Below are 72089 nucleotides of genomic sequence, written 5' to 3'. Positions count from 1 at the left end.
ATACTAACGCATATATGTGAAATTTAGAAAGATGCAAATGATAACCCTGTATATGAGACAGCAAAAGAGACACAGATGTATAGAACAGTCTTTGGGACTCTGTGGGAGAGGGTGAGGGTGGGATGATTTGGGAGAATTGCACTGAAACATGTATATTATCATATGCTAAACGAATCACCAGTTCAGGGTCGATACATGTTACAGGATGCTCAGGGCTGGTGTGCAGGGATGACCCAGAGGGAAGATAAGGGGAGGAGGGAGGTGGGAGGGGAGTTCAGGAAGGGGAACTCATGTACACCCAGGGCAGATTCATGTCAATGTATGGCAAAACCAACAAATATAATATTGTAAAATAATTAGCCTCCAATAAATATAAAAAATAAATAAATAAAATTTTAAAAAAGATTATAAAGACAAAAAAAGAATATATATATATAATTGAGTCATTTTGCAGAGATAATGCAACATTGTAAATCAACCATACTTCAATAAAAATATTTTTTAAAAAGATGAACACAGATGATGAAGAATAGGCTAAGTATAAAATACTTGTTTCCAAGTATAAAATCAATGAGAAGGCTGAAGAGAGCATAGAAGGCATTCACAGTCTGGGGAAATGGCTTGATGAAGCTCTAGATAAACCAGAGAAGTACTGTTTTTGCCATAAGCCAATTAGAAATCTCAGGATTACAAACAGAATCTTAAAATACAAATGGTTCTTGAACATTTAAAAGATGATTAACCTGAATCATAAAAACGAAAATGCAAATCAAAATTGCATTGAGATATCATATCACACCTACTAGACTAGGTAAATCCAAGAGTTTGTGAGCACACTCTGATGGTGAAGCTGTAGGGAAACAGGCACTTTCATACAATTTCAGTGGAAGAGTCTTGCAGTAAATACAGTGTCTATGGAGGGCTATCTGATTAGAGCTATCAAAATTACAAATTTATACCCTTTCACCTAGCAATCCCACTTCTAGGGATTTCTTCTCAGATATATTTGCATACATTAAAAATGACACACACACAAGGATATTTACTACAATATATTTATAATAGCAAAAAATAAGTAATACATACAACTATATTTAGGAGACTAGCTAAATAAATTAAACTACACCAATAAAATGGAATGTTCACCAGTTGAACAAAAGAAAGAAGACATATTCTATCAATAGAAAAGATAGGCTTTTATGTACCAAGAGTGTAAACAATGTGCTCCTCAATTATACCAATGGGGGAAGGAGGGGTAAGATATTTGTATTTATGTTCGCAGGGAAATTTCCTGGAAGGAGATCTAGAAAATCTAATAAAAGGTAATAAAAATAGTTATCTATGGGGAAAGATTGAAGGCAGGAGGAGAAGAGGATGATGGAGGATGAGATGGTTGGATGGCATCACCGACTCAATGGACATGAATTTGAGCAAATTTCAGGAGATAGTGAAGGGAAGGGAAGCCTGGCACGCTGCAGTCCATGGGGTTGGAAAGAGTTGGAGACAATTTAGTGACTAAACAACAACGAAAATGGGGTAGAGTAAGGGTGGGAACTGGGCAAACAGAAGGTAGGAGTAGGAGTGAGAAATTTTGTGTGTAAGCTTGTAGCATTTGAATTTTCAGTTCAGTCACTTAGTCATGTCTGACTCTGAGACCCCATGGAAATAAAAATGAGTTTTAAGGCACATGAATATATTTCCTATTTGTTAAACTAAAAATTTAAATAAATGAATGCATGACCAAAAAAGAGAAAGATTAAAATACAGTAAGATAGTAAGATCTAACCTCTTCGTACATGAAAAAAACTAAAGCCAAGGTGAGTGAAAATAACAGTTGCAAATCCAATGACAGTAGCAGAGCCTTTATCAGAACTATGGATAATCAGAGGACGCTTCTGAAATAAGACATGGTAACACATTTGTCTCCGAGTTATTAGAGGTTATTAGAGGTATCACCAGGGACATAAATCTATAAATTTAGATATCAATATTTCTCATCTCTAAATCTCTTGACAGTGGAGTAAATTTTATATTTTTAAATTGTTAGCCATGTGTCATCAGTATTTTTAATAGGAAATAAAATTGCTAAAAGGCATGGAATATAGCAGATAAGAAGACCCAGGGATGAATAAGAAAACAAAGCAAGAAGCTGAGTACTGGCAAACTGGGTACCAAAGTCAATTTAGAAGAAATAAAAGCCTGTGTCAAGACCTGGAGAAGATTCCCCATCATCAAGCATGCTGCTGGGATGTGGTGGGAAGGGCCTATAAGAGCAGGCCTTGCATTTGGAGGTGACTTTCACAAATAGTCTGCACTTGACATACTCCTCTCCTCCATCCTTCCCCTGACCTTTATTCATTTTCTACTATTATTTATGCAAGAGTCTCTTTCTTCTGCCAAATTAGAAAGTCAGTGGTGATGTTTTCATCAATTTTCATGTGCCTCACTGTACCTTGTGCCCAGCACTGTACCTTAAACATACCAAAGTCCTAGATTTTTAGAACATTGGAAACAGAAGGAGATTTAGAAAATGTCTAGTCCAATTTTTAAACTCATTTTAAAGCAACAAATTCATATTCAAATGAATAACTATACAGAATCTTCAATATATGAAGCAGATTTTTGTAAAAAGAGATGCTTTGGCTGAAGAGAAAGCAAAGGAGGGGATAGCAGTCAGTAATCTCTTTGCTTCTTGCAGCACCTCAGCAATCATAATTTGGAAAATACTGATGCAGAGCAGAAGCTTCGTTTCTTAAATAGAGACATTCTTTTAAAGCTTTACACACCAAACCAACACATCCACAGCAGGACTGGTGACCTGCACCTGTTGGGATCACCATATCCCCCCAACCTACAGGGATATCAGTTCTATCCAGCTTAATAGGGTGAGGATGGGGGAGAACAGAATCTGTGTGGGCTAGGGAAACACACCAGAGAAGGCAATGGCAACCCACTCCAGTACTCTTGCCTGGCAAATTCCATGGACAGAGGAGCCTGGTAGACTGCAGTCCATGGGGTCGATAGGAGTAGGACACGACTGAGCGACTTCACTTTCACTTTCATGCTTTGGAGAAGGAAATGGCAACCCACTCCAGTGTTCTTGCCTGGAGGATCCCAGGGACGGGGGAGCCTAGTGGGCTGCCATCTATGGGGCAGCACAGAGTCGGACACTACTGAGGTGACAGCAGCAGCAGCAGCAGCAGGGAAACACACACCTTCTTCTTTCCTATAGCACATGCTTGGAGGAGACTCTCATTAGGGATAGGAAACAGTATCCATTCGTCTTGTTCTGCTAGAATAAAATCTTTCTGGAATAAGTTAAGGAGCTTCCCTCTGTTAGGAAAAATGGGCCGGGCCAGGAAGTACATCAGGGTACTGGGTGGTTCACCAAGGGCCATTCATGGGCCTCTGCTTGTTTACCAGATTCATGCCAAAGCTGTTAACGGAGGGCCTAAGGGCTATTCTGAGAGACATGTTTAAGATTGTTTGGGTTTGATGGGGAGCCACATGGAAGTTTAATCCTTTAGTGTGTTGTGTGCAATGAACACACCTAGCAATGTTTGGAAGTAGGAGAGAGATTAAGAAATGAGATTAATAAATAAATGAGATCATTTCAAAGAGGGACAGGTGCTCTGAAGAAAACAAAACAGAAGAATGATATTTCAGACAAATGAGGGTGGTTATGTTACAATAAAAAACAGCCCTCCAAATCTCAGTATTCTAAAACAAGACATCTGGAGCTTTTTCTTACACCCTATGTCAGAGGGGGCTCTGCTCCATGTTTTGCTTGGAGACAATACTATGGCTGATGAGACTCAATCATCATATCCTTTTTAACTATATCCAGTTGCGTAAAACTTACCCCAGAGATCTGCCTGCCTGTCAGAGTGTCAGGAAAGTGCCATCTTCCCATGTGTCCTAGAGGAGAGGAAAACCAAGAGCAGACAGTATGGCAGTAAGGGAGGATACAAGGGCTGCCTAGGGTGATCCAGCAAAGGCTTTCTAAGGAGATGACAACTGAACTGAGATCTGAAAGATGAGGATGAACCCTCCAAGCGAAAGCAACAGGAGAGGCCTTACAGGCAGAGGGAATGGAAGATGCAAGAGCTCCTTAGGCCAAAACAAGTGTAGAAGGAAATAAATGAAGGTCACCATGACCAGAGTCTGTGAGGCCAAATGACTAAAAGTCTTAAGGATTATGATTTTAAAAATTTAGATTTTATCCAAAGTGTGCCTCACACTCTAACCAATGTTTCCTCTTTTCAACATAAGCAAAAAACCATCCTTATTTTATATTAAAAACAAAAATTCACATTTTGCTTTTCCATTTATGTTTCTCAGGCTAAACTAAGCCTTTACCTTTTTCATATTCACCTCAGGTTCACCTTTTTCTAAGCATTTGAAATACCACAGAACATCGTGACAGGATTTAGTGTTTCCTGGAACTTTTTACCTCAGTTCTGCACTTTCTCAGGCCTCACTTCAGTCTTGATCAGCAACTAGATCTGTGCTCTTAGCTGCTGACAGAACACACATTCTCTGAAAAGGCAAGAAGCGAGGAAGTTAGCATTCTGAGAAAAAAAAGAAAAAAAAAAAGATTTATTTCCTTAGCAGAGAAATATCTCTTCTCTATTAGAGCCTAGTATTTTTAGAACCCAACCAAATATAGAAAGCTTTTTACTTCCTATGGAAAATTATCTAGACTGATGGATATTCTGCAGTTCATGGGGTTTCCAGAGTAGCTTTCCAGAAAAGGAGATCTGAGACCTTTATCTTCCACACCACTTATGTTTAATGAAAACCTCTTCAGGTCCAAAACTTTGTTTCCTGCTGGCCAACAAGGATAAACATTTAATAAAACCAGGCAAATCTCTCTGGGCCTCAGGTTTCTTATCTGCAAAATAGGCATAATCAGTAGATCAGTAATAGAGCAAAGCCAAACATTAAGATGACAGGGCCGTGCTGTGGGGGCTCACCCTCCCTCCCACTTTAGCCATGCCTGCTGTCTCACGAAGGCACCAGGCATTTTGTCCAGTGGAGAAGTGAGCTCAGCCATGTGGCCTGCATAACAGTAGGTTTTATACATCGCTTGGGGAAACCCAATAACAAGAATGTGAATGCATGCTAAGTTGCTTCAGTCATGTCCAACTCTTCGCAACCCTATGGACTATAGCCCGCCAGGCTCCTCTGTCTGTAGGATTCTCCAGGCAAAAATACTGGACTGGGTTGTCATACCCTCCTCCAGAGGATCTTCCCCTAACATACAAGAATAACCAGTGACTATTGGTGTCAGATTTCCTTGAGCAGTTCAACCAATTAGAACATACTGCTGAATAGCAAGATTTTTTTAACAGACACATTTTCTAGGATGTCCCTAATATTTGTCCTATAGAAGAGGAGAATCATTCAATATGTAAACTTTGAGTCAGGGAATCAGGTATCTGGAATTGGGTGGCTCACAGAAAGCAATGGCACTCCACTCCAGTACTCTTGCCTGGAAAATCCCATGGACGGAGGAGCTTGGTGGGCTGCAGTCCATGGGGTCACTAAGAGTCAGACACAACTGAACGACTTCACTTTCACTTTTCACTTTCATGCATTGGAGAAGGAAATGGCAACCAACTCCAGTGTTCTTGCCTGGAGAATCCAAGGGATGGGGGAGCCTGGTGGGCAGCCATCTATGGGGTCACATAGAGTCAGACACAACTGAAGCAACTTAGCAGCAGCAGCAGCAGTGGTAAAGAACCCACCTGCAAATGCAAGATACACAGAAGACAAGGGTTCCATCCCTGGGTTGGGACAATCCCCTGGAGGATGGCAGGCAACCTACTCCAATATTCTTGCCTGGAGAACCCCACAGACAGAAAAGCCTGGTGGGCTACAGTCCATAGGGTTGCAAAGAGTCAGATATGACTGAAGTGACTTAGCACACACACAGGCAGGTATCCAATCACGTTACAGCCACTTACTATTGATCAAACTCTCTATGCTTCATTTTCCCTTGTTTAAAAATGGGGAAACATTGTTTCATCAGATTATTGTAAGAATTATGACATATTGCATGTAAATCTGTCAGCCTAGTACGTTATCCATGGTAAGCCTCAGTAAACATTAACTTTCATCATCGTCATTATCATCAACCTTGATGAGTGGAAAGTCATTACTTAAAAATGTTTCACATGCTTTGGGGATATCAACTATTCAATTTCTAGCCATCAAGCTTGAACATTTACAAATTATTCCAAACAGTAGACTTAAACCAGAGAAGAAAGAAACTTCCTTCAGACACCCAGTGTTCACTATGAGGAATTTATTTCTCAGACATGTTTTTTAGATTTTGCCCCTCTCCTCTTATTTATCCATTTGCTTATGTTTTCCTTTCTTTCATACCACAACCCTTGATACCTGATGTTTGTTAGTAAACAACTCTAAGCCTTCCTTTCTACTAACTGAAAGCAGTTCTTTCAGCATTATAATACATGGAAACTGAAGGTAGGTTTTAGATTCAAGAAATTTTTTCTTATGCTATGATGAAGATTAAATAATATATTGTGAAAGCATGTGTAAACAGTAAGGTTCTATTCAAATGTTAGCCATTATTATATCAACTATTTCCTCATATTCCTCAAATATTATAAAACTTTGTCACTCAAACTGTAAAAGTAACTGGGTTAACTAGTTAGACTAGTTTTAAGTGAGGTCAATTGTGGGTTGTATTCTGTTCCAACACCACAAGATCTGCCTTTGGAACAAGTCATAGAAACCAGGAGACGAGCAACCAGCTACAGATGACAGCTAAAGAGCAAAAATGCATAATTTACTTCCAATAATCTTTTCCCCATCACATTAAATCCTTAAAAATGCATTAATCCACAGTAGATAGATGCCAGTATGGCTTCTCTGGCTCAGTAGACAATGATCTCATAATTAGTAGCTTGTTTAGGTAAAATCAATTCTAAAGACACACAATTTGGTCTAAAAATAAAAATGTGCTTTTACCTGAATTGTAACTGCAATATTTTTTTCCAGAAAATAATGTTTATGTTTCTAAAACCCCAAATTACTAGGAATTCTTCAGTATTCTCCATCTGATAGTGTTTCACACTCAATGTGTGACATAAAGAGAAACGGGAAGACACAGAGCTTATGTGAGCCTGTCTTACTGTTTCCTTGTTTTCCTTCCATTGCAAACACCCTATTTCAGGCTCATGTCATATCAAGAGTGGGTTAAGGTAAAGCCTTCCAACCAGATTCCATGCCACACAGTAGCGTCCTTCACACAACTCCAACCAACTTCCAATTTATTTGCTAAAACACTACCTCATATGTTGGTTCATTCTTCTTGTCTCCAAAATAGCCAATATACTAAAAGTATATACCATATATACATAATTTGAAGTAAACAACTAAACATTTTATAAATCGAAATTCTAAAAACTGGTAAAGCATATTAGCTCTTTGAAACAATCATATTTGATGTTTCTATTAATTTGAAGAAGTTATATAGAGAAAAACAGTAAAATAAGAACTTCATGTTTATAATAAAAACAACCTAAGAAATAAAATGGATCCGAGTATTTTCAACAAATATTATTTGCAGAGGGCCCCAAACTATAGTATATAACAGTTCATTTATTATACAAAATGGTGAGAAAATCCATCAATATTCTAATAGATGAACTGGCAGGACACAATCAGATAATCCATATAAGAAGAAATACAATTTGCAAATAAATAAATGGAGGAAATGCTTAACATAGCTAGTAGTAAAAAATAAATACAAATTAAACAATGATGCTGATAGAAAATTGGTGGAGAGCACAGGTTCACAGTCAAACCTTATGTCAAGTCCGAGCTTGGCCACCTACCTGCTGTAAGAGCCTCACAAAGTATTTATATCTGTTTTGGTTCCCTCATCATCATAATCATTTCACATGTTGTTTGCAGGATTGAACAAAATAATCTTGGCAAAGTATTGCCAAGGTATTAGTCAAGCTAGTGTTCAGTTCAGTTCAGTTCAGTTGCTCAGTCATGTCCGACTCTTTGCAATCCCATGAAATAAATCACAGCACACCAGGCCTCCCTGTCCATCACCAACTCCCAGAATTCACTCAAACTCACATCCATCTAGTTGGTGATGCTATCCAGCCATCTCATCCTCTGTTGTCCCCTTCTCCTCCTGCCCCAGTCCCTCCCAGCATCAGAGTCTTTTCCAGTGAGTCAACTCTTCACATGAGGTGGCCAAAGTATTGGAATTTCAGCTTTAGCATCAGTCCTTCCAATGAACACCCAGGACTGATCTCCTTTAGAATGGACTGGTTGGATCTCCTTGAAGTCCAAGGGACTCTCAAGCTAGTGTACTCATTCATTAATAGTGTCTTTTTAAACTGGACTAGTTTTTGCAAAGTTTACATTATGAAAATGTTTGTAGATATTTTGTGACTATATCCTAGGGTAATACAATAAGGAAAATGTTGAGTTAGTCATCATAGAACTTTTCATAAAGTTAAAGTAATAGCAAAAGTATTTGGCAATCCAAAAAAAATGTATATTAAACTGGACACCATTGGAAAATTGTGAAGTCACTAATGACATGGTTGAAATAATATTTAATGAGATTGCTGTTGTTCAGTTGCTAATAAAAGTAGATGATTGTGTGGTTGCAGTATGAGTTCAATTATGTAAAGAAATAGAAGAATGGGGAAAGCATAAAACCTGAAGCCACTTGATAACAGGATTTCTTAGGTGAAGCTCTCCAAATGCAGACCCTGAAATAAGAATCTGCTTGCAAATAACTTATTGAAGAAGTGCTCTCAGCAAACACTGGAAAAGGCTCTGTGGAAGCAGCTAAGGGTAGAGCAGAAACCAAACATGGTGTGACTTTCAGGTAAAGTCTCCCACGGGCAGTTTCAGCCTGATCTTGCAGGGGGATTCTGAAGTGCAAATTGTACTCCACGGTTTTTCCTACTGAAAGCAAGTGTGCTGAGTTTTCATATTTTGGAAGCAGTAGCTACCTAGTGAGGTGAGATTCTGATGGAGAATGCCTTAGAATTCCAGGTTTCTTGTGCCTGTGGCAAAGTGGCTCCCCCAGACAATCATCTGAAGAGAGTGGCAAGTGATATTTCTCTCACACACACACAAACTCTCTCAGAGTGATAATTATGCAGAGGTGATGGATATATCGGAGAAGGCAATGGCAAGCCACTCCAGTACTCTTGCCTAGAAAATCCCATGGACAGAGAAGCCTGGTGGGCTACAGTCCATGGGGTCTCTACTAGTCGGACAAGACTGAGCGACTTCACTTTCACTTTTCACTTTCACACATTGGAGAAGGAAATGGCAACCCACTCCAGTGTTCTTGCCTGGAGAATCCCAGGGATGGCGGAGCCTGGTGGGCTGCCATCTATGGGGTCACACAGAGTCGGACACAACTGAAACAACTTAGCAGCAGCAGGAGCAGATGGATATATTACTTGGATTGTGGTAATCTTTTTACAATGTACACAAATATCAAAACATCAAGTTGTACAACTTAAAAATATATAATTTTTATATGTCAAAGATATCTCAATAAAGAAAAAAAGAAAAGTTCACAAAAGCTGGGAGAGGGCACTCAGCAGTAATAAAAGTCACCAGAGGGGATCTGGGCAGGCAGAGCATTAATAGAATCCACATGGTGAATTTTTCCCTTTTCTATTTCATCTGAATCATATGTTTGAACTCTTTGTTGTTGTTGTTTAGTCGTTAAGTTATAACTGATTCTTTTGAGACCTTGAGGACTGTAGCCTACCAGGTTCCTCTGTCCATGAGATTTTCCAAACAAGAATACTGGAGTGGGTTGCCATTCCTTTCTCCAAGGGATCTTCCAACTTAGGGATCAAACCTGGGTCTCCTGCATTGCAGGCAGATGCTCTACTGTCTGATCCAACAGGGAAACCCATAAAATATGTATATTCATTCAATTAAATGTTCTACTTAGAGAATTTTAATAATATTAGGAAACATCTATGTGATAATATACAGAAAAGTACATAAAATTTAATAGAACATATTTTGACTACATTTAAGTAAAACATTAATAATAAACATAAATAGAAACCCACCTATACTTCCCTGAACACTTCTCTAGAGTTTCCTGTGGTATCTGAACACACCCTGGCTTTCAAACTTAACCACTTGATCATTCTATCCTACTTCCTGGGACATATCTCAGTGACATATCTGTTCATTCAAAATCCAAATACAGATAAAAAAATTAGTAGTTATTTCACACCAGGCATGGTCCTGGGACTGAGAACACAAAAATAATTTAGATTTGGTGCCTAACCAGCATAGAATTCACATTCAGGCAGGGGGATAGACACGGAACACAGCAACATGGTAAAATAATGGAGCACAGTATGATGGAGGCTCAGTTCTGAAACACATTTGGTTGTTCTCCAAAGAGCCTTGCTAGGGTAACTACCTTGAAAATATCATATTGATTATTTAATTGACTGAAATTAAAATTAAATAAAGGTATCCATTTAACTGAACAAATGATTCGGTAAGAATCTTCAGAATACCTAGTCATGGCAATTAACTTAATGGATAGCAGGTGATTTTATTTCTAGTAAAAAAACATGGAAATCAGAGAGAAAGTCAGTGGCAAAAAATGCTCAAACTGCCTCACAATTGCACTCATCTCACACGGTACCAAAGTAATGCTCAAAATCTCCAAGCCAGGCTTCAATAGTATGTGAACCAAGAACTTCCAGATTTTCAAGATGGATTTAGAAAAGGCAGAGGAACCAGATATCAAATTGCCAACATTCGCTGAATCATAGAAAAAGCAAGAGAGTTTCAGAAAAACATCTACTTCTGCTTTATTGATGACACTTAAGCCGTGAAATTAAAAGAAGCTTGCTCCTTGAAAGAAAAGCTATGACCAAACTACACAGCATATTAAAAAGCAGACACATTACTTTGCCAACAAAGGTCCATCTAGACAAAGCTATGGCTTTTCCAGTAGTCATGTATGGATGTGAGAGCTGAACTATAAAAAAAGCTGAGTGCCAAAGAATTGATGCTTTTGAATTGTGGTGTTGGAGAAGACTCTTGAGAATCCCTTAGACAGCAAGGAGATCCAACCAGTCAATCCTAAAAGAAATCAGTCCTGAATATTCATTGGAAGGGCTGATGCTGAAACTTAAACTCTAATACTTTGGCCACATGATGTGAATAAGACTCATTGGAAAAGACCGTGATGCTGGGAAATATTGAAGGTGGGAGGAGAAGGGGATGACAGAAGATGAGATGGTTGGATGAACATTAGTTTGAGTAGGCTTTGGGAGTTTGTGATGGACAGGGAAGCCTGGTGTGCTGCAATCCATGGGGTCACAAACAGTCAGACATGACTGAATGACTGAACTGAACTGAAAGCCTTTGACTGTGTAGATCACAAAAAACTGCAGAAAATTCTTCAAGAGATGGGAATACCAGACCACCTTGCCTGCCTCCTGAGAAACCTGTATGCAGGTCAAGAAGCAACAGTGAGAACCAGACATGGAACAACAGACTGCATCCAAATTGGGAAAGGAGTACGTCAAGGCTACATATTGTCACCCGGCTTATTTAACTTCTATGCAGACTACATCATGAGAAATGCTGGGCTGGTGAAGCACAAGATGGAATCAAGATTGCTGGGAGAAATATCAATAGCTTCACATATGCAGATGACACCACCCTTATGGCAGAAAGTGAAAAGGAACTCAAAAGCCTCTTGATGAAAGTGAAAGAGGAGAGTGAAAAAGCTGGCTTAAAACTCAACATTCAGAAAATTAAGAACCGGGCATCCAGTTCAATCACTTCATGGCAAATAGATGGGGAAACAATGGAAACAATGACAGACTTTATTTTCTTGCTCTCCCAAATCACTGCAGATGGTAACTGCAGCCATGAAATTAAAAGATGCTTGCTCCTTGGAAGAAAAGCCATGACAAATACAGACAGCATATTAAAAAGCAGAGACATTGCTTTGTTAACAAAGGTCCATATAGTCAAACCTATGGTTTTTCCAGTAGTCATGTATGGATGTGAGAGTTGGACCACAAAGAAGGTTGAGTGTTGAGGAATTGACGCTTTTGAACTGTGGTGTTAGAGAAGACTCTTGAGAGTCCCTTGGATAGCAAGGAGATCAAACCAATCAACCTTTAGGAAATCAACCCTGAATATTTCCTGGAAGGACCAATGCTTAAGCTGAAGCTCCAATACTTTGGCTACCTGATGTAAAGAGCTGACTCATTTGAAAAGACCCTGATGCTGGGAAAGACTGAAGGCAGGAGGGGAAGGGGACGACAGAGAATGAGATGATTGGATGGCATCACCAACTCAATGAACATGAATTTGAGCAAGCTTTGGGAGATGGTGAAGGACAGGAAAGCCTGGAGTGCTGAAGTTCATTGGGTTGCAAAGAGTCCGTCATGACTGAGTGACTGAACAACAATGAAATATGGAAGGCTTCCCTGGTAGCTCAGATCGTAAAGAATCTGGCTACAATGCAGGTGACCCAAATTCAATCCGTGAGTCAGGAAGATCCTCTGAGGAGGAGAATGGCTACCCACTTCAGTACTCTTGCCTGTAGGATTCAATGGACAGAGAAGCCTGGCAGGTTACAGTCCATGCAGTTACAAAGAATTGGACACGATTGAGTAACTAACACACAACAAAACATGGGAAAACAGATGGAAAGAAAAACATCAGTATCTTGAGGGACAGAAATGTTTTTAAATGTACACTCTTCTGTATATTCAAATCAGAGGTTCCCAAAATTTCATGTGCATAAAAATCATCTGAAAAATGTATTGCAAATGCAAATCCATTAACTGATCAGTTCAGTTCAGTTGCTCTTTGCGACCCCATGAATCCAGCACGCTAGACCTCCCTGTCCATCACCAACTCCCGGAGTACACTCAAACTCATGTCCATCGAGTCAGTAATGCCATCCAGCCATCTCATTTTCTGTTGTCCCCGTCTCCTCCCGCCCCCAATCCCTCCCAGCATCAGAGTCTTTTCCAGTGAGTCAACTCATCACATGAGGTGGCCAAAGTATTGGAGTTTCAGCTTTAGCATCAGTCCTTCCAATGAACACCCAGGATTGATCTCTTCTAGAATGGACTGGTTGGATCTCCTTGCAGTCCAAGGGACTCTCAAGAGTCTTCTCCAACACCACAGTTCAAAAGTATCAATTCTTCGGTGATCAGCTTTCTTTACAATCCAACTCTCACATCCATACATGACCACGGGAAAAACCATAGCCTTGACTAGACAGACCTTGGTTGGCAAAGTAATGTCTCTGCTTTTGAATATTCTATCTAGGTTGGTCATAACTTTCCTTCCAAGGAGTAAGTGTCTTTTAATTTCATGGCTGCAATCAGCATCCGCAGTGATTTTGGAGCCCCCAAAAATAAAGTCTGACACTGTTTCCACTGTTTCCCCATCTATTTCCCATGAAGTGATGGGACCAGATGCCATGATCTTAGTTTTCTTAATGTTGAGCTTCAAGCCAACTTTTTCACTCTCCTCTTTCACTTTCATCAAGAGGAGATGGTGAAGGACAGGGAAGCCTGGTGTGCTGCAGTCCATGGGGTCAGAGTTGGACACGACTGAGCAAATGAATGAACAGCAGTCTGCAAAAAAATACAAATCCAGTTGGTCTAAGGTGAGCACCAGGAATAAACACCAGAAATTATTCAAATGCAGTAAAACAAAGATCACACCTTAAAATATGATTTAACAAACATATTTTGTGCAGACAATATTCTACCACAATAATACCTTTTTTGTTTTGTTTCATTGTTTTTTGTTTGTTTTATTTGTTTTTTACAACAATACCTTTAAACATAGCATCTTGAGGGCTTCCCTGACAGTCCAGTGTTAAGACTCCACACTTTGACTGCAAGGGGCTTGAGTTCAATCCCTTGTGGGGGAACTATGATCCCACATGCCATGGGACACAGCCAAGAAAAAGCACCATAATTAAGGAAAGCACTTTTATAAAATACTCAAAGCAGGAAAAAGTTAAATATATTTTCTGTTTAAGAAATGTCATTGCTATATATATAGACTCAGATATTAATTAAAGAATATTATAATACCACTTCCATCTGTCAATACAAACTCTGTTTATTCTGTTACTTGTTAAAGACAATATTGTGAAACTGGATTTTTATCATCTGAGGTATGGCTCTAGGCTAACCTGAAATTTATCTTTGGAAGTATCATTTAACAAATTTCCTTGGAGACTTTCATGTTGGTGACAGACACACATACAATTTTACTGACTGATGAGCCAGAATCCTGGAAGCAGAAAGTCTTGGAAAAACAAAATTTGTAATTAACTTTGGGGAACACGTTGTCTTCTTTCTAACTGCCTCTAATCCACAAACTAAGATTTGATTGTGAAAGCTGCAGCACTTTAAAAAATCTGCCACAGTAAAAGAAGGAAAAATACTTAAGACAAAAGAAAGTTTTCAACTTGAAAATTTGTTCTAGCATGCAATAGTGTTAGCTGTGTTGTTTGCCATAAAATCTAGGTTTGTTACACAGGGTTTGTAAATTTATGTGCTTATTCCAGTGACCACAATATAGAGGAAACAAAATGTACCAGAGAAAAAATAGGAACTGAATTCTTGTTCCAGATCCACTACCAATAAGCTCTATAAACCATCTAATTATATAACCTCTATGGACTTCAGTTCCCACAATTTGCAGACTTCAGAGAGTAAACACCAGATGGTCTCTGTATCCTTTCCAGTTCTATAATTCTAAAAAGCAGGGGATATAAAAACAGTAAAATAAATTTCGATCTCACAGAAGACCAAGTGTTGACACTGAAAGATGCATGACGTATTGAGCCACTGCATAACACAGTCTTTAACTCATAATAAGTGCTCAATTAATATTTGGTAGATGAATGAAAGTACCTGTGAAATTACACAGAATAAGAAATATGGTTCAGTACTTTAGTTATGCTTCTAAAAAATTTAGCCTACCAAATCTTGGTCAGCCAATCAACGAACACTCACTTTGACCTATTGTGAAGAGAGGTTATAGAGAATCAAAATATTCTGGCTGACAATATAAAATGCTTACCATGAAATGATATGAAGCAGGTACTATATATATAGGTATCAACTGGTAATGTGATTATCAATCTTAGTACAAAGGAAAGCAGAAAACAAGATCTGGTAAAGGTTTCCTGAGGGAGAAAGTGTGTTGAAATTTTGAACCAGGTAAAATTGATGGGTTGGCAGTTATAGAGTTTATGAAAGGGGTAAAAACAGCAAAGAGAAAGTAATTTTAATGATCTAACAAGCAGATTCATTTTACTAGGAACAAGATTTGAAAACAGATAAGGCTAATGGATAGCTAGAAATTGTTCGTGGTGGAATTGTAATGCATGACAATTTAACATCATATTTTCATCAGGAACAGGAAGAGTAGAAAAGATGTACTTAGCTCTTACACTGTCCAATAGGAAAGTGACTAGCCACATGTGGCTACTGAGCACCTAAAATGTGGCTGATCCAAACTGAGATGTGCTATAAGTGTAAAATATATGACAGATTTCAAAGACTTGGTACCAGAAAAATGGGAATGTAAAATATCCCGTTAGTACATTTTTACTGATTACATATTGAAATAATATCATTTGAGATCAGTTAAGTTCAGTTCAGTTGCTCAGCCATGTCTGACTCTTTGAGACTCCATGGACTGCAGCATGCCAGGCTTTCCTGTCCATCACCAACTCCTGGAGTTCCTCAAACTCATGTCCATCGAGTCAGTGATGCCATCCAACCACCTCATCCTCTGCTGTCCCCTTCTCCTCCCGCTTTCAATCTTTCCCAGCATCAGGATCTTTTCTAATGAGTCAGCTCTTCGCATCAGGTGGCCAAAATATTGGCGTTTCAGCTTCAGCATCAGTCATTCCAATGAATATTCAGGATCGATTTCCTTTCAGATTGACTGGTTTGATCTCCTTGCTGTCCAAGGGACTCTCAAGAGTCTTCTCCAACACTACAGTTCAAAAGCATCAATTCTTCAACACTCGGCCTTCTTTATGGCCCAACTCTCACATCCATACATGACTACTGGAAAAACCATAACTTTGACTAGATGAACCTTTGTTGACAAAGCAGTGTCTCTGTTTTTTAATATGCTGTCTACATTTGTCATAGTTTTTCTTCCAAGGAGCAAGCATCTTTTAATTTCATGGCTGCAGTTACCATCTGCAATGATTTGGAAGAGCAAGAAAATAAAGTCTGTCATTGCTTCCATTTTTTCCCCATTTATTTGCCATGAAGTCATGGGGTTGGATGCCATGATCTTCATTTTTTGAATGCTGAGTTTTAAGCCAGCTTTTTCACTCTCCTCTCTCACTTTCATGAAGAGGCTCTTTAGTTCCTCTTCACTTTCTGCCATAAGGGTGGTGTCATTGCATATTTGAGGTTATTGATATTTCTTCCAGCAATCCTGATTTCCAGCTTGTGCTTCATCCAGCCCAGCATTTCACATGGTGTATTCTGCATATATTTGGAGAAGGAAATGGCAACACACTCCAGTAGTCTTGCCTGGAGAATCCCATGGACAAAGGAGCCTGTGGGCTACAGTCCATGGGGCTGCAAAGAGTTGGATATGACTGAGCAACTAACACACACATTCTGCATATAATTTAAATAAGCAGGGTGACAATATACAGCCTTGACGTACTCCTTTCCCAATTTGGAACCAGTATGTTGTTCCATGTCCAGTTCTCACTGTTGCTTCTTGACCTGCATACAGGTTTCTCAGGAGGCAGGTAAGGTGATCTGGTATTCCCATCTCTTGAAGAATTTTCCACAGTTTGTTGTGATCCACACAGTCAAAGGCTTTAGCATAATCAATGAAGCAAAAGTAAATATTTTCTGGAACTCTCTTGCTTTTTCGCTGATCCACTGGATGTTGGCAATTTGCTCTCTGGTTCCTTTGCCTTTTTTAAATCCAGTTTGAACATCTGGAAGTTACTGGTTCACATACTGTTGAAGCCTAGTTTGGAGAATTTTAAGAATTACTTTGCTAGCATGTAGGATGAGTGCATTTGTGCGGTAGTCTGAACATTCTTTGGCATTGCCTTTCTTTGGGACTGGAATGAAAACACCATTTCCAGTCATTTGGTATATGGCAGGTTAAATAAAATGTATTGTTTAAATTAATTTCAAATGTTTTCTTTGTACTATTTTTAAGGTGGCTACTAAAAAAAGTCAAATTACATATATGATTCACATTGTATTTCTATTGAACAGCACTGCTCTAGATTTTCCCAGCAGCAGTCAAGAGTAGCATATTGCAGTGCTAAGAGAAGAGAAACCAGAGGATCAGCTAAAAGGTGAAATTGTAGGTAGAGATGAATCTAGAAAAGCAGTCAACTGACAAAAAGTAGAAGAGCAGTCAACTGACAAAAGAAATACATAATTACTGTATATTCACAGATTAAATAGAAGCTTCTAATCTAGAACGTCACTATGATTATAAAACATGTAAATTATATGAAATTTAATTTGTATTCACACATAATTTAATATATTAGAAGTTTCTAATCTAGAATGTCAACATCATTATAAGATATATAAATTAAATGAAATTTAAAATTTTGAACTTCCTGCCTGATGTAGAAGCTGTACTCTAATATATTTCTTATCAGCTTTTATAACTCTTTCTGTACTTGAGTGCTCTCAGTGATCCCACAAGCCTACTGATCTCAAGTCTGGAGATCATCTGACAGCTTCACAAAGGATTCCACACCCATTCATTTTGGCAGCCTCAAAATTTAACACAGTCTATGGTACATCCTAAATGCTCAAGAAGTATTTGTTGAATGGGTTGATGATATCACACGCAAAATCATGACTACACACAAAAGACTCACACATTGGGCTATTATATTTGCCCCTCCAGAAAGCAAAAAGTATCAATAAAATCTTTAGTGTCCAAAAGAGTACCCCATATTCTAAAAACACATGACTGAGCAACTGAACTGAACTGAACTGAACTGAAAAACACTGATATTTCAGTATGCACAATCAGATTTTTTAAAGAATTTAGCATGAAATGGAGCTGATTATACTCAATGAAAGCAAACATTATACTGTAGTATACTTCTTTTCCTTTTTGTTAGAAAAAGAGAGAAATTTTACAAAGAAAAGTTTTTACTGGATTATTCTGATAAATAAAAAACTGCTTGTTGCTGTTCTGTTGCGAAGTAATGTCTGACTCTTTGCAACACTATGGATGGTAGCATGCCAGGCTTCCCTGTCCTTCATCATCTCCCAGAGCTTGCTCAAACTCATGTCCATTGAGTTGGTGATGCCATCCAACCATTTCATCCTCTGTCGTCCCCTTCTCCTCCTGTCTCAATCTTTCCTGGCATCACGGTCTTTTCCAATGAATTGGTTCTTCGCATCAAGTGGCCACTGGAAGCATTTGTCCTTCCAGTGAATATTCAGGGTTGATTTCCTTTAGGATTAACTGGTTTGATCTCCTTGAAGTCCAAGTGACTCTCGAGAGTCTTTTCCATCACCACAATTTGAAAACATCAGTTCTTTGGAACTCAGCCTTCTTTAAGGTCCAATTCTCACATCCGTACGTGACTACTGAAAAAAACCATAGTTTTGACTATGCAGACCTAAAAACTGCTGATATTTTTTTATTTATCAGACTAGTCCTGTAAAAATCATTCGTTGTAGAATTTCCCTCTTTTTTTTTTTTAAACAGGAAAGAAATGTATACTAGAGTATGGTGTTTGCTCTCATGGAGTATAATCAGCAATTTGGGATTTCCCTGGTGCCTCAGTGGTAAAGAACCCACCTGCCAATGAAGGAGACACAGGTTTGATTCCTGGTTCTGGAAGATCCCCTAGAGAAGGAAATGGCAACCCACTCCAGTATTGTTGACTGGAGAATTCCTATGGACAGAGGAACCTGGCAGGCTAAAGTCCATGGCATAGCAAAGAGTCAGACATGACTTAGCAACTGAGCACATATGCGTGCATAAAGTAGTTTACCCTTCTCCCACCTCAAAATCTTCTGTATTTTGTTTACTTAATCCTATTTTAGCTAATATAGCTTGGTGTTCAAATGGAAATTCTGGGGAAATTCCAAGTAGTACTGGGAAATGGTGTGATTTAATTACTTTTTTCCTGTATCTGTTTAGAGCTGGTATGATATCAGAGTGAGGTAAATCTCTTGGCTAAGTGGTGTTTCAACTGACTGGACCTCACTTTCGCAGCCCATGAAGATTCCATGATGCTGCCATTCTGAGAACTACTCGTCCAATCCCTCTACAAATATCCCTCCTCTCTGCACTAGTTCTATGCCACTCGGTTCGGACAATGACAGTAATACCATACCAAACGGCTTCACAAGCCATGCAGTGACCAACATAAAGATGTTTGTTGTCTCTCTGCCCCAGCTGCCCTGGCTAGTCCACAACAACTGCATCTAGAAATCCACTGATCTTGCTTTCATTTTTCTTTTTCTAATCCTCTCTTTCACTACCATACCTGGACAACAAAACATTCTTATGTCTTTACAAAAATATTGCCCAGAGAAAAATTCACCACACCAACTCATTTTTTCAAGACTATCGCCTAATAATAACCATTTAATCACTTGACTTGATTCATTGTGTGGTCAAAGACTACTTTGGTTCTCTGTGAGACTCCCTTGACTGATTTTGTATGAAAGATCTCTCAAAAGTCTTACTGTCGCCCAAATACCATCAACTATAGAGCTACATCATCACACTGTGTAGGCGTTCTCTATAATCTCTAATACCCTAATGATCTTTCTTTTAAATGAAATTTCATTTCTTCTCAAAGCACACTTTCTTCTAATCATAATTCAATTTGAGTAATTCACAGAGAAGCTGAAAGCTCACAGGACTATGATAGCCCTACATTCTGAGCCTGAATAGGCCAACAAGCTTAGAAATAAAGACTTTTTAATTAGCATGTATATTATCATAAGTGACCAGTCCAGGTTCGACGCATAAATTTTCCTCTGTTCATTTCTTTGCATTTGTGCTTTTTTAATAAAATTCTTTTTTAGAAATAAAAAAAAAAATGCTAACTACTGTAAAAAATATATATATATATCTTCTTTGCTTTCTAGTTAAATTAAGCAATGACATGAAAGGGTTTAAAAACCTTAGCAAAAATTTTACCAGAAATAAGCTACATGGTAAAAGTATTCTCTTATTTGAAAAGAAAACCATACTTTTCACCAAAACTTGAAAGTAATTTTACACAGTATTAAGAAACTTTCTTTCTACCTTATCAAATGTAAATGTTTCTAAAATAAAGTGTTAAGTAGAGAGGAAGAGGGTATTAGAGGATTAAGAAAAGGTCTTCCAGCAAAGTTTTCTTCAATGTTAGAGTACAAGATTTTTACAAGTACCATCTGGAAACTTTGTGGTGATTTCACTGAGATCCTTAAGAATGTAACTTTTTAGACTCCTACCAACTCTAAAAATATGCAAAATTTAACTCCTTAAAATTCTCCCCCAGGAAAAAAAGTGTTTTAAAAAACAAAACTTTTAACATGAGTTGTGTAAAATCCTGTACTCCCGTTGTCTTTCTCTTGAGTTTCTCATAATTATTACAAACATCAAACTTATATCTTAGGTTCCAGTGGATGTCCTTCTCACAACAGAGTTAAACACAACTAAACTAATTTTCCCACATAATACTGTCATACTTAATATATTTTTTAATTCAACCATCCACTACATTCAAATATCTTTGAGCTAAAACCATTATGAAGAATCACAACATAACAATTTCAGTAATTAAAAAAGAAACAAAAAGAACATCTCTTCAACATATTGTGAACTCTGGAGTATTCAGTTGTAACATGATTAAAAATTTGAAGATGTTCTGTTGAAAATAAGCTCCTACCTGCCTTTACGGTTTTTTGCAAAAGTAACTAACACTGCCTAACACTCAAGAAAAATTTAGGAGCCCTAACCCTGCAACACGGAAGACCTACAAGTTACTGCCTGAGACTGCAATTATGGACTGAATATTTGTGTCCTTCCAAAATTCATATGATGAAGCCCAAACTCTAAGTGTGACAGTATTAGAAGGTGGCACCTTTAAGAGACAAGTATGTTTGGATGAGGTGACGAGAGCACCATCCACAATGGATCAAAATCCTTAGAAGAAGAGAAAGAGACCCCAGAGCTCTCTCTGCCATGTGAAGACACAGAATGAAGGCAGTCTTCTACAAGCCACAGAAAAAGGCCCTAACAAGAATTTAACCATGTTAACACGTTGATCTTGGACTTCACAAGCTCCAGAATTTGAGAAATATCTACTGGTTTAAGTTACTAAGTCTATGACATTTTGTTAAAGTAGTCTGAGCAGCTGAAGACACCTGGCACTCAATGAATTTGCAGTAGACCCCAAGTACTTACGCAGATACTGATTCTGCACCACTTCTGGCAGCACTAGCCCATTTTATATCTTGTTGGGTTTCTACCCCTGCTTCTCTGAATTCCAATTCATTAGTCTGCTAAAAGGACAAGAGCTTTGCCTTATCTGATTACTGAGACCTGATACTTTATTCAGCTCTTGCTGATTCCTTCACTCTCAGCTGCTGGGGAATAACCGTGTTTTCTAGAACCTCAGTGGTGATCTTCACCTGACTTCAATACTCACCTGCCACCTGCTTTTCTGCTAATTTCTCTGCCTGCTTGACTGGACCTACTTACTTTTCAGTGCCCATAGGACCATACCGGAGTTCTGTGTTTCCCTTTTCTTGATATCCAACTGTTTATAACTCAACATTCCTTTAATCTGCCCCACATTTCTTCTTTATCCCTTCCAGCCTAATATGCCCAATATGCCTGGTTTTGAATGCTCAGTCCACAGCAAAGGTAAACCAACCAAAACACAGAAAATCCTCACTCATCTCTAGCATGATCATATTACTTGCCTTAACAAAAATGAGTTTTTCAACACAGAAAAATACAGTAAGAATTGCAAGTAGGTGTAAAATAATAATGATGCTACATAGGTATAAGATAAATAAATGATCACAGATGGGTACTTGTAAGTGCCTGGCACTGTGCTATTTTATACATACTAACTACCTAACTCTTAGGCTTTATTACCCCAACTTACAACAGAAGAAACTGAGCTTCGGAGGAGTTAAGGGAGGTCCCCAAGATTGCTTGCTTAATACCTGGTGGAGCTGAGCTTCCAACTGAGATTTGGTTCCAGGACCTCAGGTCTGTACAACTAGCCACAGGGCCTCTGTTTCACTTTTAAATCACTTGATGCTGAAATTGTGAACTGTTTGGTGTAATTATTCAATGCTAGAGAAAGCTTAACAGAAAGTTGCCTTTTAACCCCAAGAATCTAAAATTCTAACACTTATCCTGAGAATGTGATACCGAGCAATAGCTAGAATATTGGCATCCTTTAAAAATGAAATGTTTGATGTGTACATCCATTTCATAAACTTGAAAATATATCATATAAAGCATCTGTTTCTCAATTTGTGCAGTTTTTTGTAATGAAAATTTTTAAAACTTTATGACATACTTCCATGAAAGCTTCTATGGAATAACATGAAGAAATTTTTAACTTTTTTTGATTATTTAGAATTCCCACCATGAACAGTGGGATACAGTGGTGTTTTGTGATACAATGATGTTCTTTGTAACTCTTAATGAATGAAAATTGTGAATCCCCATACTAATTACCCCCAGGCTGATATTTTTTAAGTAATTTAATTTACTTTAATCAATTTATCTTCTCCATGCATATGATTATTTGCACTTTTTGTTTTCACTTTCCTCCAGCAACACCCTTCCAAGTGACTACTTTTAATTTACTTAGCTTATTAAAGCCATGATACTCATTTATTTGATCTGTGAATAAAATAAGGTCTCAGAATGTATTCAGTAACTACATTTATAAAGAGTATAGAACTTGTGGAAGATGAGTTGATTATAAATACATAAATTTATTTCTGGGCTCTCGATTCTGTTCCGCTGATCTATGTGTTTATTTATACCAATACCAATGCCTCCTTCTTCTTTCTCAAGATTACTTTGGCTGGTTTGTGTCTTTTGTGGTTCCATATGAACCTTAGGATTATTTTTTATTTTTCTGTAAAAATTGTCTAATCTCATTTGATCATGGTGTATGATCGTTTAATGTGGCTGTTGAAATTTTGTTAGAGATTGCATTGAGTCTGTGGATTGCTTTTGACAGTATGCACATTTTAATAGTATTCATTTTTTAAATTCCTGAGCACAGAATAACCTTTTATTTATTTGTGTTTTCTTCAATATCTCTTTAATCAATGTCTCATAGCTTTCAGTGCAGAGATTTTTCACCTTTTTGGCCAAATTTATTCCTGAGTATTTTATTGCTTAAATGCTACTGTAAATGGGATTGTTTTCTCCATTTCTTTTTCAGATAGTTTGCTTGTAGTTTATAAGAATGCAACTGACTTTGTATGTTGATTTTGTATCCTTTAATTTTATTGAATTAGATTATTAGTTCTAACAGTTTTTTTTTTTGGTAGAATCTTTATGGTTTTCTATATATAAGATAGTCATCAGCAAACAAAGACAATTTTACTTCTTCCTTTCCAATTTTTCTTGCTTAACTGCTCTGGCTAGGACTTACAGCTCTATACTGAGTAGAAGTGGTGAGAGTGGGCATCATTTTCTTGTTTCTGATCTTAGACTAAAGCTCTCAGCTTTACACCATTGAGTATGATATAATCTGTAGGTTTTTCACATATGGCCTTTATTTTATTGAGGTACATTCCTTCTAGACATAATTTACTGAGAGCTGTTTTCATGAAAAGATGTTGAACTTGTTGAAATGTATCTATTGAAATAACCATACGGTTTTTATTCTGTGAATGTGGTGTATCATATTTATTGATTTGTGTAGGTTGAACTATCCTTGAATCCCAGGGATAAGTTTCATCTGATCATGGTGTAAGATCGTTTAATGTGGGTGTTGAATTTAGTTAGCTAATATTGTTGAGGATTTTTGCATCTATGTTATTTAGGCCCTTTGACATGTAACTAACTTTATTTTCTTTTAGTGTGCTTTACTAAGGGTCTCAAGAACCCTCAACAGAGAAAGACTCTTCAATAAATTGGGTTGGGGAGACTAAATAGCCACATGAATAAGCATGATATTGGACTTTTACCACACAACACATACAATAATCAACTCAAAATGGATTAAGTACTTAAACATGAGACCTGAAACTCTAAAGCTACTAGAACAAAACACAGGGGAAAAGCTTCTGGACACTGGTCAGGCAATGGTGTTTTGGATATGACGCCAGAAGTACAGGCAACAAAATCTAAAAGTAGACACATGGGATTGTATTGAACTAAAAAGCTTCTGCACAACAAAGGAAATAATCAATAATCAACAAAAGTGGCAAGTGGCAAGTTTGTGACCACAAAGAAAAAGGAAGCTGCTGCCACCCAAAACTAGAACCATGCAAGTAGCTGCTGCCAACTTCTCAGCTTCTCGCAGCTCCAAAATGGGTAAAATGGTAACCACTCAGCTCTGGGCAGCTAAGCAGCCCACCAAGGCCAAGGGACAGACAAAAAAAAAAAAGTGTCTGCCCCCTTCCGTCTTCTTCATTTGAGATCCCATATGAAAATACCTCATTGGCAGAGTCCTGACAATTTGGAACCCCACAAGCAAAATGGCCCAAGAAACAAGGTTCTCAAGTTTTCTCCTGAAGCATTATAAGTGATATAAAATTACAAGTGCCAGCAGATGATTCTGATATCAGAATTACTCCACAGGAAAACAAACCTCCAAACTCCATCCTCCTCAGAAAAGAACTCAAGAATACACCTCTTTTGTCACTGAGACAACTCTAAGACCACAACCACCTTTTAACAACATTTAAATCATCTCTTCAGACATTCTGTGATCCCAGAAGACAAAGTAACCTTTACTGAAAAATTATAGAGAAAACACTCAAAGCCAACATTAACATAATGTTATAGACACCCCCCCACCCCTACCGCTATGACCTACTCTTAAGGAAACTTTATGTAAAATGTTAATGGAACATTTCCTTCAACAGTGTAAAAAAAAAAAAAAAATTCCCCTTAAAGGAACTCCAATTAAAACAAAAGTATTCCTTCTGTGTAAGGCTAGGAATTCTCCTCAAAATTCTTAACAAATTTTGTTTTCTGGATAGATGATCAAATAATTTAAGAAAATTGGGAAATGACTTCACAACTTTCCCAGAGATAACACTTTGGAAAACTGTCACATTTTTACAACTTAAAAAATATTTAACTTGTCTCTCTTTCTCTGGTTTTATGCTCTGAATTTGATTCTTTCAGTTTCAGTTAAAAGTGACCTTTAAAAATGGGGCTTTTCCAAGCATGATTCTTTTTCCGAAATAAGAGCCAGAGTTTTTCCATTTATACAATCTTATGAAAGGATTTCCTTTCCTCTAAAGGAATTTTTTAAAAGATATTCTAAATACCTTGTCTTCTAATCTTTCTTAGACTTAATATCCTTGCAGGGAAAAAAAAAAAAGGCATAAAACAAAAGCCATAATATCCTAACAAGAAAAAGGAATAAAGATCTGTCAGCTACAAAAGTGTCATATCTTAATGTCTTATTAATTGCATCCTTTGGTTTTAGAAAAGGCAGAGGAACCAGAGATCAAATTGCCAACATCCGCTGGATCATGGAGAAAGCAAGAGAGTTCCAGAAAAACATCTATTTCTGCTTCATTGACTATGCCAAAGCCTTTGACTGTGTGGATCACAACAAACTGTGGAAAATTCTGAAAGAGATGAGAATTCCAGACCACCTGACCTGCCTCTTGAGAAACCTGTATGCAGGTCAGGAAGCAACAGTTAGAACTGGACATGGAACAACAGACTGGTTCCAAATAAAAAAAGGAGTACGCCAAGGTTGTATATTGTCACCCTGCTTATTTAACTTATATGCAGAGTACATCATGAGAAATGCTGGGCTGGAAGAAGCACACACTGGAATCAAGATTGCTGGGAGAAATATCAATAACCTCAGATATGCAGATGACACCACCCTTATGGCAGAAAGTGAAGAGGAACTCAAAAGCCTCTTGATGAAAGTGAAAGAGGAGAGTGAAAAAGTTGGCTTGAAGCTCAACATTCAGACAACTAAGATCACGGCATCTGGTCCCATCACTTCATGGGAAATAGATGGGGAAACAGTGGAAACAGTGTCAGACTTTATTTTTGGGGGCTCCAAAATTACTGCGGATGCTGACTGCAGCCAGGAAATTAAAAGACGCTTACTCCTTGGAAGGAAAGTTATGACCAACCTAGATAGCATATTCAAAAGCAGAGACATTACTTTGCCAACCAAGGTCCGTCTAGTCAAGGCTATGGTTTTTCCCGTGGTCATGTATGGATGTGAGAGTTGGACTGTGAAGAAAGCTGATTGCCGAAGAATTGATGCTTTTGAACTGTGGTGCTGGAGAAGACTCTTGAGAGTCCCTTGGAATGCAAGGAGATCCAACCAGTCCATTCTAAAGGAGATCAGTCCTGGGTGTTCATTGGAAGGACTGATGCTAAAGCTGAGGCTCCAATACTTTGGCCACCTCATGCGATGAGTTGACTCACTGGAAAAGACTCTGATGCTGGGAGGGACTGGGGCAGGAGGAGAAGGGGACGATAGAGAATGAGATGGCTGGATGGCATCACCGACTCGATGGACATGAGTTTGAGTGAACTCAGGGAGTGGGTGATGGACAGGGAGGCCTGGCGTGCTGTGATTCATGGGGTCGCAAAGAGTCGGACACGACTGAGTGACTGAACTGAACTGAACTGAAAGACCCTTGAAAGGATGCAACAATTAATGTATCCCCTGGGTCTGAATGTGCATCTTTTCCCTAATGAAAAAACGAAACGACCTTCATATCACATTAGTAATTATAAATGTATTTTTCCAGAAAATACTTTATGATACAAAATCTCACACAGAATCCCAAGGTGGATACTACTAAGCAGAAGGAAGAGTTGTTGCAGGGGTTGAGGCAGAAATGAGAGAGTCAGGGCCTGCCACTCACAGGGATACTGGGGGGCATAATTTAGAATCCTTTCTACCACACAGCAGGCTCAATTATCTATCCTCTTCAACACCCAGGTTTAGGATTATAAATGGATTATTAGGCCTTTAAGTTATTTTCAGCCTTCATTGCTAATATTGATGGCAGAAGACCTTGCCAGAAAGTCATTTCAGAAGCAGAAGGAAACCTGGGCTCCATGGGAGACTGCCCATCAATTGAGCAGACAACAGTTCTCCAATCGTGCTAGTCACATATGCCATGAGGGCTCCAATCAGAGCTGGTCTGGCCCAATCACATTTACACTTCTCAGGCCAATAGGTGAGAAGGGGCAGCTATGGTCTGACGGCTCCCTAACATTAGTTGGCTTGCTCAGTCCACCCTGGGCCAGGGCATTGGCAGAATGGGCTTTCTGACCACTAGGAATCAAAGCCCTGAGGAAATTTGGCTCAGTGTGAATGAAATGATTGACTGTGTCCCTTAATCTTTATTTATAAGCTACTACTTTGTATATAGTTCTTAGTATGTACTTAAAGGGATACTCAGGACCCATACTGTCTAGGGTCTTTGTTTTTGAAAACAACATGTTTTTCTTTTTTTTCAATTGAAGTATGGTTGAGCCACAATGTTTTGTTAGTTTCAGGTGTACCGCAAAGTGATTAAGTTATACATACATGCATATCTATTTTTTTAAATTTTTTATCTTACAAATTTCTGAGTTTATTTCCCTGTGCTATATAGTAGGTCCTTGTTGGTTATCTATCATACTGTCTAGGTTTTGACCTTGTTCTGCCACTTACCAGCTATGTGACCTTGTGTAAACTACTTAGTCTCTGTGAACCTATTTCTTCATCTACAAACTTGGGGTGATAACAGTACCAGATACCTATATATTTACTGAGCAGCCTAAGTGAAATAATACAGGTAAAATGGTAAACAGAAACTATTGAAAAATAAGCACTCGGTAAATAATAGTTTTAATACTTTTATCATATATAATTTGTGTTTCTTTCTCATTTTTATTATTTATTTCTTTAAAAGTTATGGGATATGTGTGTTATGAGAAATATCGTATAAACTATTTCTCTGATAGGAAGACTAAAGCTGAGAGAAATTAAATAATCAAATGAAGGTATATAATATTGGACTATCCTTTTACTAAAATAAAACCGGTCAGTTTTGAGTAATATACAATTTTCTGGACTCTATAAGAAAGTTATTACATAAGTCTGTACATTAATAACAGTCTGTGTTGTATGGTCAGCATTATTTTTTATCAGAAGTCATTGCAGGGTTAATCAGGGATTAACCTGTATGTGCTAGTAATTTGTATGGCAAACTTTAGTCTAGACTGTCCTAAAGTAAATAGAAAAAACTTTATAATGAAGTACTTTTATTTGTCCCTAAAACTATAAAATAAGGTGCCTAGCCCAATATATGGCTTCCTTCTACCTCCAAGCCTCAGTGGTAACAGTGTTAAATCTTTATTATCTTGTGTTTTAGAAATGGCTGTGAAACTGCAAAATGAACAAAGTGAAAACACAATTTCAGGGAGATCATTTTCAGCTGATTACTATCCTCCCACCTATTTCACAAGAGACTAACCATATCGAATTCTTGAGAAAACAAATACTGTAACCTAGTTTCACATGAAAACTTTTTCTGTGTGACTATCAAAAAATTCATAGCATTTCCCAGGGGCAAATATTACGTATTTCTTTCTTTACATCTGAATCAGGAGCTAGATGATTTATCCAAGGTCATACAAATCAAATTGTAGAGTCAGAAACAGGACTACTTTGAATTCCCACTTCATGGATCTTTCCATCAAGTATCTTAATGGGTTGAATGAAATTAAATGGGATGAAAGTGTGGGAGCATGCAGAGTTATCACAGAACAGTCTTCAGTCTTTTCAAATCCCTGCTGGATACATATGGATGCATAAAGGGAGAAACTGTTTTACATAAATAAAACCAAATATTATTAGAAAAACCAAATATTATTAGAAACACTGATATTTTAAGATTCTAATCTATTATAAATATTTAATAAACAAATATTCCATCACTGGAGTAAGTATAAAACTTTCTAAGCTGATACCTTTGAAAGATAGCCTTTGAATGGAATATCTATAGATCCACACACAGAGAATTAAAGAATATACGTAAATATAGTAAACCACACTTGCTGTATAGGACTTCACATCTCCTGCTCTTGTCCCCAGTCATATTTTGCTTCTAAATTAATTACTAAAGACCTCTTACTCCATCAGTGAGTGAGTGAAAGTCGTTCAGTCGTGTCCAGCTGTTTCTTTGTGACCCCTTGGACTGTCCATGGAATTCTCCAGACCAGAATACAGGAGTGGGTAGCCTTTCCCTTCTCCCAGGAATCAAACCGGGCTCTCCTTCATTGCAGGTGGATTCTTTACCAACTGAGCTATCAGGGAAGCCCTCTTACTCCATCGCATGTGAGTAAAATACTTAATGACCTCTCTTTCCAGATAAAAAGATTGGAGGAGTAGAAGCCTTTTGCCATCCCATAGCTGCTTCTCCATTAAAAACAGATGATAAAGGTTAACAATAAATCTTTGAGTCAGAGATTAATGCTACTAAATATATCAGCCATGCCTTTAAAATCTAAAAATACACCAAACTATAAAATGGTCTTGACGTCAGTGGATGAAATAGAAGTCAATTGTGATCATTTTATAACTTTCCCACAACTGCCTCACAGATAAACCAGTACTGGGGTCTTTCATGTCAAGACCATAAAAACAGCCTTCTCTACTTCACAGGCAGTTAACTATTAACTACACAATACCTTAAAACCTTGTAAATTATGAGTCATACAACCAGCTACAAATATATATGTAACCTCATGCTCCAAACTTAAATTATGTAGACAGAACTAGACAGAAGTTTCTTTACTGTTTTTAAATATGCATTTGTTGATTTTAAGAAATTTAAGTTTGAACCTAACCTTACTGACAAATACCTTCCAAGTTAAGGGTTTATGCAATTTGGCAAAAATCCAATAAAGTAAATTCAGTTGTTTGAATATACAATTAACTGTATCAGATTTCTGTTTATCTCAGGTTCTAAATACATCATCTGAAGTCACTTTTCACAGTCTAATGTCACTAACCATTTTCATCTGGAATTTAACAATAGCAACCACAGGAAGAAGAACTAAGTTCTTCTCTCCTCTCCCAGTGAGCACTTACGTTTGGAGACTTTTTCCTCTCTCTAATTACACTTAAAATAAGTAGCATGCTAAGTCACTTTGGTCGTGTCCAATCTTTGCAATCCCATGGGCTGTAGCCTGCCAGGTTTCTCTGTCCATGGGATTTCTCAGGCAAGATACTGGAGTGGGTTGCCATTTCCTTCTCCAGGGAATCTTCCCAACCCAGGGATCAAATCCACATCTCTTACATCTCCTGCATTGGCAGGCAGATTCTTTATCACTAAGGTGCAAATGGTGATTAATTTAATGGAGAAGGAAACATGGCCCCCAACTTTTGTAGTTCACAGATCTATTGAAATCATAAACTTGGAATCTATCTAGAAATATCATGTCATCAGGTATATCTGGCACACCTGATACAGCCCATGGATCTGATATCTCATGAGATCTTCCCTGATGGAAGTCATGTCCAAAGGCCAAATACAGGTAAGTATTTTATTTGTGTATGAACAGAATTATGACTTTATAACTCATCAGTTTTGGAGGAGAGTCATAATTCGTGGTGTTTAAGTCAATAAAAATAAGGATTAAGAAATACTATTATTTCACCATGGAGCATTAAGTAGAGAAGAAATAGAAATGTCAAGCAACTGGCATTGCTGTATTGCAATCTATCTAGTTTATGCTCTATGTAAAATGATATTTTTAATGTTTTTAAGATACCAAAATAAATGGTGCAAACCGGTGGTGCCTTAGGGATTCTACCTGGTGGCTGATATTATTGCGAGAACTATGCACTCAAAGAAGTGAATTTTTAAGGTCTAGAAATCACCTTATCCAATATATTGGTAGTGATCCACTGAATGATGCTGGCTGAGTGAATTATCTAGCAGTCTAGATAATACAAGGAAGTTTTCTTCATGTCGAGGTAAGCAAAATATTATTAGAGTGTGAGTCACTTGGTCATGTCCAACTCTTTGCAATCCCATGGAGCCCACCAGGCTCCTCTGTTCATGGAATTCTCCAGGCAAGAATATGAAATTGCTATTCTCTTCTCTAGGGGATCTTCCTGACTTAGGGACCAAACCTGTGTCTCCAACATTGCAGGCAGAGTCTTTACCATCTGAGTCACCAGGGAAGGCCAAGCAAAACATATTAGATCACTTCTAACTCCTACTGTATTATACAGATATGGCCTTAAAATTCCAGAGCAGTTGATTTATTTCCCTGATCAAGTAAGCACTGTCTGGGCAAATTCTCTTGAAAACATTCATTCTGGGCTCATGGGTCTCTCTCTCTCTCTCTCTCTCTCTCTCTCTCTCTCTCTCTGTGTGTGTGTGTGTGTGTGTGTGTACCCAAAAATAACATAAATTACACTGGCAAAAGAAAGGAAGACACCATACCTCTTCTCTTTTCTTTTTATTCATTGACTGTCTTTCTATAAGGTAGTTTGACCTTATCAGTTCATAGCGTCTGTTAAATATTTTATGGATATTTTTGCCAATCCATCATTTAACTTTTCACAATTGGATTTTTTTATTAAAATTTTCTCAGTATTATTTGCTCAACTAAAAAATTTTAAAATTCAATTTTAACGTGTCAAATCTGTCCACCTTTATTTATGGTTAAGAATGTCTTTCCTTCATGCTTGATATCTTCTCTCATACATAGTTAAACAAGCTTTCTCTTGAATTATTTTTTAATATTTTTACTATGTTTCTTCACTTATATGTTTAATCTATTGGGGACTTATTTTCATTGCATGGATTGAAGTAAATAAATATCTAAGAACATGGAAAGATGCTCAACTCCCTAAAGTCACTGAAAAGAAAATTACAACCAAGTGACATAACATTTTGTTCAAAGCAGAGTGGAGAAAACCACAGAGTAATGACACCCCTGCGGGTTACCGTGTATATCAATGGGCATCAGTGCACACTACTGAGAGGCCTGAAATTTGCGACAGCCTTGTGGAAATGTAATTTGATGACATATTTAGTGTAAAAATCTAACACTTAGAAATTTGGGAAAGCACTGATACAGTTTTTTAAAAATGTTTCTTAACTGTGAAAATCACCTGTTTTCCTGCCTTCTGAGAGAAGGACTTGTGCACCCACAGTTTATTTGGAAGGCGATTCAGTGACAGGAGTAGGGTGCCAGGGATAATGAGACAGAGAAAGTGGAAAAAACAAAATAAGAGTGGAATGTGATCGCCCCTGAGGGCCATAAGGCCTTGATGCTGCCACCTGAATAACTTACAGGATCGTCCAGTGGAGGTCGGAGGTGAGAGCACAACCATTAGAGAAGTCCTAGAGGTGGGAGGCAGAGCGGGACAGAAAGACTCAAGGAACATGCTTGAAGCAACAAACTGTCAGTTTAAGCGATTTTACATTTGTTTCACTTGTGACTGGAATCAGTAGTCCAAAGGCACGTGTCAGGAGACTCCTACAATATCAGTAAGTAGGTGAGTGCTTCAATAAATGATGGTATATCAGTTATATGGAAGATGACACAACTATTTAAAAAATGACTGACACATACCTATATTGACCTAGAAAGATGTCGATAATATATTAGTAAGTGAAGTGTGGAGAGACTTATATTTTCACAATCTCATTTTTGAAATTAAAAACCCTGTATGTGTATGCAATTTTATTGTACATCCTGATGTAAATATAGAAGGTCTAGAAGATACACACCAAAATGCTAATATTTGTTAACTCAGAGAATAGGAGTAGAAGAGAGGAAATTACTAAACATTCTTTATGCAACTCTGCATTGTCTAAATTGCCACCCCCAAATTCATTACTTTGGGGTTTTTTTAAGTAATTAATTGAGGGACATTCGGTGTAGATGCGAGAGACGCCGGCCCAGGCCGCGCAGACGCGAGAGACGCCAGCACAACAGACCACACGCAGAAGCGTGGCCGAGAGGAGCTACCCCACGTCCAAGGTAAGGTACAGTGGCTGAGCTTTGCTGCAACAGCTGTGAAGAGATATTCCATGACCAAGGTAAGAAAAACCCAAATAAGACGGTAGGTATTGTGAGGGGGCATTTGAGGGCAGACACACTGAAATCATAATCCCATAAAACTAGTTGATCTGATCATAGGGACCACAGCACTGTCTAACTCAATGAAACTAAGTCATGCCATGTGGGGCCACCCAAGACGGACGGGTCATGGTGGAGAGGTCTGACAGAATGTGGTCCACTGGAAAAGGGAATGGCAAACCACTTCAGTATACTTGCCTTGAGAACCCATGAACATTATCAAAAGGCAAAATGATAGGATACTGAATGAGGAATTCCCCAGGTCGGTAGGTGCCCAGTATGCTACTGGAGATCAGTGGAGAAATAACTCCAGAAAGAATGAAGGCATGGAGCCAAAGCAAAAACAATACCCAGTTGTGGATGTGATTGGTGATAGAAGCAAGGTCCGATGCTGTAAAGAGCGATATTGCATAGGAACCTGGAATGTTAGGTCCATGAATCAAGGCAAATTGGAAGTGGTCAAACAGGAGATGACAAGAGTGAACGTCGACATTCTAGGAATCAGTGAACTAAAATGGACTGGAATGGGTGAATTTAACTCAGATGACCATTATATCTACTACTGTGGGCAGGAATCCCTTAGAAGAAATGGAGTAGCCATCATGGTCATAAAAGAGTCCGAAATGCAGTACTTGGATGCAATCTTAAAAACGACAGAATGATTTCTGTTCGTTTCCAAGGCAAGCCATTCAATATTACAGTAATTCAAGTCTATGCCCCAACCAGTAATGCTGAAGAAGCCAAAGTTGAACAGTTCTATGAAGACCTACAAGACCTTTTAGAACTAACACCCAAAAAAGATGTCCTTTTCATCATAGGGTACTAGAATGCCAAAGTAGGAAATCAAGAAACACCTGGAGTAACAGGCACATTTGGCCTTGGAGCACAGAATGAAGCAGGGCAAAGGCTAATAGAATTTTGCCAAGAAAATGTACTGGTCATACCAAACACCCTCTTCCAACAACACAAGAGAAGACTCTACACATGGACATCACCAGATGGTCAACACCGATATCAGATTGATTATATTCTTTGCAGCCAAAGATGGAGAAGCTGTATACAGTTAGCAAAAACAAGACCAGGAGCTGACTGTGGCTCAGATCATGAAGTCCTTATTGCCAAATTCAGACTGAAATTGAAGAAAGTAGGGAAAACCACTAGACCATTCAGATATGACCTAAATCAAATCCCTTATGATTATACAGTGGAAGTAAGAAATAGATTTAAGGGTCTAGATCTGATAGATAGAGTGCCTGATGAACTCTGGACAGAGGTTCGTGACATTGTACAGGAGACAAGGACCAAGACCATCCCCATGGAAAAGAAATGCAAAAAAGCGAAATGGCTGTCTGAGGAGGCCTTACAAATAGCTGTGAAAAGAAGAGAAGCGAAAAGCAAAGGAGAAAAGGAAAGATAGAAGCATCTGAATGCAGAGTTCCAAAGAATAGCAAGGAGAGATAAGAAAGTCTTTTTCAGCAGTCAATGCAAAGAAATAGAGGAAAACAACAGAATAGGAAAAACAAGAGATCTTTTCAAGAAAATCAGAGATATCAAGGGAACATTTCATGCAAAGATGGGCTCGATAAAGGACAGAAATGGTATGGACCTAACAGAAGCAGAAGACATTAAGAAGAGGTGGCAAGAATACACAGAAGAACTGTACAAAAAAGATCTTCATGACCAAGATAATCACGATGGTGTGATCACTCACCTGGAGCCACACATCTTGGAATGTGAAGTCAAGTGAGTCTTAGAGAGCATGACTACGAACAAAGCTAGTGGAGGTGATGGGATTCCAGTTGAGCTATTTCAAATCCTGAGAAATGATGCTGTGAAATTGCTGCACTCAATATGCTAGCAAATTTGGCAAACTCAGCAGTGGCCACAGGACTGGAAAAGGTCAGTCTTCATTCCAATCCCAAAGAAAGGGAATGCCAAAGAATGCTCAAACTACCGCACAATTGCACTCATCTCACATGCTAGTAAAGTCATGCTCAAAATTATCCAAGCCAGGCTTCAGCAATATGTGAACCATGAACTTCCAGATGTTCAAGCAGGTTTTAGAAAAGGCAGAGGCACCAGAGATCAAATTGCCAACATCCGCTGGATCGTGGAGAAAGAAAGAGAGTTCCAGAAGAGCATCTATTTCTGCTTCATTGACTATGCCAAAGCCTTTGACTGTGTGGATCACAATAAACTGTGGAACATTCTGAAAGAGATGGGAATCCCAGACCACCTGACCTGCCTCTTGAGAAACCTGTACGCAGGTCAGGAAGCAACAGTTAGAACTGGACATGGAACAACAGACTGGTTCCAAATAGGAAAAGGAGTACGTCAAGGCTGTATATTGTCATCGGGCTTATTTAACTTATATGCAGAGTACATCATGAGGAACCCTGGGCTGGAAGAAGCACAAGCTGGAATCAAGATTGCTGGGAGAAATATCAATAACCTCAGATATGCAGATGACACCACCCTTATGGCAGAAAGTGAAGAGGAACTCAAAAGCCTCTTGATGAAAGTGAAAGAGGAGAGTGAAAAGTTTGGCTTGAAGCTCAACATTCAGAAAACTAAGATCATGGCATCTGGTCCCATCACTTCATGGGAAATAGATGGGGAAACAGTGGAAACAGTGTCAGACTTTATTTTGGGGGGCTCCAAAATCACTGCAGATGCTGATTGCAGCGAGGAAATTAAAAGACGCTTACTCCTTGGAAGGAAAGTTATGACCAACCTAGATAACATATTAAAAAGCAGAGACATTACTTTGCCAACCAAGGTCCGTCTAGTCAAGGCTATGGTTTTTCCCATGGTCATGTATGGATGTGAGAGTTGGACTGTGAAGAAAGCTGATTGCCAAAGAATTGATGTTTTTGAACTGTGGTGTTGGAGAAGACTCTTGAGAGTCCCTTGGACTGCAAGGAGATCCAACCAGTCCATTCTAGAGGAGATCAATCCTGGGTGTTCATTGGAAGTACTGATGCTAAAGCTGAGGCTCCAATACTTTGGCCACCTCATGCGACGAGTTGACTCACTGGAAAAGAGTCTGATGCTAGGAAGAATTGGGGGTGGGAGGAGAAGGGGACGACAGAGAATGAGATGGCTGGATGGCATCACTGACTCGATGGACATGAGTTTGAGTGAACTCCGGGAGTTGGTGATGGACAGGGAAGCCTGGCATGCTGTGATTCATGGGGTCGCAGAGAGTCGGACACGACTGAGTGACTGGACTGAACTGAACTGACTGAAAAGCTAGCAGAGAATGAGCAATGGTTAGAAAGCATCACCAACTCAATGGACATGAATTTAAACCAACTCCAGGAGATAGTGAAGGACAGAAGAGCCTGGTGTGCTACCGTCTGTGGTGTAGCAAAAAGTAGGACGTGATTGAGTGACTGAACAACAAAATAACAGCAAATATATTCCTGGTTTGAGCTTTATTCCTTCTTGAGAGCTTCCTCTGGAAGAAAATCCGATGCATTCCTCCTCCTCCTCCTGAGTCACTTCAGTCGTGTCCGACTCTGTGTGACCCCTTAGACGGAAGCCCACTAGGTTCCCTCGTCCCTGGGATTCTCCAGGCAAGAACACTGGAGTGGGTTGCCATTTCCTTCTCCAATGTGTGAAAGTGAAAAGGGAAAGTGAAGTCGCTCAGTCGTGTCCGACCCTTAGCGACCCCACGGACTGCAGCCCACCAGACTCCTCCATCCATGGGATTTTCTAGGCAAGAGTACTGGAGTGGCTTGCCATTGCCTTCTCCAGATGCATTCCTAGACAGTCATAATTCTTAATTGCTAGTAAAAAACCATTTTGAAAGTGAAGTCGCTCAGTCATGTCCGACTCTTTGTGATCCCATGGACTGCAGTCCACCAGGCTCCTCCATCCATGGGATTCTCCAGGCAAGAATTTACTTCTAATTAAATCCTATCACACAACACAACAACGTTACACCTTGAGGACATTATGCTACGTGAAATACACCAGCCACAGAAGGACAAATACTGCATGGTTTCACTTCTATGATGTAGCTAAAGTAGCTAAACTCACAGGAAGTAGAATGATGATTGCCAGGGGATGTGGGGATAGGAATATGGGGAATTGCTGTTCAATGAGTACAGGCTTCAATTATGAAAGATGAAGAGCTCTTGAGATCTGCAGTACAACATTGTGCTTATAGTTCAAAATACTGTACTGTACACTTAGAAATTTGTTAAGAGGGTAGGTCTCATGTTATATATATTTTACCACAATTTTTATGAAAGAATATATTGACTTTTTCATTGTTTAATCTGTGACTCTTTTCCTCATGAAACTCATTGTTCGATTCCACTGGCTTATAAATATTCAAACGGACCATGTTGTTCAGACCCTAGTAATGGAATGAATAAAAACTTGGATTAAAAGATCAACTATAGGGACTTCCCTGGTGGTCCAAAGCAGGGGACATGAGTTCGATCTCTGATTGGGGAACTAAAATCCCACGTGTTGCAGAGCAGCTAAGCCTGTGTGCTACAACTAGAGAGAAGCCCATATGCCACAACAAAAGATCCCGCATGTTGCTACAAGTATTCCATGTGCTGTAGCTAAGACCTGAAAGAGCCAAAAATAAAATAAAAAATGTTTAAAGGTCAACTATGAAATATGCATAACATATTCACTGACTTAAAGCTAAAAAAATGTGTAATGATTGCCTTTAGTGGATGAAGATAATCATGAATTAAGTGTAAAATTATCTGCTATTTACTGTGGGTGCCAAAGTTTGGTCATATCAACAATAAAGGAATTTGGTTTGGGAGTTTTTTGTTTGTTTATTCTAGTTTTCATAGCAGCTAGTATAAGAATTCCTCTTACGGGAAGAGTTGTTTGTGTTCTGAGAAGCCAACATAGAACATAATGCTAAAATTGATGGGCCTTAGCATAGGCTGGTGATAAAACTTTGTAGAAAGATAGAAATCACTCTGTATAATTGAAAAAAAAAGAATTGGAAACTTCAGAGAAAATTCAGGAAGTTGGGGTGAAAAGTAAAGTGAGAAGGAGAAAGAAGGTAAACAAAATGATGGTTTGCTATGTGTGAAGGGACCCTTCTAAAGAAAATGTCTACAAAAATAATCTGGAGTCTGAATAGGCTGCATTTAAAAACAAACTATCTTCACAAAATTATCATTTCTAAAATAAACCAAATGTGTCATTTCTACCTACTGAAAAAAAAATGCCAAGTAAATGGGAAAGGATCATCTGAGTAATATGGATGATATGCTTATATTTTATCTAAGCTAAGCATAAAAACCGAAAAAACATAAATGTTTGGAGTCTAAATTATCTACTTTTTCTGATACAACCCAATTGTAGTACACTGTTTATTTCTTCAAGGTTATAGGTGCATTTATGTTCTAAAATTGACCTAAATGTTATCTTTTAGACCTTTTCATGTTTGCAGTCCATGGGGTCATGAAGAGTCAGACATGATTTGGTGACTGAACAACAACATGTTAAAAGGTCATTTGTGTTCAAAATGCCAAACTCATTTCCAATTCCTGGACCATCAAACTTACTTAGCAATTATCTCTAGTTACAAACTCAAATGCCTCTTGGAGTAGGGAGTTCACAGTGGAAACAATCCTAGCCAGAGCAAATCTGTAAAATAGGTTGATGCTAGCAATTTTCAGCTCCTTCAACTTTCTTTTTTGGATTTTCTTTTCAAGACCTTTCTCAATCATCTGATGCAGCTTAATTCTAAAACTTAAAGAGTAAATTCGCCTTATTAAACTTGGTCACACCAAGAGATTTGCTGTGGAAAGACAAACTGAATTCTAAAGGAGATTACTGGGAGTAGGCAATGCTGTACATAAAGGAATGAATCACAAATAATAAAACTTCCAGTGCCAGGAGCAGGCCAGTGTGAGAAATATATTTGAATAGGTACCACAACATTGACTGACCATCTACTTATGCCTTAGTCTAATCTTGATCCTCTAGGCATCTCTTGTGTCTCAGAGATAATAAGGGAGGAAATATTTGATTTTGAAGGGTCAAAATTTTCTAGAATAAAATGCTTTCTAATTCCCCTCTCTTTTGAGTAATATAGGAATAATAACCAAGAAAGTTCAGCTCTCTTAAGTTTCTTTAGTGGAGAGAAGACTCCTATATATATTATTTATATCAAATTGTATTGGTTCCATGATCAGCCTGATAAATAGGAAAGCATAGTGTCACAGAATGGCAGATCAGCTCCTTGAAAGCAAAGACCACTTATTTATATGTCCCCAAAGTGCTTTACCCTAGTAATGTTCAGTGAAGTTTGCTGAACAATTTATCTCAAACATCATTTAGAAAACTGTCCACCCAAGGCAGAAATTAATATCAACGAATAAAGATCATCATTCAATTACAAGTGTCATGAAAATAATGTTTTTCTCATAGCACTCCCCCACAAAAAAAAAAAAAACCTTGTGAAGAAATAATTTTTAAAAATATATGTTGCTAGCCTTCAAGAGGCACATGAAAAGATGCTCAATATCACTAATTATTAGAGAAATGAAACTTAAAACTGCAATGAGGTACCACTTCACATAGGTCAGAATGGCCGTCATTAAGAAATCTACAAATCAGTTCAGTTCAGTTCAGTTCAGTCACTCAGTCGTGTCCAACTCTCCGCGACCCCATGAATCACAGCACGCCAGGCCTCCCTGTCCATCACCAACTCCCGGAGTTCACTCAAACTCATGTCCATAGAGTCAGTGATGCCATCCAGCCATCTCATTCTCCGTCGTCCCCTTCTCCTCCCGCCCCCAACCTTTCCCAGCATCAGAGTCTTTTCCAGTGAGTCAACTCGTCGCATGAGGTGGCCAAAGTATTGGAGCCTCAGCTTTAGCATCAGTCCCTCCAATGAACATTCAGGATTGATCTCCTTTAGAATGGACTGGTTGGATCTCCTTGCAGTATAAGGGACTCTCAAGAGACTTCTCCAACACCACAGTTCAAAAGCATCGATTCTTCGGCGATCAGCCTTCTTCACAGTCCAACTCTCACATCCATACATGACCACGGGAAAAACCATAGCCTTGACTAGACGGACCTTGGTTGGCAAAGTAATGTCTCTGCTTTTTAATATACTATCAAGGTTGGTCATAACTTTCCTTCCAAGGAGCAAGCGTCTTTTAATTTCATGGCTGCAATCAGCATCTGCAGTGATTTTGGAGCCCCCAAAAAACAAAGTGCTAGAGAGGATGTGAAGCAAAGGGAACCCTCTTACACTGTTGGTGGAAATGTAAGTTGATACAGCCACTATGCAGAACAGTATGGCGTTTCCTCAAAAACTAAAAACAGTTACCATATGATCCAGTAATCCCACTCCTGGGTGTATATTTGAAAAAACTCTAATTCAAAGACATACTTATAATCTTATGTTCACAGCAGCAGTATTCACAATAGCCAAGATATGCGTATATGCATGCTCAGTTACTTCAGTCGTGTCTAGTTCTTTGCAACCTGTAGATTGTAGCCTGCCAGGCTCCTCTGTCCATGGGATTTTCCAGGCAAAAATACTGGAGTGGGTTGCCAAGCTCTCGTCCAGGGAATCTTCCCAACCTGGGATCAAACTCACATCTCTTAGGTCTCCTTGACAGCCAGGTTCTTTATCACTAGCACCACTTGGGAAACCCTGCCAAGACATGGAAACAACCTAAATGTTTATAAATATATATATATATATATTCTATACATATACTCATATACTCAATGGAATATCACTCAGCCATAAAAGAATGAAATGCTGCCATTTGCAGCAACATGGATGGATCTAGAGATTATCATACTAATGAAGTAAGTCAGAAAGAGAAAAACAAGCACCATATGATATCACTTATATGTGGAATCTAAAATACAACACAAATGAACCTGTCTACAAAAGAGATTCACAGACATACAAAACAGACTTGTGGTTGCCAACAGACTTGTGGTTGGTAGAGAAGGAGAGGATTGGGAGTTTGGAACTAGCAGATGCAAACTATTATATATAGAATGAATAAACAACCAGGTCCTAGTGTATAGCACAGTGAAATATATTCAATATCTTGTGATAAACCATAATAGAAAAGAATATTTTAAAAAATGCATATGTATGAATAACTGATTCACTTTTCTACAGCAGAAATTAACACATTATAAAGCAATTATACTGGAATAAAATAAATTTAAATAGATATTAAATATATAAATATATTATTTAATAAATAAATATATATTAAATATATGCATATACTTTTGGCCTTGGCCAGAACAATGGATGAAAGAGATTCAATTTGACCATCTTAACCAATCTACTTAACCAATGAGATTAAATTGAGAAGACAATTTAATTTAAAGTCCAGAATTTAATATAAAATAAAGGCACTATAGCCTAACCAAAGAAGTGGATGATTAGACTTGGAAGATATGGCTGCTGCGGTTGCTGCTGCTAAGTCACTTCAGTCGTGTCCGACTCTGTGCGACCCCATAGGCGGCAGCCCACTAGGCTCCTCTGTCCCTGGGATTCTCCCGGCAAGCATACTGGAGTGGGTTGCCATTTCCTTCTCCAATGCATTAAAGTGAAAAGTGAAAGTGAAGTCTCTCAGTCGTGCCCGACTCTTAGCGACCCCATGGACTGCAGCCTACCAGGCTACTCCGTCCATGGGATTTTCCAGGCAAGAGTACTGGAGTGGGTTGCCACTACCTTCTCCGGGAAGATATGGCAGACATCTTTATATATCAGTGAAGTGAAAGTGAAAGTCGCTCAGTCATGTCCGACTCTTTGTGATCCCATGGACTAGTATAGTCCATGGAATTCTCCAGGCCAGAACACTGGAGTAGGTAGCCTTTCCCTTCTCCAGGGGATCTTCCCAACCCAGGGATCAAACCCAGGTCCCATGCATTGCAGGCAGATTCTTTACCAACTGAGCCACAAGGGAACCCTTATATATCGGAAGGGCTGTCTTATGTAAAAGGGGCTGAACTTAATCTATGTAGTTTCGTAAAGCAGAATAGAACCAAAGCAGAGTAGACAATGTAAGGCAACATATTTTTTAAAGGCTTTATGATAGTTATAGATAACCAATAAGCAATACTGTTAATACTCTATTATTCCAGTCTACTCATTGATTCTATATGATAGAACATCAAACTATTTTTATTTATCTTTTAGATCATGCATGCATGAGTGAAAAGTTCAAATTCTGTGCAAGTATCATAAAATATAAGATTAATTGACTTTTCATCCAGTTGCCTTAGTGTCATGCACTCTCAGATTTTTCTATATCATAATAAGAGAGTAGTTTTTTTTTTAATTTCAAGATTATGGGACTTTGAGTCACTTAGTACCACTGCCCACAAAATCCCCCTTCAGCATTTCTACTGATTGAACATTGCCAGCAATAGCAATAGGCAAAATTCACTGGTTCTCAAGACAACCCATACCATCTCTAAAATACAGCAGCAATTAAAAAGTTCTTACCAACTGTGGTAAGCAGAATATTGGTCCCCAAAGATTTTATATCCCAATCCCTCAAACCTATGAACATGTAACCTCCTACGGCAAAGCAGAATGTATAAATCAATTAAGTTAAGGATTTTGAGGTAGGAGATATTCCTGAATTATCCAGGTAGAACCAATAAGGGTCCTTATAAATAGGGAAATGAGGGGATCAGAGTCAGGGAGACTGGAAGATCTGAAGATAGAGAAAGGAGACAGATTTGAAGATGGAGAAAGGAACCAAGGAATGAAGGTGACCTCAAGAAACTGGAAAAGGCAAGGAAACAGATTCTCCAATGCAGCCTTGTTGAAGCCTTGACTTAAGTCCCATTAAGATCCATTTCAGACTTCTGACCTCTGGAACTAAAAAATAACAAATTTGCAGTGTTCACAGCCCCTAAGTTTATGGTGATACGTTACAACAACAAAAGAAAACTAGTATACCTTCTGCTGAAGCAAAATGGATCTCCCGGAAGAGTCACTGGTCTCCAGTCCACATTAAATAGGTTTAACCTTTCTTTTTTTTCCATATGAGGGCTTTTAACTATTTGAAGATCAAAATTTTGGCATCACTAAAGCATTCCTTTTTCAGTTTTTAAATCCTAGGTTCCTTCACCCTTTTCTCACATGACTTCTCTCTAGTTTAGTTTGCTTTCCTATTCTCTGTCTTTTGAAAAAGTCCCCTTTAGTTCTGTGGTTTAGAAAATAATCACATTATCCAAATGTCATCTGATCAGCACAATGATATAATTCTTTGGTGACAGCAAAACCCACTGACACAAATCACAGTTCATTCTCTTATTTTCCTTTACCTTTTATTGAGCACTGATGTAGAATACATTACAACTTACTAAGAGTAATAGTGTTTAATAATTTGAGTTAGACACAAAACAAATCATTCTTATATATTAATAGAAACATTCCTTAAGGTTTCTTAAGTTACAGTCATAGAGACAAATTTGATTACTAAAGTAAGTCTACAGTTACTCACCTGTAATTTTCACTTTCTCTTTTTGAGAAATCCAACATCATTCTGGTTTCTGTTTAATTGTATTTGGTCAACTTTTGACCTTTCTTTTTCTTTCTTAAACTTTCAGGGAGATTTTAAGTTCTGTGCTTTATTTCCATTGTTCTGAAGTTTCACAGTAATGTGATTTGGTGTGTGGTTTGTTTTCATTGTTATGCTAGGCACTTGGCAAAGCTTTCTAATCTTAGTTTCTTATTTATTCTGTACCTTTCTCTCTCACATTTGTCTGTTTCCTCTTATGAGATCTTGACCCACTTGGATTTTTTTGTCTGATTTCTTTTTGTTCTACATTTTCCATCTTCTTGTTTTGAGTTGTTCATTTTGGTTTTGTGGTTTCTGTTATTCTATTTTCTGGGAAATTTACTATATTAGTTTACTAGGACTGTCATAGCAAAGAGCCACAGAATGGGTGGTTTAAAGGATAGAAATTTATTTTCTCACAATTCTGCAGGCTGGAAGTCCAAGGTCAAGTTGCCAGTGGAGGTGGTTTCTTCTGAGGTCTATCTCCTCAATCTACACACATCAGCCCTCTTCCTGCTCTTCACAAGCTGTCCCTCTGCACACACACACACCTGCTGCCTCTCTGTGTGTTTTAATTGCTTCTTATAGGAACATCAGTCACACTGGATTAGAGCACACTCTAAGAATCTCATGTAACTTAACTTACCACTTCTTTAAAGCCTTATCTCCAAATATCATCACATTCTGAGGTACTGGGGGGGTTAGCTTTTAACACGTGGATTTGGTGGGGGACACAATTCAGTCTGTGACATTTATTCAACGTTTCTATCAAGCCTTTAGTTTAATGTTTAATTTCTGCTGTCAGTTTTTTCTGGAGCTCTATTTTATTCTCTTAATATTCATTTTTATTGACTCCTATCTTTGTTAATGGATTTATTTTTTCTTATCTGATAATCTTGTCTTTTTTCTTTATTTCCTACACTGTCTTTGCTTCCTCTGAGTTCATTTCATGGAAAGCTTTTCCTCAAGTCTCTAGAGATCTTTGAAAGTTCATTCACATTTAAGAGGGACCTATTTAAGAGACTGAAAAGCTGATTAGAAACTGTGAAAATAGGAAAGACTCGACAGTGGGCCTCCCTATAGGATGATTAGGCTGTAAGTCAGCTTATTTTGTTGGGTCAAAGAGGAGAGAACTTTAAGGAAAAGAGTGATGAGCAGTGAGCTGTGACCATGGAACACAAGGGTGAGATCATGATAAGTTTGTTTGAGAGAGTCCTCTGTATGATGGGATTCCTCAGGTCTCAATAATTTTAGTGAATGTAAACAACAACAATGGCGTGGGATTGCTTTTCACATGGTCCAAAGAAATGAGAAGCTTCAAGGCAACACAAAACTCACACATACCATATATAAAAATAAGCTCAAAATGACTTAAGGTCCTGAAACCATAAAATTCCTACAGAAAAACATGGACAGAACACTCTTTGACATAAATTATAGCAATATCTTTTTGGATCTGTCTCCTTAGGCAAAAGAAACAAAAGCAAAAATAATTGAATGAGACCTAATCAAACTTAAAAGGTTTTGCACAGCAAAGGAAATCATCAAAAAAATGAAAAGACAACCTACTGAATGGGAGGAAACATTTGAAAACGAATGACTGATAAAGGGTTAACATCCAAAATATATAAACACTTCATACAACTCAATATAAAAAAATAACCCAATTAAAAATGGGCAGAAGACATGAATAGGTATTTTTCCAAAGAAGACATACAGATGGTCAACAAGCACATGAAAAGATGCTCAACATCACTAATCATCAGAAAATAGAAGTCAAAACTACAATTAGATATCACCCCACACCTGTCAGAATGGCTAGTGTCCAAAAGTCTACAAATAACAAATGCTGACAAGGAAATGAAGAAAAGGGAACCCTAGTACCTTGTTGATGGAAATGTAAATTGGTGTAGCCACTGTGGAAAACAGTATGGAGGTGCTCAAAAAACTAAAAATAGAACTACTATATGGTCTAGCAATTCCACTCTCGGGAATATAACTGAAAAAAAAAGTGGAAACACCACTTTGAAAAGATATATTTATCCCAATGTTCATAGCATCATTCTTTACAATAGCCAAGATATGGAAGCAACCCAAGGGTCCATCAATAGATAAATGGATAAAGAAGATATTCTCTCTCTGTGTGTGTATATGTGTGTGTGTGTATAACGGAATACTAACCATAAAAAAGAATGAAATTCTGTCATTTACAACAATGTGGATGAAGTGATTATTAGAGAGTATTATGTTTAGTAAAATAAGTCATGAAAGACAAATACTCTATGTTATCATTCATATGTGGAACCTAATAAATAAAACAAACAAATGTATATAAAAAAACAGAAACAGACTCACAGATATAGAGTACAAACTAGTAGCTATGAATGGGGAGAGGGAAGAGGAAGGGACAAAACGGGGTAGGGGATTAAGAGATATAAGCTACTAGGTGTGAAATAAGTAAGCAACAAGGATATACAACACAGGGAAATATGGCCATTATTTTGTGATAACTTTAAATGGTGTATAATCTATAAAAATATTAAATCACTGTGTTATACATCTGAAACATGTCATATTATAATCAACTATACTTCAATTTTTTTAAACTAATAATTTAGCCAGAAACTAGGAGGTAGGGGGACTTGACCAGGCAAGAACATAAGGAAGATCTTCCCAATGCAGTAACCACAGGGTGGGCAGTATAATACTATGAGTTTTTTGTGGCACACCAAACAAGACATGGTATGTTTATCACTGCCACTTTGACACTGATCTCTTCTGCTTTTATGAAGTGGGAGTAGGGCGAGATGGGAGGAAAAGCCTGTTCTCCATTACATTTAAGTTTTTTATAATCAGAGGAAAAACAATAATTCCATTTTAAGAGACTTTCAGATCAAGACTGCTCCACATAACCAGCACTCAGTTTTAATAATCTTTTGTATTTATTAAAAAGGTTTCCATTTGTTCAATTAATGTATTCGGTAAACTTTGATCCATTCTCTAAGCCCTCATCAGAACTGAGGCAGGAACTAGTCCCTCCATCCCTGGAGGGCACTAGGTGTTAAGGACCTTGCCCAGATCAACAAGCCAGGAGCAGAGGACAGCTCTGTTTTCCTTTAAACCTGGTTCTTTCCCTGTAACACAGAGTGGGGAAAAACGGCCTTTAGTATCAGCTGACAGAGCAGCCCTGACAAAATCCACCAAAAGGGGAAAAAATTAAGCAAAGAAATGGCTACCTTCAAGTCTGTTCTCATGAAGCCTCTCTGCTTTAGGGAAAACAAGAGGGATATCATGCTCATCTTATCCAAATTCATTCCTTCTGTGTCCCCCATGCCATCACCCCCACATCTTTTGAAACTGAAATTCTTTCCTTGCCTTGGTTAAAGGAATTTTAACCAAAAAACCTTTTGTTCTGTGATTTAAAATATAACTGAAATGCCAATACCATGAAATTAAAAATCATATTTACTTTAATTCACCCAAAAATGTGTCTGAAGATCCCCTCTTGGTTGAGGGGGAAAGGAAATTTTGTCTTATTTTCATTTTATTTTACTGTTTAAAAAATGCCTAGAATGCCAGGGAAAAGACTGGAGAGGACGAAGCTGGGAGCACCAAGTGTGTCTGTGCTCCACCATCTGTCACTCTCCCATTTTGCTTGGGGCCAACCCAGTAAAGGAGGGTTTCTGCCCAGGCAGGTATGGAGGGCTTGACAGCCACACAGAACTACTGAGAAAGAGAAAGTGGAAATTCCAAAGACAGCAAATATTTCTAAAGACCCTGCTTTTCCTTCACTGTTGTTAAAAAAAAAAATACATTAACTTATGGAGAGGTTGTAAGGAGTCTTTTTTTTTTTAAGTTTAAAAATCTTTTAAACATAAACAGCTCATATGCCCTCATATTCTGAAAAAATACAGATTATGAGACTTCATAAACAATTTGAACTAGGGTATGTGGTCTTTCTTTGCTAAAGAGAGCTTTGCAAAGAGCTTATTTAATTAAAAGCAAGCTTATTAGAGCCCCACTGGATAAAGCCTTTATCAGGGATAGAGTCTCTGAGGGCTTATTTTGATTCCTGAAATCCCCATCAGAAATCACACCTGGAAATAGATTAAAAATATTGTTGATCTGGGTGCATCGTATGAGAGAGGGCTGCAATCCTAGTCTATCTCTGGCACTTACAAGTCACATAACCTTTACAAACTTACTTATACTCTTGGATTTCAGTATCTCCTTATTTGTAAGGTGGGCCAATAACACCTGTCTCCTAAAATGAGTATAAGGACTAGATGGGATGATGTGTGAAAAGCACAATGCCAGGCACTCAATAAACTTTATCTATTATTATTGTTGTTATTATTTTTACTACCACTGCTACTTACTAAAGCACCCATGGGCTTCCCTGGTGGCTCAAACGTAAAGAATCTACCTGCAATGCAGGAGACCCAGTTTCTATCCCTAGGTTGGGAAGATCCCCTGGAGAAGGGAATGGCAATCCACCCCAGTATTCTTTCCTGGAGAATCTCATAGACAGAGGAACCTGGCAGGCTGCAGTCCATGGGGTCCCAAAGAGTCAGACATGACAGCAACTACTATACACTTTTTATCTTCACAGCTCTAGGGATATGACAATCTGATATCGGACAAGGGGAAGGAAAGGCTTATCCACAGGGATTTTGAAGGCTGGTCTCTTGAAGTTCCCTGTGAAGAGCTACAGGCAGCTGGTGGCCAGCACAAGGTCATTGATGAAAAAGAAGACACAACCACAGGGCTGCCGAAGACCCAGTCAGAGAATTGCCCAGAGCTGTCCCTGCTCTTGTCCAATTGCTTAAGGTTCAGATTAGTATTTCAAATATGTGCCGTATGCTCCTCTTAAAAGATTTTTAGTAGGCTGAAGCCTAAATATAGGCTATGAAGAGAGTAGGTGGAGGGGGAAATCCAATCAACTTTTTGGTTCCCAATACCTCTTAAATTGCTCCTGACCATGAGCATGTGAAGAATGTTCATTCAGAGCAAATCTGAATGCCAAGAATGACATCCATCTTCAGTCCCAGAGGAATCCCAGAGCTCTTGTTTCTAACTCCTGTTGAGAACAAGCAATACTGACAAGAGTGCCCTGGGAGACCAGTTGGCCAGTGGGTTCATGAAGACCAGCATATCCATGTCACTATCACATGTAAGGTAAGCAGACAAGTTATAATGTCACACCCACAAGCCTGGTGCTCATAAAACAGAAGAGGAAGAAGGGCCTCCAGTGTCGACACTGGGGAACTTATGGGAGTCAGAGCAGGGTGGAGGGTGGGGAGCACAGGATGCTGAAAATTTGCATTAAGGATAAGGAATTCCAGTTTTTGCAGGCAAATCAGATTTCCAAGAAATTTCAAGAAAACCCAGAACCATCCATGATAACCATCAGGGCCTCTTTCCTTAGTCTTGTCACTGGTTATATCTGTCTGTTCTTTCATCAAGCTTCTTGCAGCTGCCCCCTTTCTTTCCATGATGACTACCCAAATTCAGACCCCCAGCTTGTCATGTCCTAACTTAACACTATCACTTCACAGTGCTCTTTCTTTTTCCTCCTCCTTTTCAAAAGAAAAGTCTTCTAAACTCCTCCTAGCTGCATGTGAAAGTGTAGCAGGATTCTTGATCAGAGCCTAAGATTCACCCTAGAAGATCTGGAAGACTACTGAGACGGCCCTAAGGGGTGTGGTAAGAGGAATACTGACTTACAGGAGAAATTGGAAATAACTTTTCCTCAGGGAAGAGCAGCCCTTACATAAATGCTTGGCCTGCTAATAAAGCTTCAGTGTTAGAACAGAGGGCAGATTTTCAGTGTGATTCCAGTCAGTCAAATTTTCTCCGGAAAATGATGGAATCCCCAAGGAGACAGGGACTAAATGTACAAACAGCAAGAATGAAGCTTAACATGAAGAAGGAAGAGAGGTCTCCCCACATCAGGGAGGAACGTGAAGTGGTTTCCACATGCCAAGGAAGCAGCTGCAGTAACAGGGGCACTGTGAGTGGTTTTGGCACTGTATAATGTCCAGCCTCCATGGCAGGAGGTGGAAGCTGGCAGTGACAGAAGTTGGAAGCTGGCAGTGACAGGAGGGGATTTCCAAACATCTGCCCAAAGGCACCAAAAGGTTCTTGGCACCTTTTGCATCTGCTTCACCAGAAACAGCAGTCCCAGGAGCAAACAATCTTGTACAGTCAAAGCAGAGAATATGGCAAACCAGTGCGAGCTAGAAACTCTGTGCTTGTTACCTTTTGTGAGAGAGTCCTGGGCTCTACATATTTGGGAATATTTCTCTGAAGGGAATTTAAAACTCTCCACCCAAATGGTGGGAATATTTATACTATACCTTCCCCAACTCTATGTTAGGTAGCACTAAAAGTACATTCGCATCTATTAATCTTTACAATAACTCTAAAAACCAGATGTTTTTGTCTCTTTTTAATTAAAGGTGAAGTAACTAAGGTTTTGGAGAAGGCAATGGCAAACCACTCCAGTACTCTTGCCTAGAAAATCCCATGGATGGAGGAGAGCCTGGTAGGCTGCAGTCCGTGGGGTCACTAAGGGTCGAACACGACTGAGCAACTTCACTTTCACTTTTCACTTTCACACATTGGAGAAGGAAATGGCAACCCACTCCAGTGTTCTTGCCTGGAGAATCCCAGGGACGGGAGAGCCTGGTGGGCTTCCGTCTATGGGGTCACACAGAGTCGGACACGACTGAAGTGACTTAGCAGCAGCAGCAGCAACTAAGGTTTTCAGTTCAGTTCAGTTCAGTCACTCAGTCGTGTCCGACTCTCCGCGTCCCCATGAATCACAGCACGCCAGGCCTCCCTGTCCATCACCAACTCCCGGACTTCACCCAAACTCATGTCCACAGAGTCGGTGATGCCATCCAGCCATCTCATTCTCCATCGTCCCCTTCTCCTCCCGCCCCCAACCTTTCCCAGCATCAGAGTCTTTTCCAGTGAGTCAACTCGTCGCATGAGGTGGCCAAAGTATTGCAGTTTCAGCTTTAGCATCAGTCCCTCCAATGAACAGCCAGGATTGATCTCCCTTAGAATGGACTGGTTGGATCTCCTTGCAGTATAAGGGACTCTCAAGAGTCTTCTCCAACACCACAGTTCAAAAGCATCGATTTACCTGCCCAGGATCACATACCTTGCCAGGATCGTGAGCTCAAATGCAGAACCCTAGCTTCTACCATTATACTTGGACTTATGTTGGAAAATTGTCATCTGCAGTGTCTTCTACCAAATAGATAACATCAAAACATGATAGATTTGCTACCATTCTACATTAAGTATCATGTCCTGAATATGTTCTTTTAGCATCAAAGTCATCACTAAATATAAATGAGCCAAATTTAGAGATTCATTATGTTACTTTTACAAAAATATTTTGTGTGCATGAAGGAAAACAGCAAAAGAAAACAGGTGGCTGCTCACAGTGATCGTTGTGGATCTTCTTACCTACACCATCAGTTAAATTCTAGAAAGGATGCATTAGAGTGAATGAGAATGAAATGAACTTGGCCTTATGTCTATGCAAGCTTCTTGTTAGTGTTCTGCTTCTGGGATTCTAGCGTCCATTGAGAACACAACCTGTTTAATTGCATTAAGTATTCTCTGACCTTAAGGAAATAGATGCTGTTTGAAAAAAGCATGTACTTGAGTCATTCCAGGATCTACCTCTAATGCTATGTGGCAGTAACACAAATACACCCCAGAAGCGAATAAATGTATTGCTTTGTGTAATTGTACATAGAAAGAAAGTCAAGGGTGTGTTTTAGTGGTGGAAGCAAGGAGGGTGTGAAGCAGTCAAAACAAGGGATATTGTTCACGTTGGTGTCTCACAAACATCTTACACTTTTCTTCATCATAGCTGCATTCACCATCTTACCCCTCTTCCTGGCTGTTGGAAAATACCTCCAACCTCCACCCGGTTGTCAAGCCTGAAACCAACATCCAAACTTACTTGTCTTTCCCTATCTACTCATATCTGTTCAACCATCGATTCTTTTTGTCCCTACCTTCTAATTATTTCTCCATCCCTCCCTTTGATGTCAACCCTACTTAAACTACCTGAATTAAAGTCACCATTCCCTGATTTGCAGAATTTTCGAGCTGGTCTCTTTCCATCCTGCTGGTCCTCATTAAATCATTCTCCAAGTACATCAAACATAATTTTTTTTTCATTTTAACTATGGTAAAATACACATAAAATGGGGCTTCCCTGGTAGCTCAGCTGGTAAAGAATCTGCCTGCAGTGTAGGAGACCCCAGTTCAATTCCTGGGTCGGGAAGTTCCCCTGGAGAAGGGATGGGCTACCCATTCCAGTATTATTGGGCTTCCCTGGTAGCTCAGACAGTAAAGAATCTCCCTACAATGCGGGAGACCCAGGTTGGGAAGATCCACTGGAGGAGGGCATGGCAACCCACTCCAGTATTCTTGCCTGGAGAAACCCCATGGACAGAGGAGCCTGGTAGGCTACAGTCCATGGGATTGCAGAGTCGAACCCAACTGAGCAACTAAGCACAGCACACATAAAATACATCAACTTAACCATTTGTAGGTGTGCAACCAATTAAATACGGTCACATTGTTTGTTCTCCCACAATCACCACCATCCATTCACAGATCTCTTTTCATTCGACAGAACTGTAAACAGTAACACCTGATTCCTCCCAGCATCTGACAACCATCATAGTTTTCTGTCTGAGTTTGACTACTCTCAGTTCAGTTCAGTTGCTCAGTCGTGTCCGACTCTTTGCGACCCCATGAATCACAGCACGCCAGGCCTCCCTGTCCATCACCAACTCCCAGAGTTCACTCAAACTCATGTCCATTGAGTCAGTGATGCCATCCAGCCATCTCATTCTCTGTCGTCCCCGTCTCTTCCCACCCCCAATTCTTCCTAGCATCAGACTCTTTTCCAGTGAGTCAACTCGTCGCACGAGGTGGCCAAAGTATTGGAGTTTCAGCTTCAGCATGTCTTTCCAATGAAAACCCAGGATTGATTTCCTATAGAATGGACTGGTTGGATCTCCTTGCAGTCCAAGGGACTCTCAAGAGTCTTCTCCAGCACCACAGTTCAAAAGCATCAATTCTTCAGTGATCAGCTTTCTTCACAGTCCAATTCTCACATCCATACATGACCACAGGAAAAACCATAGCCTTGACTAGACGGACCTCGGTTGGCAAAGTAATGTCTCTGCTTTTTAACATGCTATCTAGATTGGTCATAACTTTCTTTCCAAGGAGTAAGCATCTTTTAATTTCCTGGCTGCAATCAGCATCTGCAGTGATTTTGGAGCCCCAAAAAATAAAGTCTGACACTGTTCCCACTGTTTCCCCATCTATTTCCCATGAAGTGATGGGACCAGATGCCATGATCTTCATTTTCTGAATGTTGAGCTTCAAGCCAAACTTTTCACTCTCCTCTTTCACTTTCCTCAAGAGGCCTTTGAGTTCCTCTTCACTTTCTGCCATAAGGGTGGTATCATCTGCATATCTGAGGTTATTGATATTTCTCCCGGCAATCTTGATTCCAGCTTATGCTTCCTCCAGCCCAGCGTTCCTCATGATGTGCTCTGCATATAAGTTAAATAAGCAGGGTGACAATATACAGCCTTGACGTACTCCTTTTTCTATTTGGAACCAGTCTGTTGTTCCATAACCAGTTCTAACTGTTGCTTCCTGACCTGCATACAGGTTTCTCAAGAGGCAGGTCAGGTGGTCTGGTATTCCCATCTCTTTCAGAATGTTCCACAGTCTATTGTGATCCACACAGTTAAAGGCTTTGGCATAGTCAATGAAGCAGAAATAGATGTTTTTCTGGAACTCTCTTGCTTTCTCCATGAGCCAGTGGATGTTGGCAATTTGATCTCTGGTGCCTCTGCCTTTTCTAAAACCTGCTTGAACATCTGGAAGTTCACGGTTCACATATTGCTGAAGCCTGGGTTGGAGAATTTTGAGCATGACTTTACTTGACTACTCTAGGTATCTCAAATAAGTGGAATCATACAATATTTGTTCTTTTGTAACTGGCCTGTTTTATTTGCATAATACCTTCAAGGTTCATCCGTGTTCTAGCATGTCCCCGGTTTTCCTTTCATTTTTAAAGCCATTACTATTCCATTGCTTTTGTATTTAATGCTTTATTTATACATTCATTTGTGGATAAACACTTGTTTACTTCCACCTATTATCAATTGTTAATAATGCTGCTATGAATATGGGTATACAAATATCTTCTTGAGCCTCTGCTTTCAATTCTTTTGGGTATATACTTACAAGTGGAATCATATGGTATGAGGAATCACCATACTGTTTTCCATAGTCGCTGTACCATTTACATTCTTACTAACAGTACACAAGGGATCCAATATCTTCAAATTCTCACCAACACTTGTTATTTTATGGTTTTTTGATAGTAGCCATCCTAATGGGTGATATCTCAGTGTGGCTTTGATTTGCTTTAGTGATGTGGAGCATATTCTTGTATGCTTGTTTAATATTTGTATGTCTTCTTTGGAGAAATATCTATTCAAGTCCTCATCTTCAATTGAGCTATTTGGGCAGGGTGGAGGGGTGTTATTAAAGTCAATCTCACTTTACTGTGGAAGCACAGTAATCTTGAGTTTTCAACTATAATTCTACCATATTTTATTTCTTAATAATTTAAGGCCATGTTTAAGGTGCACAACAATTAAAGATTGTGTCTTTTTAGTAGATTGCTCTTTTTACCAGAATGGAAGGCAGATGTTCCTTTCAGTGCATTTTGCCCTGAATCTACAATTTCAACATCAATATACTAGGTATTTGTTATTATTCGGTAATTTCCTGGAAATTAATTTTACCTTTCATAATTTTCATATTTATAGTTGTGGCTTTTCTGCTTAGATAAATCCTTTGAACATTTGCAACAATCTGGATGGAACTTGAAGGCATTATGCTAAGTGAAATAGCATAAATATCATATGATCTCTCTTACATATGGCATTTTAAAAAAAGCTCATAGATACAGAGAGAAGATTGAAGATAACCAAAGGCAGGGGTGGGGATGACATGAGTAAAGGGTATCAGAAGGTGTAAAAAAAAAATAAATAAAGAATCAATTTTGCCAGTCATTGAATCTGGGATAGTTTTTGACTTGCTGTATCCAACAGAATATAGAAAAAGTAAATGTTTCTGCCTTTATTCCCTTAGAACACAGCCCTGAAACTGAAGCTTCAAGGAGTCATGTCTAGCCTATACTGGAAAGTGAGAGGCCAGTGGAGAAGAGCTGGTCCTGCGGAGTTCCCAGAGCCCAGTCAGCTGATTGACCACCTGCTCCAACTGCGAGCAAGGTCCTGTTAGATCATCCAGCCCTGATTCAGATGCTTAAAGTTTGCAGCTGCAAAAGTCATTCCAGGGGATATCAGCAGAGGATCCTAGACCAAACTGTTGGCCATAGAATCCTGAGCTGATAAAATGGCTGTGATTTTAAGACACTAAATTTGGACTGGTTTGTTTTATGGCAGTGAATAAGTAATACACCAAATGTAGCATGAAAGTTGGGCCTTGAAAACAAAAGCAAAGGAGAAAAAAAACAGTATCTGGGTTACTACTGGAGGCATTTTGCTGGGTATAATTGGTCTTACCTGAGTTTAAGCCTTGACCTCTGCTTCAAGAAGCTGACAATACAGAGAAAAGAAACATTTGTCTATGAAAAGGATCAGGAAGATATTTGGAGCAAGTGAGTGATCTGGGCAGAAGGTTCAGAGGAGAGAGAGAGAGAGACCCTGACTGGAGAAGTCTGAGAAGCTACCCCAAGGACGGTAGTAATTGAACCCCTGTCATTCCTACAGTGAGAGCCTTTAAGGGACTCAAATCATCTGAAAGAAGACTGCTACAAGTGCAGGCTGGGGAGAACTGAGTTTGCATCCCATCCCTACTAGCTAGCTTTGTGACTTTGTGCAAATTGCTTGACCTCTCTGTGCGTCTATTGCCTCTTTTGTAAAATGGAAGTAATAATAGTACCTCCTTTACAAGCTTGTCATAAGCAATTAAAGAGATTAGTACTGAGTACATGTTCAGTTGCACTGAGCATTACTAATCACTTTTTTACACCTCTATGAACATAGCTTGATATACCAATTTGGGTAGGGAGGCAGACCGTGCTTCAGTGGAGAGACCCAGAAAACAGGCAACCCTCATTCCTCTATTTTCCCTCTATTTCTTCATTTATGAGGCATATGTAAGCACTAAAGAACCACCCAGAATGGAGTTGAAGAGAAATGAGTCAAATGTGATTGCTATAAAGCACACAGATTTTGTTAACATTCTGCTTCTAAAGGTGGGTGGTAATAACATGATTGAGGATTTTTTAATTATTTTTTAAACATGACATATACGTTATTTTCACCATTCTGTACATAAACAAATTTTGAAAGTAAAAATATATAAGTAGGTAGATATATATATCAAGGGTTTAAAAAGTCTGGGTTTTGCCCATACAATGTTAGTGTACATGGTGTTTTAAAAGTTTTGACTAGGGCGTCCCTGCTGTTCCAGTGGTTAAGACTTCATCTTCCAGTGCAGGGGATGTGGGTTTGATCCCTGGCTGGGGAACTAAGACCCCATATGCCTTTCAGGCAAAAAACCAAAACATTAAAAACAGAGCCAATATTATAACAAATTCAATAAAGACTTTTAAAAGTTTTGATGAAGAGGCCCACATTTTTAAATACAGAAAATGTTATGTAAAAATTCAAATTTGGATCTTATCTTGAAAAACTGGAAGACCTAGCGACACTGAGCATAGCCTCAAAGGTAAGTTCGGATCCAGATCAGCAACACCTTTTGGGTTTGGAATGTTTGCTCAAGGTCCCCCACACCCACCACTTTCTATTCTCCCTCAAATCTGGATCCTTTCACATTTGATTTTGTAATTCTCCTTACAATTTTAATGGCTGTACAGATAATATAGCAATTCTACAACAAGCAATCTGAACATAAAATTTACATATAACCTTACAGTTGCCTCCTTAGGAAATTGCTAAGAAGTATAACGTGTGAGTCAAAGGATATTCTCATTTAAAACCTTAATTCCAGGAAATGAGTGAATGTATTAATTTGGAAAGTATAAGAATGTCTATAGTCTCTAAATGGACTGAAATGTTGGAGAATGCCTATAGTCTCTGACTATAGCCAACAATGAATGGCTACAGTAATTTACCTTTCTAATGGATGAAAACCAATAGCTAACTATTCTTCTATATGCATTTACTGAACCACAAAAAAAGGTTAGCTCTTTTCTCATGTTTGTAGTTACTGTTACCGTAAATTGTCTATTTATATCTCTAAACCTTTTCTTATCATTTTTAGTGATTTATAAAATGTCTTTATTATCAGATATTAACTGATAGTCCCTATCAGTTTGTCATCTATTTTTTAAATTTACTTTCTGAAGTATAATTGACTTACAATACTGTATTCATTTCTGATGTACAGCAAAGTGATTCAGCTATACACAGGTATACTTTCTTTTCATATTCTTTTCCATTAGGTTTATCACAGGATATTGAATATAGTTCCCTGTACTTTACAGCAGGACTTTTTTTTATTTAGTCTATATATAATAGTTTGCATCTGCTAATTCCAAATTCTCAGTCTATCCCTCTCTCATTCCCCTTCCTCTTTGGCAACCACAAGTCTGTTTTCTATCTCTGTGAATCTGTTTCTGTTTCATAGATAAGTCCATTTGTGTTGTATTTTAGATTCCACGTATAAGTGATATCATATGGTACTTGTTTTTCTCTTTCTGACTTACTTCATTCAGTATGATAATCTCTAGGTCCATCCATGTTGCTGCAAATGGCATTATTTCATTCCTTTTTATGACTGAGTAGTTGGAGCGACTCAGCAGCAGCAGCAGCAGTGTTCCATTATATAACTATACTACATCTGCTTTATCCATTCACTTGTCAACGGAGTTTGTTGTCTATTTTTAAACATTGTGATTGGCATTGACAAGGGTTGTTACATGTTGTTGTTGTTCAGTTGCTAAGTCATATCTAACTCTTTGCAACCTCATGGGCTGCCACAGGCCAGGCTTCCCTGTCCTCCCCCATCTCCCACAGTTAGCTCAAATTCATGTCCATTGATTCAGTTATGCTATCTAACCATCTCATCTTTTGCTGTCCTCTTCTCCTTTTGTTTTCAGTCTTTTCCCAGCATCAGGGTCTTTTCCAATGAGTCAGCTCTTCACATCAGGTGGCTAAAGTACCGGAGCTTCAGCTTTAGCATCAGTGCTTCCAATGAATATTCAGGGTTGATTTCCTTATTGACTGGTTTGATCTCCTTGAAGCACAAAGAAGTCTCAAGAGTCTTCTCCAGCATCACAATTTAAAAGCATCAATTCTTCAGCACTCAGCCTTTTTTAAGGTTCAGCTATCACATCTATACACAACTACTGGAAAAACCATAGCTTTTACTATGTCAACTTTTACCCCTCTTTGCTTTTTAATATGTTGTCTAGGTTTGTTGTAGTTTTCCTTCCAAGAAGCAAGTCTTCTAATTTCATGGCTGCAGTCATCATCCACAGTGATTTTGAAGCCCAAGAAAAGAAAATCTGTCACTGTTTCTATTTTTTCCCCTTCTATTTGCCATGAAGTGATGGATCAGATGCCATGATCTAGGTTTTTTGAATGTTGACTTGGGTTTTTTTATTTATTTATTTTTAATTGAAGGATAATTGCTTTATAGAATTTTGTTGTTTTCTATCAACTTCAACATGAATAAGCCATAAGTAAACCAACTTTTACACTCTCCTCTTTCACCACCATCAAGAGGCTCCTTAGTTCCTCTTCACTTTCTTCCATTAGAGTGGTATCATTTGCATATCTCAGGTTGTTGATATTTGTCCTGGCAATCTTGATTCCAGCTTGTGATTCACCCAGCCCAGCATTTCGCATAATGTACTCTGCATACAAGTTAAATAATTGGGGTGACAATATACAGCCTTGATGTACTCCTTTCCCAATTTTGAACAAGTCCTTTGTTCTATATAAGGTTCTAACTGTTGCTTTTTGACCACACACAGGTTTCTCAGGAGAGAGGTAAGGCAGTCTGGTATTCCCACCTCTTTAAGAATTTTTTTCACAGTTTGTTGTGATCCATACAGTCAAAGGCTTTCTCATAATCAATGAAGCCAAAGTAGATGTTTTTCTGGAATTCCTTTGATTTCTCTATGATTAAACAAATTTGATCTCTGGTTCCTCTGCCATTTCTAAACCCAGCTTATTACATAGAGACTTTTAATGTTATGTTAGTCTGATCTATTAATCTTTATAAGGGCAATGCAAAAGTTAAAATATTGATTAGGTATTAATATTTTTTCTTTGAAATAGAATAAATTTACCTTTTGTTACAAAAATAATATGTTCATTGTTCTTAAAAATTCAAACAGTATAGGAATACTTAAAGAATAAAATTAATAATAACTCCTACCATCCATGGTGGTCTATATTTTAAATATTACAGGAAAAAAAAAACACATTTTTTTACAAGTTTATTGAACCCATTGGAGGAAAAACAGATGTATATCCTTATCACTATCTTTGCTAAACAGAGAAATTTTGCAGGTAAAATTTGGTACTACTTTTAACCACCACAATATAAATATCTCAACTTGTTTATAAAGAAGCCACACAGGGGCAGCTTTCTAATATTCCATCCCAAAATCAAGTGGCAGAATGTTCTGAGAGCTGACCAAGTCATATACAGCCTTTGGACCATTGGTGGCTCATCAATGACCAAGTACACAGGCAACGTAGGATTTTTCCCCCTTGTCCTGATGGACTTTTGAGGCTAACAACCAAGGACACTCACTTTTGTCTACTTCTTCCTCAGTATTCTGAGCACATAATGAATGGAACATATTAGGGAAGATAAGGCCTTAGGTACTGAGTAGCAATAAAAGTTTAAACAATGTATGAGGACAAAAATCCAGCAGCTTTATCCTGTGCCTTCAGTGCTGAACCCTCTTCAATTTTGGAGACTTTCTTTTATATGATTTTGTCTATAATCTAATCATTTTACATTAAAGAAACCAAAGAGTTTAAACTCAACTTTCATTTTTATAAATTTATTTATAAACTTTTTTTCCATTTCCCTAAATCCATTTTTTGGGAGTTTACATATTTGATATAGGTACAACTGTACAAATATTCTGTATTGTGCATTATTCATTTCAAAAATCTCTTTTGAACTTTTCAGTGACCAAAAGAACCCCCCAGAGCTTTTATTTCTAGTGACTTTGCAGCAGCATTCCATTTTCTTATAATAACTTTTTTGATTATTTGTTTAGCTATTACTTTATTCTTATACACTTGAATTGCTCTCAGTCTTATGCCATTTCCAAGACATGTCTGTACAAATCACTTTTTAGTTGTTTCCTTTATTTCCTTGAGGCATAGCCCCAAGGTTAAAGGTTATAAACAGCTTTACAACTCAAGCGAGTAGCACTTTCGGTGAAACAACTGTGGTCTCATCATGTGATTTCCTTTCATCAGGGTCAGTTTCATTAGTATTAATGAAAGAATAAAGAAGAATTTCTCTGTTGGGAACCACTCAGTTGTGGCCGCCACCCGTGGCCACTGCCAAAAACCCATTGACATTTTGCTCAAATTCCCTCAGATCTAGGTCCTGCAAACATTTCCCAAAGGTGAGTCTGACCCATTCACTCAGAATGAAAGAGTTCCTCTGTGGGCAGCTGTCCCTTTTGCCAACCTTGGCATGTTACTCGATCACAAGGCCTTCAACAGACTAACTGCCTTAACCCCAAAGCAGACGGCAGGCACTGCCCTGCAGTTCCTGGCCCACACTCACAGACGTCAGGATGCACTCTCTGGAGTGTGCTCTCCTACCCAGCTCATCCATGAGTAGTTTGGCTAGGGGCCTGGCATTTTGGAATTTGCATATTCCATTTTGTGAAAGCTGACAGCCTGACCTACCCTTTCTATAATGACCAAGTCCAAACATCATAAACTCCACTTCCCTCAACCAATAAATACCTTTTGGGAAAGTTTACTTCCACACTTGGCCCCTAATCAATTCTCAGTACAGTAGCCAAAGTGATTCATGTAAATGTAAATCAGATCTTGTCCATCTTCTGCTTAGAACACATATTGTCTCCTTCCCAACCAAAAGACTTTCAGTGGCTATAAGGCCCTCTGCAGTCTGGCTCTCTGTCTTGTATTTGACCACTTCTCCTACCTCCCACCCACTTTGATCTAGATACACTGGTCCTCTTGCAACTCTCCAAAACTTAAGTCCCACTCCAACTCAGGCTTTCTGTCCTCACCATTCTCTCTGTCTAGAACACACTTCTTTGAGAGAGCAATCAGCGTATCCCAATCCCTTTATTTAGCTGTTTGGCCAAATCCATATCTCAGTGAGCCTTCTTTGAATCCAGGTTGAAATTGCAACCACCTTCCTCTTGCCACTTACTATTCTCCTTTCCTGCTTTTTTCCCCACAGCATTAGTACACATACATACTCTGTTACATATACACCTACTACACACACACCTATGTGCTTATAGTCAGTCCCCACCACCATGTTCCATGGTCCATAACAGCAGAGATGTTCGTCTATTTTATTCACTGCTATATCTTCAGTGACTCCCAGGTTGACTCACTGACACATGGCAGGCATCCAACATGCATTTTTCTGATGAATTATTGCAGGACTTGCACAATGCCAGGCACTATGGAGATACATAAATTTACAGGAACAACCCCTGTCCCCCAGAAGCTCCTGGTTTAGTTGGGAAATTTGGCAATTGCTAATACTTTATAACGGCTTTCCAGGTGGCTCCTACCCCAGTGGATAAAGGCTCCAACTGCAATGTAGAAGACGCAGGCAGACGCAGTTCGATCCCTGGGTTGGGAAGACCCCCGGAGGAGGGCATGCAACCCACTCTAGTATTCTTGCCTGGAGAATCCCATGGATAGAGGAGCCTGGTGGGCTACAGTCCACAGGGTCACAAAGAGTCAAACACAACCGAAACGACTCAGCATGCCGATATGCACAATACCTTATAAAGTCATATTTCTAAGGCTGACACCCTTGAAACTGCTTAGTTCCTCTTAGACACTGTGACTGCACCTGAGAGAAGATGCCTCCAGGAGAAGAGTAGTTTATGGGTTGTGGTTTTGTGGCCAAACTGCCTAGTTTCTCACAGGCACTGCTAGATTAGACAAAGATTTTAGCTTTTTTTTTTTTTCCTGCATATTTGTTTTTTCTATGGACATTGTTTTTTTATTTTGCTTTGCTTTTTTGTTTTTTTAGTTAAATGACAGAGGATAATAATTTTAAGTCGTGGAATATATGCAACCCTTGAGTCAATGAGGCTACAGTAATCAAGACCATATTGGTACTGGCACAAAAACAGAAATATAGATCGATAGAACAAGATAGAAAGCCCAGAAATAAACTCATGCACCTATGGTCACCTAATCTATGACAAAGGAGGCAAAAAAATACAATGGAGAAAAGACCATCACTTCAATAAGTGGTACTGGGGAAATCAGACAGCTACATGTAAAAAAATGAAAATAGAACATTCCCTAATACCACACACAAAAATAAACTCAAAATAGATTGAAGACTTACATGTAAGACCGGATACTGTAAAACTCAGAGGAAAACACAGGCAGAACATTCTCTAACATAAATCGCAGCAAGACCTCTTTTAAATCCATCTCCTAGATTATTGAAAATAAAAGTGGAAATAAATAAATGGGACATAATTAAACTTAAAAGCTTTTGCACAGCAAAGGGAATCATAAAGTGAAAAGATAACCCACAGAACAGGAGAAAATATTTGCCAATGAAGCAACAGACAAGGGATTAATCTCCAAAATATATAAGCAGCTCATGCAATTCAATATCAAGAAAACAAACAACACAATCAAGAAATGGGCAGATGATCTAAATAAACATTTCTCCAAAGAAGGCACACAGACGGCCAAGGAGCACATGAAAAGATGCTCAATGTCACTAATTATTAGAGAAATGCAAATCAGAACTACAAAAAGATATCACCTTATCCTTGAGGACATTATGCTAAGTGAAATGAGCCAGTCACAGTGAATAGTTCCACTTACATGAAGGACCCAGAGTAGCTGGACTCATGGAAACTGAAAGTAGAATGGTGGTTGTCGGGTCTAGTGGGGAAGGAAAATGGGAAGTTGTTTAATAGGATTGAGTTTCAGTTTTACAAGATGAAAAGGTTCTAGAGATTGATTGCACAATAATGTTAATATACTACACACTACTGAACTGTACACTTAAAAATGGTTAAGATGGTAAATTTTCCATTATTGAAATTTACCACAATTAACATTTTTTCATTAAAGAAAACAACCCATGCTTAGGCACTTAGTCTCTGTGGTCCCATGACTGTAGCCCACCAGGTTCCTCTGTCTGTGGAATTTTCCAGGGAAGGATACTGGAGCAGTTTGCCATTTCCTACTCCAGGAGATCTTCCCAACCCAGGGATCAAACTTGTGTCTCTTGCATCTCCAGCATTGGCAGGCAGATTCTTTACCATTAGCGCCACCTGGGAAGCCCTGGGTACCAACTCCTTTTGTACATTGGTCTCAGTATATCAAAAAAAAAATTTTTTTAAAGAAGGAAAAACAACAGCAGGTGGTCTACAGTAGGAATACCACAGTAATCTAAAGTTTCTCTTTATTTGACTCTTCCTGCATTTTCTGAAACAATTGTCTTGTGAAGCAATCAATAGTCCCTGAGTGAAAGGTAAATTAAAGGACACTTTTCACACCTAGGATTCACCATCTACTGATGAGGCCTGTCACAAAGTATTGCTGGTTCATAAGGGATGGTGCCTTTAAGAGATGAAATGGCTAAGCAGAGAAAGGAATCGATGATATGGATCTTGAAGCTTAAAGGTTGACCAGCAAATAAGATTTCTTCTCATTTCTTTCCATTTCTCCTCCCAGGCAGAGGACCCAGCATGGGGAAATCAGAAGGGCCCAAAAGGGAATAGTGTACATGCCAACATTGGTTTCAGTCAGGACTTGGGTGCTTTGAAGCCTAAGCATGCATAGGAAAGAGGAGTGATAGAAGAGAGTATGCTATTCATTATCTTTAGGAAGACTATTTAACATCTCTAAACTCAGCTTTCCCATTTTAAAAAAAACTGGAAAGAGAACTGCTAAAAACCTCACAGAGTTGTTGTGAAGGTTAGACGAGACTAACTGAAATGTCCTATTATACTGACTAGCACAGGAGATACATAATAATTGTTAGTTATCAGTATGATGCTAGAAATCACAAAAGATCTTATGAGCCAAGGCAAAGAATATTAATCATAACCTGTAAAAATGAAAAACCAATAAAGGTGGTTTTTTTTTAATCTTGTAACAAAATTAAGAGCAGTATGACTATCTAGGAAAAAAACAATACTCCGGTGACATTTTAGAAGTAGACAAGATCAGGAAGCAGTAAAGGATGGGAAACAAGTTTGCAGGCTGGCACAAGTTCCAGTTGACAGATAAGGAGTGAGTGAACTAAGATACAACTAGTTACAGTATAACCGAAATCAGGTCGATTATATTCTTTGCAGCCAAAGATGGAGAAGCTCTATACAGTCAGCAAAAACAAGACCAGGAGCTGACTGTGGCTCAGATCATAAGCTCCTTATTGCCAAATTCAGACTTAGGTTGAAGAAAATAGGGAAACCCACTACACCATTCAGGTATGACCTAAATCAAATCCCTTACAATTATACAGGGGAAGTGAGAAATAGATTCAAGGGATGAGATCTGATAAACAGAGTGCCTGAAGAATTATAGACAGAGGATCATGACATTGTACAGGAGGTGGTGATCAAAACCACTCTCAAGAAAAAGAATTGCAAAAAAGCAAAATGGTTGTCTGAGGAGGCCTTACAAATAGCTGCGAAAAGAAGAGAAGTAAAAAGAAAATGAGAAAAGGAAGGATATACCCATTTGAATGCAGAGTTCCAAAGAATAGCAAGGAGAGATAAAAAAGCCTTCCTCAGTGATCAATGCAAAGAAATAGAGGAAAACAATAGAATGGGAAACACTAGAGATCTCTTCAAGAAAATTAGAGATACCAAGGGAATATTTCATGCAAAGATGGGCACAATAAAGGACAGAAATGGTATGGATCTGACAGAAGCAGAAGATATTAAGAAGAGGTGGCAAGAATACACAGAAGAACTATACCAAAAAAAAAAAAAATCTTCATGACCCAGATAACCACAATTGTGTGATCACTCACCTAGAGCCAGACACCCTGGAATGCAAAGTCAAGTGGGTCTTAGTAAGCATCACTATGAACAAAGCTAGTGGAGGTGATGGAATTCCAGTTTAGCTGGAATTTCAGTTTCAAATCCTGAAAGATGATGCTGTGAAAGTGCTGCACTCAGTATGCCAGCAAATTTGGAAAAGTCAGCAGTGGCCACAGGACTGGAAACGGTCAGTTTTCATCCCAATCCCAAAGAAAGGCAATGCCAAAGAATGCTCAAACTACCGCACAATTGCACTCATCTCATACTTTAGGAAAGTAAAGTAATGCTCAGAATTCTCCAAGCCAGGCTTCAACAATACGTGAACTGTGAACTTCCAGATGTTCAAGCAGGTTTTAGAAAAGGCAGAGGAACCAGAGATCAAATTGCCAACATCCGTTGGATCATGGAAAAAGCAAGAGAGTTCCAGAAAAACATCTACTTCTGCTTTATTGACTATGCCAAAGCCTTTGACTGTGTGGATCACAATAAACTGTGGAAAATTCTGAAAGAGATGGGAATACCAGACCACCTGACTTGCCTTTTGAGAGATCTGTATGAAGGTAAGGGAGCAATAGTTAGAACTGGACAAGGAACAACAAACTGGTTCCAAACAGGGAAAGGAGTACGCCTGTATATTGTCACCCTGCTTATTTAACTTATATGCAGAGTACATCATGAGGAACGCTGGGCTGGATGAAACACAAGCTAGAATCAAGATTGCCAGGAGAAATATCAATAATCTCAGATACACTGATGACACCATCCTTACAGCAGAAAGCAAAGAAGAACTAAAGAGCCTCTTGATGAAAGTAAAAAAGGAGAGTGAAAAAGTTGGCTTAAAACTCAACATTCAGAAAACTAACATCATGGCATTTGGTCCCATCACTTCATGGCAAATAGATGGGGAAACAGTGACAGGCTTTATTTTTGGGGGCTCCAAAATCACTGCAGATGGTGACTGCAGCCATGAAATTAAAAGGCACTTGCTCCTTGGAAGAAAAGTTATGACCAACCTAGACAGCATATTAGAAATCAGAGACATTACTTTGCCAACAAAGGTCTGTCTAGTCAAAGCTATGGTTTTTCCAGTAGTCCTGTGTGGATGTGAGAGTTGGACTATAAAGAAAGCTGAGTGCTGAAGAACTGATGCTTTTGAACTGTGGTGTTGGAGAAGACTCTCAAGAGTCCCTTGGAATGCAAAGCGATCCAACCAGTCCATACTAAATGAGATCAGTCCTGGGTGTTCATTGGAAGGACTGATGTTAAAGCTGAAACTCCAATACTTTGGCCACCTCATGAGAAGAGTTGACTCATTGGAAAAGACCCTGATGCTGAGAGGGATTAGGGGCAGGAGGAGAAGGGGATGATAGAGGATGAGATGGCTGGATGGCATCACCGACTCGATGGACATGAGTTTGAATAAACTCCGGGAGTTGGTGATGGACAGGGAGGCCTGGTGTGCTGCGATTCATGCAGTCGCAAAGAGTCGGACACAACTGTGCGACTGAACTGACTGACTGACTTCTGCCAGTGGAGATGGAACCTTGAGGTAAAAACTAAATTCAGTTATAAAAAAATAGAGCAAGCACATTTTGTACAAATAAATTTATGACATGTGAAAATTTGTACCCAAACACTAATAAAGAATATTTTTGCTATCAAGAATTCCAGTCTATGCCACAAGTTAGTTTTATTAAAGAATATTCAGATGGATCATAAAATTTAAAAATAGAGATATACGGTAATTTCTCCATAAGGAGGATAACAAAGTCATATTTCATTATCAAAACTCCTGGGTGTTAGATGAGTATCTGAACTCAGACTATTTTAGATTTTAGACAGGTAATATTATATATTATATAATATGTAAAATTTTATATTATCCTGGAAGGGCCTAGGGTAGCATTTAATAATCAATCAAAATATGAGTATGAATATACACACTATCTGAGATTAAAACCACAGATAAATAAAGACAAGTCAATGCAGTTCAAGTTTTGTCTCCAATTTGTTTCATATCAATCTAGGTTTTGCTGCCAAATAAGTTATTTGAAAACTTTCAGTTTTCAGAGTGTCTTGAATTTAAGACTTGAAGATAAGGGATTATGAATCTATAAAAAGTTTCACATGGTTCAGAGAAGGTATCAAAACAAAGTGAGACTTGAGTTGCACCTTGAAAACTAGGTAGAACTTGAAAGGGAGGGTGACAGACATACAGACAGAAGCAATGACATGACTACAAGATGTAAGAAAAGACAAACATGTCTAGGAAATCCAAATAAACTAGAATGGTCTTGTGGTAAGACCTAAGATTTGAAAGAGAGGTGAAGGTCTCTGACTCTGGAAGGTCAGGCTAAAATTAGAGACTTTTTATAGAAAGCACTCAGAGGGCACCGTGATTTTCAATCTAGAGAGAGTCATGATTATTGACGCACATGATTGAGTGCCAAGAGCTGACAGCTTCTATGACAAGATACAGCAGCGAGGGGAGGGGCAGAAGCCTCACTCTAGTCCTACCCCATGGACCAGCATCAGCCATGTAGTGCTGAAGCATTTGGTCATCTTCAGCCTCAGTTCAGAATACCCTGGGACCAAGACTTTAAGATGAAAAGCAGGATGCCTCAAATATCTCAACAGGAGCCAGGTGTCTCCATAACAGAAAAAAAAAACCACTGAAGGAAGAGAAAGGAATTCATATTTCGTTTCAAATACAATTGCAGGAGTATCTGATACTTGGTACTTACTGTTTAACTCTTGTGTTAGTTAGGAGTGGTTAGTTTATGTTAACTCTCTAATCTCTAAAAGTTCATTTCTCACTCAGGTTCCATGTGCAGCACTTTTCTTTGGAATTCTCTCCTGCCCACAGTCTCAGAAACAGAGGCTGACAGGGTCCCTACACTAACTCAAATGTGTGGCATCCCAATTTGCCTTGGCCCACAAAGAGACATGTGTCTTTCCTACATTCTATGTATTGGTAGCCCCAAAGGAAGCTAGAAAATAAAGGGAAATAGAACATTTGGTGAGCACTAGCTCAGTCACAACCGAAGAGATTTTATAATAATTTTATTTTATTTTTTGGCCATGCCACACAGCATGTGGGATCTTAGTTTCCCAAGCAGGGATCAAACCTGTGTCCCCTGCATCGGAAGCACACAGCCTTAACCACTGGACTACCAGGGAATTCCCAATTTTAATTTTTCTAAAAAATTGGTCTGTCAGGATACCCTGTGGAATATTGAAGAAAATACAACTTTACTTAGCATTAACTGTAAGTATATTCTTGCTTTGCTTATAAATCTACACATTGTGAATTATACTGAAAATTCTTCCTATGCCAAAATTCAAGACATAAATTAGACAATACTGAAATAATTCAGTATTTTAACTCAAAAAAATCTGAAATTACCTTGTGAATTGTATATTTGTTCTGGTATCTGTCTCTCATCCCAAGACTTATTATAAAGGCAACTGCTTTATTTACCAAGAAATAGTATTCAGCTATAAAGTTTTTCCAATTAAGAAACTGTTCAATGATTGTAAAGTGATTTTTTTTTCTTCATTTTTTCAAACAGGAAGCAAATTCAGCCCAGGGCAATGGTTGGGAGTAATCATCTTGACAATCAGAACTATGATTTGGAAAGATTAATCTGATAATAATATGCTGAATGGGTTGAAGATTGCAGATAACACAGCGAGTAGTACAGAAGAACCTATTTGCAAAGTTTCAATAGAGACACAGATGTAGGTAACAAAGGTATGGCCACCAAGAGGGGAAAGGGGGAAGGATAAATTGGGAGCTTGGAATTGACATATATATATATACACTCAGTTCAGTTCAGTTCAGTCGCTCAGTCGTGTCTGACTCTCCGCGACCCCATGAATCACAGCACGCCAGGCCTCCCTGTCCATCACCAACTCCCGGAGTTCACTCAAACTCACGTCCATCGAGTTGGTGATGCTATCCAGCCATCTCATTCTCTGTCTTCCCCTTCTCCTCCTGCCCCAGTCCCTCCCAGCATCAGACTCTTTTCCAGTGAGTCAACTCGTCGCATGAGGTGGCCAAAGTATTGGAGTTTCTATGTATAAAATAGATCACTAATGAGAACTGACTGTATAGCACAAGGAGGAAAAGAAGAAGGTATATCTGTTTGTAGAACGTAGATGAAGCTAACCTTAAAAATCCATTCCATTATACAGTAGGTTCAGACAAACACTGTTTGATTCCATTTACACAAGGTACCTCGAATAGTCAAATTCAGAGTCAGAAGGTACATTGGTAGATGCCAAGGGCTGGGGTGGGGCAGCGAGTGAGGAGAAGAGGGAACGGGGACCTAGTGTTCGATGGGACAGAGTTTCAGTTTAGGAAAGTGGAAAATTCAGGAGATGGATGATGGTGAGGGTTGCCCAACAATGTTAATGTACTGAGTGCCACTGAACTGTACAGTTAAATATGGTTAACGTAGTACGATTTACATGATGTGACTTTTACTACAATAAAAAAATTTTTTGTTTAAAAAAGAAAGTAGCTAAGTGGCTAATAGCAAAGTTCAACTGTGAAGTAATGATCGTGCGCCATTTTACACAAGAAATACTTCATGAACAGGAACCTTCTTTCAGATTAAGACAGGGACAATTCAGCCTATAGTTTCTAAACTCCATTAGACAAAGGTTTCTATACAGAGATGATGTCTCAGGACCACTGGATCTTCCAGCTTCCCTTCCAGTTCATTGGTGCCTTCCCTTAAGTCAGAAGGGATAAAGCTGCTGTGGCGGTGTCTGTGCCACAACCACAAGCCCTGACTCACACTATTGGTAAACAGAGCAGAAGTACTGTCACGCGGCCTGGTGCTTGCTGAGCAGGAAGCCTGAAATAACAAACCCCAGAGCTCAGTTTAGAAAAACCCTTACAGTGACAAGCATATGAAATAGCACTTTACTGCCATTAACAACAACAAAGAATGTGGTGGGATTTTAAAAGATGCAAACTTCAAGCTCTTTTTCACTCATAGATCATCTAAATGTATCTACACCTAAAGTGTATCTAAATATGAAACTTTTAACTGAGGGGCAAGCTACATCATCAGCTACCAAATTTTATGCCATTCTCAATTTTTGGCAGAAGTATCCTCAGTTGTAATGATTTTTGTCCAAAGGAAAGGTTTTAAACATTCAAGCTTTTATTTAACTGGTGGTCTGAAATAATCATTGGTTATTGGAAGAGGGGGAGCTGTTTGTCTGTTTATTTGTTTAATTTGGTTCTATTTGAATCGGTCTTGAAGTCAACATATTCAAGAACTTGCAGTAGAAAGGAGTTCTATGAAGGCAGCAGATTCTTGATTTTTTTTCCTTCTCTAAGAGTCCCCATTATATGCCCATATTCAACTATTATTATTCAACATATTATATGCCCAACTGTTTGTAACCCCATGGACTATACAGTCCATGGAATTCTCCAGGCCAGAATACTGGAGTGAGTAGCCTTTCCCTTCTCCAGGGGATCTTCCCAACCCAGGAATCAAACCAGGGTCTCCTGCATTCCAGGCAGATTCTTTACCAACTGAACTATCAGGGAAACCCAAATAATAATTAGAAGTACAATAAAAAGTAATGAGTAAGTTCAACAAGTAAAGTTTTACCTCCCTGTGTTCCATCCATGTAGCTTTGTTCCCCTAACACTTTTCCAGGCCCCAGACACAGACAGGAGGATAAGAGCAAGCTATCGGTCCCCTCCTGCCCTTCCTTCTTCCTCCAACCCCTTCCCCAGTACACACAACACACATAATAGCTCATTTTGTTGAAATGATAATTCCCATCAGAAATACGCAAGCCAGATAAAATGTTCTTCGGACTTACTAGTGATTCACCTATGCTTCCTTTTTTTTTTTTTTTTTTTTTGAAAGAATGGGAAGGGTAAGAATCTTAAAACACTTTAAGGAAATGAAGAGAAGGGAATTGTGCTAGACAAGTGAAGAACAAAACCAAATTAAGTGAAAGTGAAAGTCACTCCTGTGGTGGCTCAGAGGTTAAAGCGTCTGCCTCCAATGCGAGAGACCCGGGTTCGATCCCTGGGTCGGGAAGATCCCCTGGAGAAGGAAACGGTAACCCACTCCAGTATTCTTGCCTGGAGAATCCCATGGACAGAGAAGCCTGGTAGGCTACAGTCCACGGGGTCGCATAGAGTCGGACACGACTGAGCGACTGAACGGAACGGAACGGAAAGTCACTCAGTTGTGTCCGACTCTTTGTGACCCCATGGACTATACAGTCCATGGACTTCTCTAGGCCAGAATACTGGAGTGAGTAGCCTTTCCCTTCTGCAGGGTATCTTCCTAGCCCAGGGATCGAACCCAGGTCTCCCACATTGTAGACGGATTCTTTACCAGCTGAGCCACGAGAGAAGACAAGTGAAGAAAAACAAATTAAATTCCATTTCAAAAGAGGAATGAAGTTGGAGACTACAAATTCTAGATAAATATTGAAAACATTATCAAAGACATTACTAAACATATTTGTGAACTTATGGGCTTCCCTGGTGGCTCAGATGGTAAAAAGTCTGCCTGCAGTGCAGGAGACCCGGGTTCAATCCCTGGGTTAGGAAGATCCTTGGATAAGGAAATGGCAGCCCACTCCAGTATTCTTGCCTGGAAAACCCCACTGTCAGAGGAGCCTGGCAGGCTACAGCACATGGAGTCACAAAGAGCTGGACGTGACTGAGCAAATTCACTTTCTTTGTGAGTTTATAAAGGGGAAATGGGGACTTTGTTGTTGGTCCCAAGGTTGAGAATCCATCTTCCAATGCAAGGGCCATGGGTTCCATTAGG

This window comes from Moschus berezovskii, chromosome 1 (assembly GCF_049115385.1).
Source record: "Moschus berezovskii isolate FMDL1 chromosome 1, NW_MosBer_1.0, whole genome shotgun sequence".
In the NCBI taxonomy this organism is placed as follows: Eukaryota; Metazoa; Chordata; class Mammalia; order Artiodactyla; family Moschidae; genus Moschus; species Moschus berezovskii.
This window is presented reverse-complemented; position numbering follows the sequence as displayed.